General features: G+C 37.7%; 4 protein-coding genes across 6 annotated transcripts; 2 read left to right on the forward strand and 2 right to left on the reverse strand.

Annotated features, from left to right (window-relative positions):
• Window positions 1-8,694: 8,694 nt before the first annotated feature.
• Window positions 8,695-20,867, reverse strand: LOC140326474 (uncharacterized). 2 transcript variants are annotated; one of them, XM_072405102.1, is made up of 2 exons: window positions 20,629-20,867; window positions 8,695-11,410 (listed from the first exon to the last, which is right to left on the reverse strand). In XM_072405102.1, exon 2 carries the CDS (start codon window positions 11,235-11,237, stop codon window positions 9,915-9,917), a length of 1,323 nt encoding a protein of 440 aa, XP_072261203.1. In that variant the 5' UTR covers window positions 11,238-11,410; window positions 20,629-20,867; the 3' UTR covers window positions 8,695-9,914. The 2 variants fall into 2 exon arrangements, with proteins under 2 accessions (XP_072261203.1, XP_072261204.1); XM_072405103.1 differs by lacking the exon at window positions 20,629-20,867 and adding an exon at window positions 18,783-18,895.
• LOC140326473 (potassium voltage-gated channel subfamily V member 2-like) lies at window positions 20,658-37,844 on the forward strand. 2 transcript variants are annotated; one of them, XM_072405100.1, is made up of 4 exons: window positions 20,658-20,759; window positions 22,677-22,750; window positions 23,705-27,643; window positions 33,758-37,844. In XM_072405100.1, exons 3-4 carry the CDS (start codon window positions 26,420-26,422, stop codon window positions 34,019-34,021), a joined length of 1,488 nt encoding a protein of 495 aa, XP_072261201.1. In that variant the 5' UTR covers window positions 20,658-20,759; window positions 22,677-22,750; window positions 23,705-26,419; the 3' UTR covers window positions 34,022-37,844. The 2 variants fall into 2 exon arrangements, with proteins under 2 accessions (XP_072261201.1, XP_072261202.1); XM_072405101.1 differs by lacking the exon at window positions 20,658-20,759 and adding an exon at window positions 21,058-21,463.
• Window positions 37,845-45,464: 7,620 nt separating this feature from the next.
• Window positions 45,465-56,166, reverse strand: NDUFA7 (NADH:ubiquinone oxidoreductase subunit A7). Its single transcript, XM_072405104.1, has 4 exons — window positions 56,059-56,166; window positions 48,524-48,573; window positions 46,564-46,713; window positions 45,465-45,642 (listed from the first exon to the last, which is right to left on the reverse strand). The coding sequence occupies exons 1-4, from the start codon at window positions 56,107-56,109 to the stop codon at window positions 45,546-45,548; spliced, it is 348 nt and encodes a 115-aa protein (XP_072261205.1). The 5' UTR covers window positions 56,110-56,166; the 3' UTR covers window positions 45,465-45,545.
• Window positions 56,167-56,416: 250 nt separating this feature from the next.
• RPS28 (ribosomal protein S28) lies at window positions 56,417-60,336 on the forward strand. Its single transcript, XM_072405105.1, has 4 exons — window positions 56,417-56,527; window positions 57,851-57,898; window positions 59,602-59,732; window positions 60,272-60,336. Exons 1-3 carry the CDS (start codon window positions 56,489-56,491, stop codon window positions 59,722-59,724), a joined length of 210 nt encoding a protein of 69 aa, XP_072261206.1. The 5' UTR covers window positions 56,417-56,488; the 3' UTR covers window positions 59,725-59,732; window positions 60,272-60,336.
• The last annotated feature ends 7,099 nt before the right edge of the window (window positions 60,337-67,435 follow it).

The following is a 67,435-nucleotide window of genomic DNA, read 5'->3' on the forward strand; positions in this document are numbered from 1 at the left end:
TTAGGTCCGCTTTACAAGTGTTAAAAACAGCCTGTCTTTGACAGCTTTAAACAGCTGTTTTAGGCTGCTAGCTGTCACCATATTATAAACCTTTTTCTAATAACATTTTAGGTACAAAGAAATCTTGGTTCATACAGACCGAATACAATAACCCGACTGTAAAATTACTTGTCTCATACTCCAAAAAAAGGCCAAATTTCACAAGCCCAAAATTTACTGGTCACTAAAACACAACCAAGAAATAGGAAACAAATCCAAAGAAAACAAAGCCCCCCAAAAAATCAAATAGGGAAAAAAACAGACTTACCTCTCCTCATACCCACTAACACCAACTAAATCAATTTGCTAGAGCACGTACTCAGACTTTGCATCCACACAGCCCTAAAAGAATTGAATTTCTAACCGATGCAAAACAAAGTAAGTCATGCAGAAACACTTAAACTTTAGTGATGGATGAAGTAAAAAAAAATCAGTCTTAGTCATTAGAAATATGGATAAAGCTGGGAGTATAGTCCTATAAAACAAAGCCTTAGGAAATCTATATAATCTATATAATACTATATATATATATATATATATATCTATATATAATCTATATAATACTCAGCGATGCCACTTATCATAGTTACGCTTGGAGAGATAGAACCAGTAGCGGGCACTATGACCTGCTCAATGGTAGTGTGAACCCTTAGAAGGACCAAGGTGCACAATCTAAGTAACAGCCTGGTTTTCCCTAGAGCCTCTAGAGTTGAGTGTGTTGTACTGCAGACTGTTACCAGGTTGCGGTCCTTGGACACAAAAACGTGTAGTACCAAATCTGTGGGCAAGAGAATAGTCAGAGAAGGCCGGGGTTGAGGCAGGCAGCAAAGAAGCAAGGTCAGAAACAAAGTCAGGGGTCAAGTTCCAGAAATTCAGAAAACACAGGGGTCACTGAAGGCACAGGAAGAGACAGTAGGCACAGGGTCAACAAAGACAAGGGGAACAGAGATCATTTCATTAGTACAATATACATTAGGTAATAATTATAAGTAGTATATTAGTAGAATTATTTTTACGTTCAATGTAATTTACAGTCTCTTATATTCATAGTCACCATTTATTACAGTTAACCATCATGTATCCTTACTATTCATGTTGTTGTTACAATTCATTAATCCATATTAAACTATAATGTAAGTTTACTATAGTGTACTTTATAATTTATTCTACATTACTTCTCTTTTAATCTATTGCAATTATATGCTAGAATACAGATAAAAAAATTCTTTGAAGTCATGAATGATGATGACATATACGTTTCAATATATGCACATCCAGGGACTATCCCAGCTATAAACTATATGTGCCTCCATATAAAAAATGCTCTCTCACCAGAAGTAGATGACTGTAAAACAAACCATCAGTCTAACATGCCTTTGGCAAACATCAGCAATGGGAACCTTTTAGAGAGATTTATAAACTTACATACTGTATGTCCCCCAAGTAGCATGGCATACTGATTATCCTAACTGTCTTTTCTTTCCATGTCTAGGCCCATTGGACATATCAATAGAACATTTCAAAGCAAGATTCTTGGTGAAAGCAATGGAAAGCATAAAATGGTAAAGCACATGACTGCATATGATCAGTAATTCATTCTCAATAAGTTTAGGTAAGATAATGGAGTATAGGTACAAAGCTAAATCTATGAGCTTCTTTATTTTGGTCATTGTATAACTGTTAATAATAATGTGAAAATAGGTGGTTGATTTGTTGAGGGATAGAAGTAGTGCTTTCTACTGTGGCATACAAAGAATATATATTGGTAGTCTTATATTGGAGATGGAATACTCAATTTATTGCCTTGTTTATGATATTGTAAGTCTATATTTAATATTGCTTATCTCTATCAAACCATCTGTCAAATTGCCTCACTTTGCTTTATGCCATTAGTAAGTATCTGTTTTTTTATAAGCCAAAAGAAACCTTTTTTTCTGCGCAAGAACACCTTCCCATTTCCTAAAAAATGGCTGGTACCTGCATATTCCTATTGTGTAGACTTTAAGGCTTGTTGAAAATTAGAGCCAATTATAAACAGAGGCGAGGAGCCTTCAGAGCCTAGTATTGCTCTTAGGTATAGAGCCATAAATAAAAAGAGGTAATTGGTGCAGGATCAGAAATGACAGTATGATGTTTTCCATCTATACGTGTCTGTACTGTCTTTTAAGTGAGTACCTTTGCCTCCAAACATCATTTACGTGCATGGGACTTATAGATGTGTTTGTATGTATAAAAAATTAGACACTAGGTAACCTACAAATACATAAAAAACAACCAATAATATGCATAACTTTATTATTTATATTAATAATAATAAACAGTATTTATATAGCGCCAACATATTACAGTGCTGTACATTAAATAGGGGTTGCAAATGACAGACAGATACAGACAGTGACACAGGGGGACAGGACCCTGCCCAAAAGAACTTACAAACTAAGAGGTGGGGAAGCAGCATACAATAGGAGGGGGGACATGGATTGGTGGTGAGTAGTGAGAGATTTAGAAGACAGAAGAAGATGGTTAGGCAAGTTTGAAAAGATGGGTTTCAAGTGCTCTCTAAAAGGAGCAGAAGGAAGGAGTAAGCCAAATGGGATCTGCAAGATCATGCCATTGAGCCGGGGCAGCTCTAAAAAAGTCTTGAAGCTGTGCGTGTGACGAGGTTATGAGAGGAAGTCATTAGTAGGTCATTGGAGGAGCAAATGAGTGGATAGATGGTTATTTTCTATCAGAAAAGTCAGAAGGGTAAGTGGGACAAGAACTATGGAGAGATTTAAAGGCAAATCACAGGAGCTTTAAAAAAATTAAGAGAACTACAAAGAGAGGCAGCAGAAGAGGGATGGATAAGTCTGGCTGCAGCATTCAGAATAGATTGTAGTGGAGAGAGTTGGGTTAGTGGAAGACCTGAGAAGAGGATATTACAGTAGTCCTGACAAAAGATAAGAGTGTTTATAAAAAGTTTGGTGGTCTCTGGGGACAGGTGGGGGCGGATTTTGGAAATGTTACGCAGGTGAGAATGGAAAAACCTGGAAATGTTCTGAAAATGGGGTGAAGAAGAGGGCAGACTTGAAGGTGACGCCGCCTGTGGGAAGGGACACATAGCAGTCTTTTTAAGAGTTAGGCCGACAGGCAGGATGACACCTTACCTAGGACTGAGGGAGACAAGTCAGGGGCAGAAAGGTAGATTTGAGTGTCATCATCATACAGAAGGTACTGTAAACCAAAGGAGGATATGAGACTACCCGAGTGAAGACGTGTACAGAGAAATGAAAAATGATCCAAGAACTGACCCTTGTGGAACACCAACAGGGAGGAGCATAGAAGAGGAGGAATTGCTATTGAAAGGAGCGGTCTGACAGGCAGCAAGCAAACCAAGAGTGAGCAGTGTCACTGATACCAATGGAGTTCATGATTTGGATTAGAAGGGGGTGGTCAACAGTGTCAAAAGCAGAGGAAAGATCAAGGAGAAGGAGGGAAAAGTTGTCTTGTGACTTGGCTCTGAGAAGGTCACTGGCCGCTTTAGTGTTTCAGTGGAATGGGCAGCTGGAAAGCCAGACTGGAGCAGATTGGGAAGTGAATTGGTGTCCAGGCGCTCAAAAAGTTTGGAATGTTATGGGAGAAGGGAGATAGGTCGGTAGCTAGAAGGTAGGGAGGGGTCTAGTGAGGGTTTCCTCAGGATAGGGAGAATAATGGCATGTTTGAAAGTGGAGAGTATATACCAGCAGGAAAGAAAAGGTTTAATAGTTTGGTTAGTGCGGGGACCAACGTGGAGGAATAGGCACAGAGTAGATTAGAGGTAATGGGGTCAAAAGGAGAGGTAGTAGATGGAGATGATGAGCGAAGAGAGGAGACTTCATCCATAGTAACAGAGCTGAGGGAAGTTAGAGATGATATACAGGTGGAAGGGGTTGATATGGTTGAAGTGGCACGATGAGCAGAGACATCATGATTTTGACAATTTTATCTCTAGTAGATGGTTATGTCTTAGGCAGAGAAAGTAGTTGTGGCAGGAGCAGGTGTGGGGTTTAGGAGGGAGAAGAGGCTGCAAGGGTTGGAAGCTTGAGAGGGTATGACAGTGGAAAAATAATTTTGCTTGGCAATAGTGAGTTCAGTGTTAAGGTTTTGTAGCTTGGCTTTGTAGTCCATGAAGTCAGACCTGGGACCAGATTTCACAGTTTGTAAAATACCAGGTCTAGTGTGTGTGTCCAGCGATATGTGTGGGGACATTTATGTTCTGTGTAAAGTTACAGGAGGAGGTAATGGAGAACAGTTTGGCTGAGGAGGGATGGCTGAGGTTGTCCACTGCAACAATAAAGTCACCAAGGATGGTGGGCAGGTCATGGCATTTCAGTGCATTATAAAACATTAAACAAAATAAATAAAATTTATATATAAAATACTTTAGTGTATGAATTGTCAAAGTGTTATATCTAAATGTAATCCTATCTTTCAAGAAGGGGACACATCAAGTACTTCCTCAAACTTTTAACACATGACACAATTTATTGAATTATTAAAAGAAGATTATACTTATATTTTACATCCATTCTGCTTCCTCAGAAATGAAAAGACCGTCATCAAATATGAATTGGTATAATGCACACGTTAAAATGAATTACCTTATGAGAAGTGTAGAGATATTCTACCATATGTCAGGAAATTTCAGTGAAATACATAGGGGAATAATGTATAAATAGAGCCCATAGCCCAACTTGTAAAACTTGATTGTTAACTGTTTGAAAATGCCATAATCATCAGAAATATGTCTGGTAACAGAAGTAGTTCTTTTTAAGAGTTAGAAACATGTCAAGGGGACATTTGGAATTTGAGGGAAGGAAAATGATGTTGGGTTTTATCCAGGTATTATGTTGGTGCTATATAAATACTGTTTATTATTAAAAATAATCTCCCCTCATCCAGCACATAAGGAAGCATCAGCAAACAGTGTGTCCAACAAATCGTTCCTTGTTCTTCTCATCCGTCATCTCTTGGATAAATAGACAAATGAAATATTGCTGCTATGTCTCTTATGCTACAGAATTTGTGCTACAGATGTACCAGAAGGCCTGTCTTCATCTCTTCTGCAGAGTCCTCCTTCCTCTCAATCTTGTAGTTGTCGATAATCCTTTAAAGAACATCTGGTCAAAAAACAGAAGTACACTCCCAGCCAACTTCTGGCAGGCCAACTGAACACACTGCAACCAAGCTTTTGTTGGTACAGTTGCTGCCACACAATAGAAGCCAGCTCTTTTAAAGATCTTGTGGTGTGTGGTCAGCCCAATTAGAAGATACCATGAACCAAAATTTTGCAATCCTTGCCATCCCTGCACTCTATGAACATGTAGCCTGTAATGTGTTCAAATACTTGAAATTTGCACCATTCCATGGTGTCCATGCAATGGCAGATACCAGAGGCAGGAGCAGTCCTTCATGGCCAATGAGACTAATATTGCGCTTACACTGCATCTGGGAAACATGCACTTTTCCTGCTACTGTTCCTCATGTGCTAAATCTGGTGGTAAACAAATTTCCTAAGTGCTACCCCAGTTTGAAAGATGTCTTAGCCTTGGACAAAAAAGTGTGTGCCCACCTTTGTCAGCTGGAAAAACAGAAGTTATCAATAATGTAATCCCTCTCATTTTCATGTTAGAAGCCAGGCTGGATTTAATGCAGAATGTAGAAGAGAAGGAAGAATCTCATCCCTTGTTTTACAACAGTAGAGGTACTAGTTGGGAGTGGAACATTATTCTTTTTTTCTTCAATAAAAAAAACTTTTTTTATCCATATTTTTATTGAGTTTCACCATTGCATGTGGATACAATTATAAAGCATCATCAAGGGATGTTTCAGAAGTAGTAGGCCTCAATCCATTCCATTTTGAAAAAGTGCTGGAGCTTAGCTGACATAGCTGGATTGATGGGGAGGTAGTGGATAACCAGCAATGTAGTATGGACTTCCTGCCTACTGCCGACAGAAGTAATAACAGGCGTTTGGCACCACAGGAGTATCAGAAGCCATTTCTGCCAACCATACCAATTATTGCCTATTTAGGGAGAAAGGCAAGTAGCCAACTAGTTGTGTCTAAATGTAATGGGCGACTTTCTCGTCATCCCCAAAAGCACTTAATTGTTTAAAGCGACCACTAGAGTCAGACAGGCCCATGTGGAGTGCTACTAATGGAGAAATATATGCTTTATAGAATAATTTACAGAACAAGGTATTGTACCAAAGGCACTGATTTTCAGGATATTTCCATCAAAATTAAAGCAGCTACCAAGGGAAAATGTTTCCACCAACCCATTAGGCCTGAGATTGATTTATTGTAGTCCAAATCATTTTTGAGTAAGCAATAGAATTTAGAGGCTGCCTTGGAAGGGAAGGGGGGATTCAACAGCATGGTATCTAGGGGGTTAACAAAGTATCAGCAATTGTGGCGCTTTAGTCAGTCACTGGAAAAACCCAAAGAGAATATGCAAGGTCTTCGGGTATTCCTGTTGAATTGCTGCTGGGGAAAGGGGTTTACTTGTCGTTGGGTTCAGCATAGAGCATATAGAAGTCAAACCCATGCGTTCCCAGGTGTGAAAGATAGGAGAAGTGAAACTAGGGGTGAAGTAAGGATTGCCTCATATTTAGAGAAATAGCGAGGTGTGGGCGTTAGGTAGTGCCTGGCTATGAAGGGCGTGCCAGAGATGCCGTTTCAAGAACAGGAGTGGGTTTTGTTGGATTGAATCTGGTAAGAGCTTTATGTGGAGATGAAGAGCAAAGATGGGGTGTAGGGGGGCCCTAATGCAGTATCGACATTGAGGTTGAACTCCCAAGAGCTCCCAATGTGCATGCACAAGGTAGAAAGAGGCAGAATCCTCCCTGCCAAGTTTCGCCCCCTGTTGACTGTCTGGCTCATTAATCATCTCAGTCACACTAGGAAGATGAAACCAGTAACCTTGATTCATTACCCCAGAACCACAAAACCTCTGCTTCCTCCACAACACTCAAAACCACACTCTCTGAGAGCACGGGTTCTTAATTGCCTCTTTTTTGTTTTTAGACAGTATTCATGTCTTTCAGGAAATAAAAAAAAAAAAACAACTATCTGTGGATCAGAGGAAACAGGAGTTGCAGTAGTACAGGAGCCCTGTGATAACATACATAAATTAATTCAGAGAAGTGTGGAAGATGAGAGCATTGCTAGTGACACAATACTTATTTACTGATTTAGTTGTGGTAGTACTGGTAATGTAGTGAAAACTGCAGGTAGGCATATGGCACTCTTTTGTCATATTCTTAGTCAAGGTCAGACAACAATGATGATGTTCTGCTAGAGAACACATGTGAACTGGTGAGAGTGAGGTGAGTGATATTAAAAAAGTTTTTTTTAAAGGCACAGATTCTCATAAAGTTTGCACGTCTTTGCCTGTCAAAACTGCAGATACCTCTGAGTCTATCAGAGCACTGAGGGCTTCTAATTTTGGACGTTTACTTTATCCGGTATGCCCTGTATGGACATTTTTTGTCTGCGTCTGTATATTTTAGGATATGGGCAACCAGGTACCTTTTCAACATCTTTTCTAATCCAGCACACAAAGCATCAGCTGCTGACCTCGGAGAAACACTGTGCCCCACAAACTCTAGCTTATCCTTCTCATCCTCCATCCAATTCTCAAAAAGTTAAATGAAAATAATTTATTAGTGCTGCTACTCATAATGGTTGTTAATGCTGCTGTTGAACATGGGGGTCAATTATCAGGGCAGGAATTCAGTGCCACCACTGTACAGAAAAGGGCATCTGTGCCTCTCCTACAGATTCAATTTTTCCCCTCCTCTTTTAATTTTGTAGTCACCAGACCTACATTAAAAATGTTTGGCCAGGATTTAAAAGTACTTTCCCAGCTATCTTCTGTTGTGCCCGCCTTACAAGGTTACTGATGGTATAGTCTCTACTGTACAAGTTGTGCTGCTTTAAACGTATCCAGCATGCTTAGCCCATGAATTTTACCAAGCCAATTTTTAAACCATGTCCACATGATGAGAGCTGCTATTACCAAGTATAATATGGTAGGAGGATGAACTCTAGGGCTGACTCAAGACACAGAAAAGTTGTTCCACTTCTCAATACAGCATGTGTATGCTTAGATACTACAAATTGTGCACTTCGTGTTCTAAATTACAACAAATGCAATAGTAAATAGCAATAATTTGAAGAGACAGTGACAGCATAATGTTGATGTCAAACATAGAGAACTGCTGGATAGGCAACACTCTTAGAGCTGCTATTTGAACAAACATGGTGCAGCCACCTTAGTTTCTTGTAAGGTGTATAACCGTGCCTCATCTTATTAGCAAAAATACCACATTGGTCTTCAAACCCATTGGTCTCAGGGGAACACTTCCAGACAAATTGATGGGGCTAAAAAATTTAAAATTTGTCAGGAATTGTCAAAGTATGCTATCCACCCTCAAGTGATGTCGAAGGCAGGTGGAACTGTTGCTCCTAAATGAACTATGCTGTCTGCTACCAGTGTTTAATAATTATTAATTGACTTGTCCCAGCCACCTGTACTGATGCCAAGCAATGACTGCACCACCAGCAGTTGGTAAGGTGAACCAAACATAAAAAAATTTGATAAAAATTGTTAGTGACTTGTAATTAAACATTGATTTTGAGAAAACCAGTTTATTATATTAGCAACAATGAAAGAAAAAAACTATTTGTGATAATTGAAAAAGGGAAATTTTAGCTTTTTTATTGCTGTAAAACACTGGCAATTTTTTCTCATTGTGGTGTGCCTTTTTTCAACGTTATCTGGTCATAAAAGTAGATTCAGACCAGTTCCATGCTGTGCAAAAACAATGGGATAAACTATGTTTTACAATTGTATACAATTAAAGGATGCAGCTGCACAAGGGCAATTTTTTTTTTAATTGTGACACAAAAAATTGCAAATTATTCCTATTTCTTTTTTACACCAAAAATAGGCATTTAATTATTTTCTAATTGTGATTTCAGATGAGATTCAGCCGATCACAAAATATTACAGTTTTGACGACCTCAAGTTAGCTTAGTGCCTGAATTGAAACCTGTGTAAGTTTGTGCATCTCTGGGACTAGTCTTTATGCTATTTCATGAGTCAAGTGTCACACCTAACTCCTCCTTGCTAAAGTGCCAAATCCTCTGTTCTGCATTTGTGTCCATCATGTTCTTTGATTAACACAGCACTGCCACACAGTAGAGTCAAGTGACCTGACTTGTTTTCTAGTTAAAAGCGGAGGGTAAAGTTCTGCTTTCAAAATTTGCAATTAATCAAGACTTTTATTGCAGACAGGACATGTCCCTTCTGCAATAAAAAAAGGCTGAGATGTGCAGCGTAACAAACGAATGCATTTAAAAAATTTCAGTCAGGCAGATAAGGTTTTTTACGGCAGGAGGAACTTCACCTGTCCCATATTTAGGATTTAGTTCTGCTTTCATGAACACGTATGCACAGCTGGATGACTTCCTTAATTAATTCTTCAAAGTTCCACTGTACAAGGGGTCGGCTATTTATAAGACAGGTTACATCTTAATCCAGTTGAATACTGACTGACAGGGCAATGACTTTTACACATGGAGTGGCTTAAATGCTCACCATAGTACATTCAGGTGAAGGCTTCCCTTTTGTTTTCCTCAATTTAAAAGATGTCTCTCTCATTTACTGTCATAACCCAGGGTGTCATAGGAGCAGAAACTGAGGGCTGTTTTTTTTTGTGCCAGTGGCATACACTAGCAAATTTGCCCTGGTGTCACAGAAAGAATGTGAGGGAAAACAAATGTAATTTTTGAACTTACAGAACTAGAAAAAAAACACATTATTCCAAAAGTAATTTTGTTTTTGACATTTTTAATTTGGGCCGTCATTCTCAAAACCTTGATAATTGTTTGTATCACAATCCATTTGTTGCCCATTAGGTGAAAACTGAACGTTCATGCTGTTTTGATTTCCTATCTGCACATTTTCAACATTGCTGATATGAATAATTGGGGTCTGTCCATGACAAACAGTGAGTGGAGGTTGGGTCTGTTGTGGCAACATATTGGTATCAGCCATAGGCCATTGTAGGGTAATATTTTGCTGCTGTTGAAAACAAAGAAAATCTGTAGTACTTTGCATTCCTTGTCTCCAGCGCTCAAATTGATCTCTAATCACATTTTGCTTAAATGTCCTACGCACTTTATCTTTAAAGACAGGGGAGTTCTCATCCAAGGGAAGCAGAGATTTTATCCACAATGGAATCTTGCCATCTGGTTTCTTTGAGCAAGGATAAAAAGGAATAACACTCCCCATTTTATGAGCATTTTCTATAGAGTTCATCATTGCTGTAGTACTCTGGAAGCCACCCCATGTGGTTTGCAAAAAAGCATTAGTGAGCAGAAGTATAATATAGGCACTGTTTTCCACTGCATTTTCAAGACACGTTAGAGGACTAACTCCTGGAGTCTCAAATCCCTCACAGAAAGTTGTACCTTTCCCAACACCAAGGAGTTCTAAAACATTACAAACCCTGCTAGCAATTACCTGGTCTTCAGGTGCATGAAAAATTACAAAACTGAAAAACTGTTGTGAAGTAATAGAAGAATAAACAGGTATACTTGGAGGCTTAGAAATCGAAGATACAGTGTGCTCAGGCACAAGATTGCATGAGGAATCCGATGTTGTCTCAGACAAGGGATTGACTTTATTAGTTACATCAGGTGAAAATGTATGCACTAAATCTGGAAGATTTAAATTGGCTGGATCAGGCACCGTTTGAGAACTATACAGAGATATTTGTTCACTGACATTTTTGTCTACTGAAACTGGCTTCTCAATTTTTTCACTTGCCGAGCACAGAGGACCAGAAAGTTGTTGAATTTTCTCTTGATTGATGGTACATGAATTGGTAGGGTTTTCTGGAAAAACAACATGTTTGCACTGTGACCTTTCATTACAAATTATACTAGTTGTACAAGGAGTCTGGATACTTGTACAAAGGCTTTGCTTCTTGATTGAGTCTTGCAAAAGGGTCCTGGTAGGTGACTGGCTAATTTCTAAGGAATTGGATATGAGAGACAAAGAATCGTTTGTCTGTCTTAGTATGGAAACCTCTGGACTGTGTAGACCTGATCGCAAAGTATGTGGGCCATCATCAAGATCTGTGTTTGAGTGATTTCTCAACATCTTCATGTACTTTTAATTTATATAGATTTTCAGTTTCTTTAATCACTTTTCTAGAAATGCATTTGCAAAAATATGTCAGGATCCCAAATGGTAAGCAGAAACAAAGTAGCAGAAACTTGAAATGCACACATATATGTCAGCCTAAGCAGGAGATAATTGCTTGAAGACTTGAAAGTACCCTGGTTAAATAAAAAGAAAAAAATGTAATAAACCAATTAGAACATTAGAACATCTAATCATGAAAACTACAAACATACAAAATCATTAACTACTTTTCTAACAAAATAAAAATATAATATTTTCTTTTTGGTGTTATATATAAAAAAGACTGGTTACTTGCTTACAAGTGTATGCCATATTTCATTCCGCATTATTTGTAATCTTGTACTGAATGTGTAAGCAAAATATTCCAATTGTTAATTCAACGGGTTATTATGTATGCACATCCAAAATGCATTCTCACCTTCACTAGTCACCTATTACACACATTATATCAGCCTTGAGCATAAATCATTTTAAAAGTCACTTCACAAAGATTACAACACAAATTATTACTCTTCAGGTCCATTCAGGCCTTGTACCTTTCTCTTAACTAATTAGTTTCTACAAAATAATAGCTAGGAGAAGCAAGCTGCAAGTCCAATAATACCTTTCTGTAGTAATACGTGTTCATTTTATATGGTTAAGCGAGTATGATTATTATTAACAACTTCTATTAGTTACCATGTAGGTACACTGCACAGTTTTGATGACAACTGCATTAAATTCACGGACTATGAGGTTGTTCCCTCTAATCCCAGCAGAGGAGACATGGACATCATACTGTTACAGCAAGAAACTAAATAGATTATCCAAATGCAACCATCTATCCTATCTAAACAAAGTAATAAGCTAGAAACCCTTTCTACTTTAATAACCATGACCAGTACTATAACCTTCACAACCTGCCCTAACTATATTTTGTCACTGTTATCTGGATTATCCATGTCACCACATGCAACTGCAAATGTCTAACTACTGATTTCAGCTCTATTCTTCTCTTTATGTTATACTCTAATGCTCCAATCTGTTATTTCAATGATTGTCCAAGGATTGATGTTACCTAAACACTGGAAAAATGTTCCCATGTTCTTAATTTAGGATATCTATCTCTTTCACTCATATTCCTTTTATACACATATATATATATATATATATATATATATATATATATATATATATATAGTTAGGTCCAAAAATATTTGGACAGAGATACCTTTTTTCTAATTTGGTTCTGTACATTACCATAATTAATTATAAATGAAACAACTCAGATAAGGTTTAACTGCAGACTTTCAGCTTTAATTCAGTGGGTTGAACTAAAGGATTGCATAAAAATATGAGGAACTAAAGCCTTTTTTAACACAATCACTTCATTTCAGGGGCTCAAAAGTAATTGGACAGATTAAAAAGCTGAAAATAAAATGTTCATTTCTAATACTTGGTTAAAAGCCCTTTGCTGGCAATGACAGTCTGTAGTCTTGAAGTCATGGACATCACCACATGCTGGGTTTCCTCCTTTTTAATGCTCTGCCAGGCCTTACTGCAGCGGCTTTCAGTTGCTATTTGTTTGTGGGCCTTTCTGTTTGAAGTTTAGTCTTCAACAAGTGAAATGCATGCTCAATTGGGTTCAGAACAGGTGACTGAGTTGGCCATTCAGGTAATGTACAGAACCACAATTAGAAAAAGATTGGAAAAACACAATGCCCATATTGGTAAGCCTTGGTTTCTACTACAATATTAAGAATGTAAGGTCAAAATGTTGCATCACAGATGAAAATACGGCGTGTGGGATATTTTCTTGCCACATTTTAGGCCCAGCTGAGCTATGTTAAATACCACAGCCTACCTTGGCATTGTAGTTAATCATGTCTATCTCTTTATGACAGCAGATTACCAACCTTCTAATAGCGGAACACCATCCCATGTTACAGAGCTCAAATCATCAAAAGGGTTTGCCGACATAAAAGCGAGTTCACTGTACTTAAATGGCCTCCCCAGTCACAAGGTATCAATCCTTCACAGCACATATAGGACATGGTTCAATGGGAGATTCAAATCCCCCTCCAAAAAAAAAAAAAAAAAACATCCATCTGGTCTTTAGGTTCTAAAATTCAAATATAACTTCAGGTGTAAAACGATGCACAGCAGATTCCACCAGTACACCCCGGGAATAGCTTGTAGTAGTATTAACCTAACTCATTTGTTAACTGTATGACTTATATCAGTATCTCACATTGTTGTGGAGGAATTTTGTCCCATTCTTCTCAATAATGCTTCAGTTTGAGGATTGCAGGCATTCAATTATGCGTAGCTCCCTTAAGGTCCCACAATTGGACCATTGGAATTGCTTGATTTTTTTTCGTTTTCGGACATTCTGTTGTAGATTTGCTAGTGTGCTTGTAATCATGGTCCTGCATTACTCAAGTAAAGTACCTGAGGAGTTTGTAGTCAACTCACTGACAGCAAGGTGCCCCCTGTACTGTATTTGCAAAACGATCTGAAATCATCACAACCCCACCACCGTGCTTGACAGTTGGTATGAGGTGTTTGTGCTCATATGCAGTGTTTGATTCTCCCCAAACATTTTGTAGTATGTTTGGTTGCGACTTTGCAAACATAATCTAACCCATATAGTTACATGGTTAGGTTGAAAAAATACATACACCATCAAGTTCAACCACTAGGGAAATAAACATACCCCAGATAAAAAAAAAACATATCTTGCAAATGGAGGGTAACTCTCCTTTCTTTAAATCTCACACAGTATGCTAAATCCCTAATTGAACATCATACATAGACACTGTTCAGGATCGCAGTGTGAACTGAACGGAAGGTACATTTCCCCTATATATGGACGCTGGTTCCTTTTAAACTAGTGTGTTGGGAAGGGAGTCCGACATTGTTTTTCTGTTGGGCAAATATGTTGCTGTGTTTTTGCAGGTTGTCACGTAACCCAGACTCCAGACTGAGGGGGAAGAATTAGGTAGGCCTCTTTGGTCCATCCGAGTACACATCGAGAGTTGTTTATACCCCCCTGGTTTGCTGAAAAGAAGCTGTTTTTTTATTTATCCTAAAAAAGACTTGTGTCTGTTACATCCTTTTTGTGAGAAGCATGGTTGCTGAGGTCTGAGCTAATCCCCAGACTTTACAACACAAACAACAATGGGGGTGCAAAAAAGGATTCCTCTGGAATTTAAGTCATTTTAAATAATAATTTTTGTTATCACTGTTGCACTTGGATAAAAACGCCATCACTTTTCATCAATTCTGCAAACTGATGATTTGGAAAATCGCAACACAGGAATATTATTCACCTTCGCAGTCTACCAGAAGCCATGGGCAACGTGGATCTGAAGGATACCGTCTCCACCATTTTAAGTACTGGACCGATCACCTACTGTTGAGATCCAACTGTACAGAGTCCACAGACCCCAAAATGCATCTGGAACGTACCGCAGAGACATAATATGTAGGGTACATTTTTATACAATAAATGAGCAAATAATGCAGAAAGCCTTGAATAAATTCCCTGTAAACTTTGACGGTTCAAGCCGCACGCTAAGAATGCACCACACATTGAAACCACTGCTATATTTATTACGTTCAGTAGGAGCTACCTACCGTTGGGGACATCCATTCCACCTTGAAATATCTAAAGAAAACACCTTCTTCACTCTACAGAACCACTCTCAACTACCTCACCTCTTCGCCATGTTTAGTGTGGATCCTATAGAAATTCCTGACTGGTTGGATCTCACAATTCATCAACATCATCACTACCAAGGCAATTTATAGGAGGCCCCTGCCACTGCAACAGGCCAACACAACCAACTCCAGGAATTAATCACACAGACACCGCAGGATACACAGAAGCATAAGAACCCAACACTAACAATCACACACTACCCCACCTCGATGGTCTTCGATCTGTCACTGCAATACTCCTTGGACTGCCTCAAGATTACAAAAATCATCATTATTCCAGCCTACCCTAGGATTTTGTAATTCAAGATTGGATACATTGGCTCTTCAAGACTATAGATGGGCTCCAGGTTGTCCACATTTCCACCTGAAATCAACAGAGATCTACTATGCAGTTACCTCGGTTAGACATACAGATCCTATGCTAATTACATTAAATAATGGGCCTGTGTTACATATATCCACACACATATATCCTCTTCCTAACTGGCTGCTGGCATCTTGCACCTTCTAACTAGAAACCAACAGTCTAAAGATCTTTTCTTGAACATCCCTGTAATCTAAACGTCCATTTGAACACCTATAGAACTAACCATCAGACTCAGACTAACAGCTTTATCAAAACCTCCTTGACAGTACACCGCAAATATCTAATCTGACTAACAGCTATATGGAAATCTTTGGTATATTATACCGTGAATAATTCATACAGAGATTCTCCAATAAGCCTCGATGAATTTGATGAGGGATCTGTCTGAGTGGGGTCACAACTTTGCCAAGTTAAAATATTTTTCATAACCATTTGACACCTAGATAGTTAACATTACTTACCATCTTTCTGTATTGTGATGATTAACAATTGGTCGTCCTACGACCAACCTTGGTCTCAAAAATCTTGAGGAAGCCAAAAGGTGAAACACGTCGGGGTTCAAGACACCTTTTTGATTATATGACTATAACCCCGTGCGTGGATATATGCAACACTGGTTCATTATTTATTTGTAATTAGCACAGGATCTATATGTCTAGCCAAGGTGACAGAATAGTGGATCCCTGTTGATTTCAGGTGGAAATGTTGAAAAATTAAAACATTTCTGATTTTTTATAACAAATGCCTGTAAAGGCCTACTTTTCTTCTTTCCTCTTTATAGTATATGATTTGTTTTATATACTGATGCCAGTTTGTTCTGTACATATTTTTATTTCACATGCTTTTTCATTTAGGTAACCCATGCTGTTTATCAGTGGTCATACAGTTCCTTGAGGATATGTGATTGACTGTTCGAAAATATTTCTGTTTGAAATGTTAATGTTTGTTGATTTTCCTAAAAATTTTACATGCAAGGGGTAGTAACAAATCTCATACACTGCTTATGTCATTTACCACGATACCAGCCTTGATAGCTATACGCCTCGAGGATGACGCTGCCCCTCCCTCTCAAGTTCCGCTTCCCCCAATAGGGCGCTTTCTCCTTGCAAGTTGGGGTTGAAGCAAATTCTTTTACTTAGAATCCTCCACCTATTTTTTGTGCCCCTTCTAATTTTCTTACCCCATATCCTAATTCACACTGTTCAGCCCTACCCACAACCTTCCTCCCCCACTTACATCCCATATCCTTGGCAATATCCCTAATTGCAGGTTCATTTTAATATCCGTATGGATTACCAATCTATACAATGTCTCCTGTCCAATCAACCTCTCTGAACATCAAGGGTCTTAACCCCCCTGGGAAATGTTCCATTCTCCTAAATGAGCTGGACCATTTATAACGTGCCACATTGCTTTCCTACAGGAAACACATTTTCGATATGACAAAATACAAAATTTGTGGAATAGATGCTTCCACCTGGCTTACCATAGCACCTCAGCAGACTCCAAATCTAAAGGTGTTGGTATCCTGATAGCTAAATCGTCACCATGGCAACGTCTTGCAGTACATTCTAACCTGGAGGGTAGATTTCTGATGGTAAAAGGCCCAAGTTTTCACAACATATCTACCAAATGCTAATTTCCTTAGTTTCTTCCTGGACATAGTGGATGAGTTTTCAGATGGTAACTTAAAAAGAGGGGATTTTATTCTGGCAATTGATCCTACAATTGATGTCTCTAGGAGAAGGGGGGGGGGAGGGGGCTCACATTTGTAATTTTCTTCACTCAAAAAGTTAAAGGACACTCTTTCATACTTGATTAGTAGAAATTTGGTGGGTCATAAACCCCACTACACCTACTACTCGGCAATACATAGGACTTACTTCTTTCTGGTAAACACCATTCTATCTTGCTAATCTCTTCATCTGCCATAGGGGTTACTACATTTTTTCATCATTCACCCACATCACTAACAGTAAACCCTACACACTTCTCTCCTAAATCCTATTCCTTGAGGCTCAATGACCAGCTGCTACAAAAGCCTGAAATCTAAAGATCTCTAAAAACTAAGCTCCACTCCTTTACAATCAACAAAGATTTGGTTACTAATGCAATGATTCTTTGGGAATCTCATGTTTTATAAGAAGGTCAAGTTTTCCAACAAGATCATAAGCCACCAGAAGCAGCAGGAAACTCCCCAAAGAACTTCTTTTTCTCCTCATTATACAATCTCAACACTAAAAATGACCACTTCACACCCAGCCCCAAAACTGCCTTGATATAGGCATTTAAGAGTATCTTAAATCAGCTCAGACCAACTCCAGGGACCCATCACAACAGAAGAACTACAAGGAGCATTATTCAGAGCAGCATCTGGGAACACACCAGGCCCCGATGGGCTGTTGCTTAACTATTACAAACAGTTCTTCCCAATTAAAGCACCATATTTTATTGAAGCTTAAAATGCTACCACAGATGGACATTCCCAGCTGATTCACATCGAGCACATGTAACAGTTCAGGTAAAACCTAACAAAGACCACAACTTAAGCTCAAGTTATTGCCCAATATAGTTTTTAATTTGTGACATAAAACTATTTGCAAGTATTCTTGCAAATCGCTTATTGCCTATTCTGCAATCCCTTATACACCCTGAATAAAATGTTTTTTTTTACCTTTGCGGATAACCAGGATAGCACAATTCACACCCTTAATCTAATTGACTACATACATACACAAGAAATGTCTGCAATGCTGCTTGCGACCAATGCTGAAAAGGCCTTTGACAGGGTTGATTGGTCCTTTCTTAAAGTTACTTTATGACACACTGGTGTACCCTCTAATTTCCTCAATTGGATTTTAGCATTATACACCAAACCATTCTCTATTATTAATGGTACCATACAGGGGAGCCCACCCGGGTGACCCCCCCCCCCCCATACAGGACAATATCCAATTATCTACCTCCAAAAGGCATAATTTAGAAGCACATTTCCCCTTTACATGGACAAGACATGCTATGTCTTATTTAGGCACATGCATTCCTGCAACTCTCGCATGTAGAAGAACTGACCATTGATAATCCGGTTTCTTCAGTTTTCCGGCATGAAGTTCGGGTCGCATTTTTAATACAGGGACTGTAGTACAGTTTAGCCACTTATGTTTTGATGGTGTTGTTCTGCAGAAACAGCTGTTAGGTCTTGCTTGCCTCACTAAATACACCTTGAAACGTCCCTGCGGCTTGCTCTCCGGAACTGTGCCAGATGTCTGCAGGTGCAGCGAGAGGAAGACTGGCCTGTGTGGAGGTTGGAGTATAACCTCAAAAATCTGGCACTCCTCAGGCCTGGAGGTTGCCGGATTTTTGAATGCCAACTGTACTCACTTCTTCCTAATAGTATACAGAATACAGAAATATTTACAAAGATGGAAGCAACTTACCCTTTCCTGGTTTGGGAGATGTAATGTACTCAGGATGAATATTATGCCCAGACTACTTAATCTATTACAGACTTTGCCAATATCCATTCTTAAGTACAGCCTACAAAAATTCAGACAGGAATTTATTAGCTTTATCTGGCACTTTGACTCACTCCTTATAAATAGGCTTAATATAGTATTACCTAAATCAAGGGGTGGCATGGCATTCCCCAATCCATTATGTAACATACAGCCACGCATCTAGACAGACTAATGGATTGCTGTAGCAAGACAGTATGGACAAAAACATAAAAGGTGATGCCTCAAGAGAAGGACAGCACATTGAGAACCCAATTGAGTGATGTGTAGAAACTGTTTTAATACTGTTTTTTACTATTTTCATTTTTACTGGTTCTAATTAGGGTACAGCTGAAGACAGGACAAATCCAATAATATAAGTGGCTTGAAAAGCCATAAAAGTAATTGTTTGCTAAAAGTTTACCTGTAATGTTTATCTACATTGTTTTCTCTCTTTTATATTGAAGATGAAAAAATAAACTGTGTTATCTGCCTTGCATTCTCCTGTTCTCTTTTTCTGATGCTGGGCAGGGCTTGGAAAGGTCATGTACTGTTGACTGCAAAGCAAAGACAACACTGATCGAAGGTTTCCAGGCCAAAAGTGAAATCAGTATGGTACACTGTAGTTCTAATGAACACAGCCAATGCAAAAGTGACAATGGGAATATTTGTCTGAATAAACGAAACTATACATTTTCTATTACAGATAATGACAAAGTTACTGCTAAATTAACATATGGTTAAAACCAAGATAAAAATTGTCCTGGTTCCAGTAGGGTGCATATTTGCGAAACGCTGAAGTGGTTAAAGGTGAAGAATAAAGAAATGAAAAGGCTGAAACTAAAAATTAAAAAGTGGCACCTAACTTTAATCCTACAAATCCCTCGATTGTGCTGGTCCTTTCCACGATCCAGTCCTGCGTCGTCCTGAAATTGTTCTCTGTCCCGGCGAGAAGGAAGCACCAGGTGCCGCTATCTTCTGTCTTCTTGCTACATCACCCGACCTCGCACTGCGCATGCGTGAGATTGACATCCCTTTCCCTTTGGTAGAAAAATACTACCAGAGCCTCCCAGGATGCATGACGCAACTTTGGTATCCCGGGAGGCTCTGCACTCCCACTAAGTCTCGATCGATGTGGCGATCAAGACTTAAAGGGATGGTGCTGCACCCTTTTTTATTTTTTTAATATTGGTGTTGCACTTAAAAAAAAAAAAACAACATTTTTGCTTTATTTAGAAGGGTTGCCTACTCTTCTATGTAAAAATGTTGAGTTTACGCTTTAGGTTAGCTATCTTACACCCCATCTAGGCAAGAGTGACATCTAGCCTGGAAATGTGGTGTCCCAAAATGACATCACCCACACTTATGTATTGAAACTTTTTTCAACTTATTTTTTCTCTAATTTTATGTTGAGGAGGGGGGTGAGGTAAACTTTCTTAACACTTCCAAAACAGTTTCAAAATGTCATCCAAAATCAAGGTTGTGTGAATAGAAATGTAAAATTGATCAATATTGCAACTAATGTATTTTGTGTGTGTGAGGTAGTGCTAGGCCATGATGCAAGCAAAATGTACAACTAGTTGAGCTCATTTTTACTCACAGGGAATCACCACTGAGAACTATCAGCACAAAAGGGGAAGGTACATACATTGCTGAACTTACACTGTATTTAGTGACATAACCTAAAATGTTATTAGAGAACCAACATATTATTTATATCTATGTATCCAGCCTCAGAATATCAAGCCGAATCTGTGTGTTTCTTTATCACACGAATATTAAGCCTTACCAGTGTAGTCCGGATGTGATAGACGTCCTCTTTATTAAGACTTCCCTGAGAATATGACAGGAAGAGTTCACACAAAGTGACAGCAGCCCAAACAATAGCAGCCGCCACTATAGCACTGACGTAGTTATCCTGTAAGTATCATAGCACGTTGGTTTGTCCTATTAAGCCGTACTTCGGTACTTTAGTACAATACAGGGTTATTTTAGGATTTCAGACAGAAACATAAAACGTTTCTACAAGTTCCTATTCACGGCACCCGGAAATGATGTCGGCTAAGAAACAAAAGGCGGGGCCTGCACGAAGTGATTAGTTATGTAGTCTAGTAGTGGTTGTAGTGTGATAATGGAGGCCACCTTTCCTTGGTGGGGTTGTGGGGTGGATGAGGGTGCTGGGAGGAAGGAAGGTGCTCAGTGATTTGGATGACAGGGGAGCTGCTGACTGAAGGGGGCCTGCAATAAAAGTTTTTATTTTTCCCTTCATTTCTAAGGGATTTTGGTTGGTGACAGCTTGTTATGGTGTAACCATGTCTGGGTGATATAGGAGTGGGAGAGCTAGGATCATGGGTGCAATGTAATTGTTACATGGTAGCATAGGGATGCTGAATGAGCTAGGTGGGGTAATTGTGAGAATCAGCCACTGATAGGTGCAGTTACAGTGTGCAGAAAGTATTGTGGTGGGGCAGACAAAGGTGGAGTGTAAGTCTACGTACACACCTGCAATAACTATGGTTGGATGAACAACTAATAACCTATCATTCGATAATTAAGTGAACAACTATGCCGACAAACGCGGAATGTCGCTGAAAACGAACGACAGTCCCGGCAGATTGGATTGGGTGACGATCATTCGCTATCTATTGTATACAGTTGTTCAGTGATCGTGGATTACACTTTCTCCAGTACACGTCACTTCCTCAATAGTTCAAACGGTTGTATCTAGTGTGTGTACACTATTGGTGGATTAATTTTGAACGATCGTTTCTTTACAGCATGTACAGAATTGTGCAGAATACTATCATTCAAAATAATTGTAAATAATCCGTGATCGGTCGTTAATCATTCGTTTTCTAATGACAATTATTGCACGTGTAGGTAGCCTAAGAATGACATGGTAACAAGGGAAATATCCAGGGCCTGCAATATAAAATTGACATGGGGTTATGAAGTAAGGAAGCTGCATAAAGTGGGCATACAGAAAGCTGGATAGCAAAGTTTAGCATAAAGCTTGTAGGTTGACCTGGTGGTGCATGTTCATAGCGGGTGCATTGTAAGTGAGAAATAATTATCTCTAAGAGTGCAGTGTGTTACTGGTTAGCATAGGGATACTGATAAGAAAGCAGGTCATAGGGGTATTATGAGGTATAGGGTAACAGGACTAGTAGTACAGTGTAACTGTAATAAGATGACATTACACAAGTAAGTGATGGATGTAGTGGAAGTTTTACAAACTGAAATGTTGATTTGACAAGTGGGTGAAAGTGATAAGTGGCAGGGGCAAAACTGTGGGGTTGGGAGCAATTATAGGTTACTTAAAGATGGATTTTACAAAAATGCACTGAACCAGACTGCTAATAATTAAATAACATTTAAATATTACATCATGGTAAATTTTCCAATGTTATAGAGCTATATTAGTGCTTGTCTACTGTATGTTTAAAGCCAGTATGTCCGTTCTTCTTTCACTATTGTGATCAGATCAGCCTTTGGAGTTGCAAGAGAGTCCTGGGACATGAGGTGGCCTAAGTTAATTTAGGAATTTTCAACCTTTCTGTAATTCTGCCTAACTGCATTTTTTTTAGTTACAAATATAGAAATAGAAAAATACATATCAAAGGCATATCAAAGTACATAATGGAACACAGGACTACTTTTTCTCATAAAACTTTGAACAGTTAAACACATGGAAAAATTATACAAACACTTATGTTGTACATTTATCTCCAGACTTATTTAGCATATTTGCAACATATTTATCATTATGTTTCAGAAGTTTCTTATTAACATAAGTCAAATTTGCTTTGTACACTTTTTTTTTTTTTTTACCAAAAGTGGTTACCGAAAAGCTGTATTTTCGTCCTATCTGTCCAGAGGACATTCTCCCAGAAGGATTGTGGCTACCACAGGTGAGTTTTATGGAAAAATATTAAACAAAAAAGTATGATAATCTGGTTGCATAGGTGTGCACACCTTTAAACTGTATTTATAGTACTTATACTTTGTTGAAGCATGTTTTGATTTATTTACAGCAATCAGTCTCCTTGGGTAGGGGTCTATCAGCACGGCACATCTTGACTTGGCTGTATTTGCCCACTTTTCCTTGCAAAAGCGTTCCAAATCTGTCAGAATACACACAGCTTCCTTCAGGTCACCTAATAGATTTTCTAATTGATTTAGGTGTGGGCTCTGGTGAGGCTGTTTGTTAATTTAGATATGTTTGGGGTCATAGTCATGTTGAAAGGTGAAATTCCTCAGATACAGCTCTAAAAGATGCCTGAGGATTTTGCGCCAAAACCTGACTGGTTTTTGGAACTGCTCATAACACCCTCCACATTGACAAAAGCCCCAGTTGCAGCTCAAAAAAGGAACCCAAAATCATGATACTACCACTACAACTATGGTGGTGTTCTTTTGGTGTTTCAGGAGGGTTGCAAGCTGGAAGCCTTTCCTTATAAAGAAAAACATCCAGGATTAGCTAAAATTAAAAACATCAGGTCTCCCAAAAGCATGTGGGTAAATGTGTTATGGAAAAGGTTGAACATTTTGGCCACAATTCCAAAAGGTAAGTTTGGTGCAAAAACGCCTTGTATCACAAAAAGAACCCCATCCCCCTGGTGAAGCAAAATTTATCTATCAAATCAAGTGAATGATAAAAAAAAAGTAATACCCCGGCAGTAAAATTGCATCTCTATCTAAATACTATAATGTCTCCAGAAGACACTTCCTGTTTTGCTCTTCCTGTTCCAGATTTTTCCTGGGTGTGTTGAAGCTCACTGTGCACATGATATTACACATATTAGGTTAAGCTAATGTTACTGGTATGTTTATTGGTGTTCTCAAATGAGCATTTTTCTTTTCAGCACTAGAGTCTTTGTACTGCAGAAGAGAAAACCCAAGGAAAGGAACAGAAAAAACCTACTACAAGTACTACAACGACTACTTGATATTCCTGATAGAAATCTAGTGAGCTCCTAACCTGTACAGACTTGACAACATTGCCTGTTCTGCACAGAAATACCAAGTTCTTCCCTCCAGGACTAGAGAATAGCTCCCTCCCTCCATAACATACATCCTAATTCATAAATTCAGCTTTCTGATTTTATATAGGTCTCCTAATAAAACAAGACTCGTTCTACCACCTAGTGGTAAATCATCAAAAGTGCACTGTCACTACAGGAAATTAATAAGAAAGAAAAACATTTGTGTGCCAATAACCCTGAAGAAGCCTATAGTGGATGAAATGCGTCAGTTAAACCTGTTACTCATGCAATTGACCGTTTATAACTGGAACTATGCTTCCACTAGGCCCTAAAAACTACAATTAGTAGTTTTTGGCTACATGCCAATTACATTGACTGCTTATTGTTTACACCAACATATATATATCTATATATATATATATTTATATTTATTTATATGGCAACATATTTGATGTATCTAAACATGAACACCATCTGTCCCTACTCTCTATAATAATCCACTTGGATTTAGGAAGAATTTTGAGGTTATCAATCAATTTGACTAGCTTAATTGTATCTTTCAGATACTATGGAAGGTTAGTGACAAGGGGTCTAAGTCAGCGGTCACCAACCGGATAAAATTTTGGAGGTCCACAGCTCTGGTTGGTGCACCTCGAACAGGGTCAGAAGGACCCCACTGGGGGATGCACCCGCCAGAGCCACGGATCACGTCCCCCGTACAGGTCCCAGGCTCGGAAGGGGGTGGGTTGTGTCTCTTGACTCTTGTCTCTTTGGATATGCTTCCAAATTGGTTTAGATACCGCCATGCTTTCCTTAAAAAAATAGGATTGCCAAAGATAGTTTTCCTTGCAGAGACAATTTATCTTATTATTGTAATAACATTCAATTTACAGAGGTTTAGTAGAGTATGGTTAAACAAAACCTGCTAAAAAGCAGACATTGGGGAAAGAAAGTCTTAGGAAAAGAGCACTGTAGGAAATGGTGGCTTGCATCTAGAAATGCAAAACCAAAAATGTGGGTGCAAGTGGGGTCACCTGTGTCTAACTCCTCCTAAAATTTTATTGTTTGGCCATTGTCAGAACATAAAGAACTCTGCCCATCGAAAAAATCTACCTAGGTATACATTTGCTGGAGGCTTCTAACGCCTGAACCCCAATTTCCCTAGAAGGGGGGTACTGGTGAACAAAATTAAAGGTGCAGGTGGGGGACGTGTGGCTAACACCCCCTAAAATTTCTTTGCTAAGGCATCATCAGAACATAAAAAACTCCACACATCAACAAAAATCTGCACTGTTACGTTAGAAGCCTCCAGCATCTAACGTAACAGGATGATACGTTAGAAGCTGGAGGCTTCTAGGGGCATAATTAACTGTTTAATTTATTTCAAAGTAGGCCTACACATGCACACTGCATTTCTGTTTGCTGTATTCTGTTGTAACAGGTAAAATTAAAAAAAGATTGAATTTTTTTTAAGTTTTTAGCTGTGTTTTGTTTTGCGGCTCCAGACTATTTTTATAAATAAAGATACAAAACCATCCATATCAATTAATACATTACCCAAGAAAAGGAGTTGTTTTTCACCAGCAGATTCCCTTTAAACCCACTTTCCACAATGTATTAGCAAGTGGTTCCATGACTACTTAAATATCAATTAGAGAACATGCCAGATAATAAGTTAACTTTTTTAGGGGAACACCTTGTCACTGGCAATTGTACTTGGCAATAGTATATTTTGGAGAGTATTTCCAGCATCAAATATCCTAATAAATGTAAGCTTTCAACTGACTACAGGGTCATCACTTTGCCCCAATTAGGATCAAAAATTAGAAGGAAACCCCTGTATTCAGTATTGCTTAAGGTACATAACACTTACACACATGCTTGCAACAGCCTATACCCACAACATAGATACAAACTAAATTTCTAAGCATTTTTTCCATATCTCCACAACGTAAAAGAAAAACAGCACTGTCATTGGTACTTACATTCTTCTGTACTGTTATTGTTAATTCACACAATGTCCCCTGTAAAACATTGAAAACTTTGAAAATGACCTTCCCAAAGCTATCCAATTTACTTGTAAAAATATAGTTTCTTTCATGAGTGAATATATCTACAACATATTGTGAACATTAATGCCCTGAACTGAATCATAAAAAAAAATAAGATAAACTGCCAACGGAATAGAATTTAAAAAGTTTATTTTTCTTTAGCTATTGTGAAGGTAAGTATTGCAATTTAGGGTAAAGTCTTACAATTTAGGGTGAAATAAACTCACAACTTGGTAAACCAAATTGTGGGTTGATTTCATGTAAAAATCAGCCCTGGCACATTTTTGGTTAATGTAACTAATCTGTTCTGGTCCTGATGTACTTATGTGACACTTAGGCAATCCTATTAACGAAAATCTGTTTTTAACCATGACAGCCGTTGCTAAATCACCTCTTCTATCCGCTTTTATTCCAGAAAAGGATTACATTAAATGTAAAAAAAAAAAAAAAAAACAACAGTTGGTAACACATTCAAAGCAAGTGAACTTCCACACGCTACAATATTCTCTCCCATTTAAATTTTTTTGTCAATGAGGTTTTCATCATGAAGGAAGTGTGTATCAGACGAAAAGGTCCATGTACTAATGTAAAGTCTGGTGATCACACCCACAGTCTAATTAATATATACACTGGAAATTGCTGCTTCACTGTTCAGAAGTGTTCTGACCAAGAAAAACCCAGCTTTGTTCATTCAAGAACCAATTACCTTTATCTCAACCTCAATGTTGGAGGAAAACCGTTTCAGATTGATTGCCATGCAGCAGCACAATACCCTGTCACCAGAATTGGAAAAATGGCAACTTGTGTGGACTTAATCAAGAGGCTGGACTTTTGTGATGACTTCTCAGTGCAGAGGAATGAATATTTTTTTGATCGGGATCCTTCTGTCTTTTGCTATATTTTCCATTTCTACCACAGTGGTATTCTTTGGATAATGGATGAGTTATGCCCTGCTAACTTCCTTGAGGAAATAGAATACTGGGGTATTAACTTAAACTATACCCAAAAATGTTGTAGAAGTCTTTTTGAAGAACATCAGGATGAGATGAATGAGCACCTTAAAATTCAAAGGGAACTTCAAGCCGAAATAGATTTTCTTGACCATGAAAAATACTTTGAAGGCAAGTGGTTTGGTGGTTTACGGAAAAAAATGTGGAATCTAGTAGAAAATCCCTACTCATCCATTCCTGCCAAAATCATTGCTATTCTATCCAGCATTTTTGTTTTAGTCTCTGTTGTGACCATGTGTCTAAGCACAGTAGAGGAACTGAAACACATGAATCTTTATGGTAAATCTTATATGGAACATGTGGAAGTTATCTGTGTAATTTTTTTTACCACAGAATATGTTATGAGATTATTTTCAGCATTGGATATAAAAAGATTCCTGAAAACAGTGCTGAATATCGTTGACCTTATTGCCATTTTGCCATTTTACATTCAAGTCATATTTGAAAGGTTCTCAGAAGAAGTAGAAATACATGTACATCGTGATGATATTGAAAAAATGGAACAAGTGGGACAGCTTGGAAAGGTGCTAAAAATTATTTGTCTAATGCGCATATTTAGAATACTAAAACTGGCCCGTCATTCCACTGGCCTCAGAGCCTTTGGTTTTACCATCCGCCAATGCTATCAACAAGTTTGTTGTTTATTCCTGTTTATTGCAATGGGAGTGTTTACATTCTCTGCCCTTATGCATTCTGTGGAGCATGATATACCTGGCACCAACTTTACCAGCATTCCTGATGCTTGGTGGTGGGCAGCGGTAAGAATTTTCCTTTCATTATATCCTAATGATTACTATTAATGTTATTATTAAATAACTCAGAGTCTTAACACAAAGCCAGCATAAGTATATGTACTAAAATTTTACTGTGATAGTATGTAGGCATATAGATGTGGTACATGTACCAATAGGGGCATGTCTAAGAAATGTATTTTGTATACCAGTTTCAAATGCTTAATCTTATTTAAAAAACATTTTTGTGATTTTTAAAGCATAGGACATTTTGTTAAAAAGTATATGTATATTATCATTTGCAAAATTTGTGCTCATTAAGGGGTAAGGATATTAACATACAGAAGGTTGTTCAAAGGAAAAATATTCTCAACATTCATTTATTTAGGTGTACCTAAGTTAGAGAAAACCCAAGTGTAGCAGTATCTCTCAATGGTATTATTCACTAAGATGAAGACAAATTTCAGTACCTGTTGGCAAATTTTATAATTACAGTATGCCATAATTTTGTATCTCTTGGTGGTGCCATGTAAAATGTTGCCATACTTAGTGCTTATTGTATCAGATTGTGTTGTGTCATTATCTGCTTTCACAGTTAAATTTTTCTCTTTATTGGGGCTGGTTTCTGTGTTTGCATAGTGTCAAGAAATTACAGTTGAGATAGCATTGATTAGAAATCGTTCAACCCAGGAGTAGCTAAAATAACAATGATAAATAATCATTCTATTGCAAAGTATAGCATGCTTTTGTTTCATTGTACAACTCCCATACCCTGAGATAAAAAATATATCAGACCTGAAAGAAAAAATAAAGGAAAGGTTTCATAAAAAAGGAGACATACAAAGATAAAAGAGATTCAACAAAAAAAAAAGAAAAGGGACTGGTTTCTACGCTTGCATAGTGTTAACAGGGCTTCACGTTGGGTATCTTTATTAATTGAGGGCAGATTGGTATTGATCCCATTCAAACCATACATTTGGTGCTTATCCAAACAATCATTTATTCAGTCAGGAACTCCATCTGCTTAATGTCTTGTATGCACTTATAAAGGTCTAGCTCTGTAAGGGGGGGGGACGTTGATTTCCAGCACAATGTAATTAGGCACCTAGCCGCAGTTAGTACATGTGCCAATAATTTAACTTGTATTTTGGAGAAGTACTTTTGTGATCTTTGCTTGATCTGTGTAGGAATTTAAAGCCAAAAAGGTTTGGTTCTAGGTTACCAGCTTTTGGTCCAGGCCTGGTCCAAGTCAACATATTAGAAGCTCCACATGAGCCCCCATATGCACCAGACCTTATTGTAGGTTTATATCAGCTTCTGGGCTTGCTACCCTGCTACAGAATGCTTTAAATGAGTGTTCTGTAGCAACACAAAAAAAGTTGAGGCATCTGCATTAGATTTATATAATCTTTCTAAATCCTCTCTGCTAACCTGCAAAAACTGTATTTTTTTAAAAGCTGATCTAAAGACTGTGACACCTACTTTACCTACCTACCTATCTGCACACCCTTGCAGAGCACCACCACCTTTCTTCTTTTGCCCAGCAACAATCTTCCTCCATCTTGATCGGTTGTACTGGGGTGACATACTCCAGCAGATGCAAGCAATGGCAGGAATGTCAGGTTTCAATGATAACCAAAGCTGACGCTGTGCATACAGAGCTTAGCTTTTTCACATATTCCTGGTGCGATCAGGCAAGTAAGAAGTTGTATTGCAGAAGAGACATTGCCTGTCCCTTTCTGCAATACCCACCTGCCTGAATCTCTAAAGTTTAAAGTGGGACTTTACTTTCACTGTAAAATATAATTTTCTTTGTCTTGCTTTTCCACAATGGCCTCAATCTTCCTATACATGTATCAATAAATAGTAATAAAAACATTGAGAATGTTTAGGACTGGCAGGTGACTGCTGGTCAGATAACAGAAATTAGAAACTTTTAGTGCAGCATTGGGGTAAAACTGATCACATTATAGTCTAAAATAATACAGAGAGCCAAATGCCAGTAGAAGTAGTCAGAAATAATAGGGGTCAAAAATAGATAAACAGTGTAAGACAAAAAACTATGAAAGACAGAGCCAGATTGAACAGAGACTAGTAATTCCAGCAATGGCTCACCATGAGGAGCATGACATGAGATTGTCTGGTCTTTGCCAGAGCTCTTGAAAGCTAAATTGGAGTTAACCTTTCAAGTGTTTCATTTCCCACAGAAAGGCATGCAGTTTTTTTTTTAATACACATGATAAAATAGGAATTTTACATCTAACCCTTACCTAAAATTCAGGTTCACTAGATGTTTCCTAAAAGCAGATAACCTGTATAAAGGTTTATAGTGCACATTTTTGTGCAACTAGGTATTGACCCCATATTTTAAGTGAAGAAATACATTAAAACATTACATTATGTTCATGCACTATCAATATATAATAATAATGTTTTGCAAAACTGAAGAGATGAGATTGTGTAAAGAGATATCAAATATGTCAAGAAATAAAACAACAAAGCATCAAAAATGTAAATTGTCCATAGGTAACCATTTTACAGAAGCAAAAATTTAAACTGATAAGGCTCACAGTTAGAGTTAAAAAAGCTTTAAGGAATATAAAAAGTGTTCTAAAAATATAAAAAAAAGGACCACTTTCATCATCTGAAAATGACTGCCAAAAGATTTAAAAAACAAAATCAAGTGTGCAAAAATTCAAAAGTCAGAATGCAAAAGAAAACAAAACAAGCAATTTTAAAAAGTATATTAATCTCCTGAGGGTTACACTGAGGTCTAGATTTCTGTACCAAAAGTGATCCACTGTTTTTCATGAATTTTTTTTTTAAAATACTTTGCACCTAGGTTGTTCAAATTCCGCGTAGTTGGGCTCTAGTAGATATTATGAATATAAAAAATGTTTGAAACACACAATCATTTAAAAAAAAAAATTACTTTTAATAAAATTAAAGGAAAAACACAAAAATCAGCTTAAACATGACTACATAAACAAAGCTTGAAGCCATGGCAGGGGGGTCAGGCAGGCGGTGATGTCCAGGTCCAGGCAGAGATGTCAGAGTCCAAGCAGAGGTCAAAGCAGGCGGAGATGTCAGAGTCCAGGCAGAGGTCAGGGCAGGCGGCAGGCAGAGATGTCGGAGTCCAGGCAGAGGTCAAAGCAGGCAGCAAATGGTCAAAATTAGGCGAAGATCAGCAAAGGTAAGATAAGACACAGTGTTACACACTAGCCATCCAGGGAATAAGTGGCAATTTTTAAAACTTTGATTCTGTATTTATTGGGGTTTGTTTTGAAATATTTTGTATTGATGGGATACGGGAGTTTGTATCCAATCCAATACAAAATAAGAATTTGAATTTCCAAGTTATTTACTTTTATTTTATTTATTTTTTTATTTTTTTGTATTGGATTGGATACAGGAGTTTGTATTCAATCCAATACAAAATGAGCGTTTGAATTTACCAGTTATGTACTTTGTATTAATTTTATATTATTTTGTATTGGATTGGATACGCAAGTTTGAATCCAATCAAATACAAAATATAAATTTGAATTTCCAAGTTATTTACTTTTATTTTATTTTTTTTTTAATTTTTTGTATTGGATTGGATACGGGAGTTTGTATCCAATCCAATACAAAATGACAGTTTGAATTTACCAATTACACACTTTGTATTTATTTGAATTATTTTGTATTGGATTGAATACAGGAGTTTGTATTGAATCCAATACAAAATGAATGAATGAGTTTCTATTTGAATTTCCCGCACACGCGCCGACGTCATCACGCACGCAGGGAGGAGCCATCTGTTTTTTTTTTCTCCGCCGGACGGCTTCTCCCTTCAGAGATCATCCGGCGCTGGAACGAGAAGGACGTGGGACAATCAGCGGGACCAGGTAAGAAGCCGGCCGGCATCTTGTGTTCCGCCGGCCGGGCGGCGGAACACAAGATGCCGGGCGGCGGAACACAAGATGCCGGCCGGCATCTTACCGGTCCCGCTGGCACCCGACGCTGGAGAGGGAGATCGACGGACGACGCTGGAATACGAAAACGACGCTGGATGAGCACAGGGGGACCAGGTAAGTATGGATGGGAAAAATCTCGGGGTTAACCATCCTAGCCGTTTTTTTTTGCCCGAACGAAGGTCGGGCTTAACGGCTAGGTGGTTAATAGCAAAATGAAGTACAAAAATGACTGAGGGTTTGGGACTGGGGACTAAGAGAAGGTAGATTTACTACACACTTTTTTCAGCTCTGTGTACACAAAAGAAAATGGTCTCTTGCATGTCCAAACTAGAAATAGTGGTTTTTGGCTTTTTCCATTTCGGGAAGACCGAGGTTAACACTATAAAACAATATTGACAGTTTTTACAGATCAATTCAAATATGTTTCACAAACTCATATATAATAAATCATAAGCAAGGTAAGCCAATTATCACTCCTTAAAGATAACAATGTTAATAAATAAATATATAAGAGTTGTTATCATGTGTGTCATATTACCTTCATTACAAAAATAATTGTATAAACATTTAATAAAATTGTAGTTCTTTTAAAGATCTAAATGTTTTAATTGTAAATGCATCTATAAGCAATTAACATGATTGTTAATACATATAAAACCAAAAAATATACTATTTATTTAGGACCTTGTCATTCATACCAAACAATAGAGACAGCAGCCAGAGGTGTCTCCAATGTTCTGACACTCTTTAGCCGTCAGAAAAAAAGCTAGTCCAATCAAGTTGATGGTCACAAGAATTTATATTCCATAGTCCACATATGGAGAGAGAAAAGACATCCCCATTAATAAATAATAGGACTAATTCTGCCCCTTTCTGAGTACAACAAATGTTTCAAATAAAATCCAAGGGGATTACATCCTTACAGATTGTACAAAAATAGAATTGGACAGAAGTATCCAATTCAATCCTCCTATGGCAATGATCCAGACTGTGGATGTGTCTCACCTCCACCGCTGTCCTGACCTTTGAAGCCGTGCTGAGCGACAACGTCCCTCGTGGAGGCTAAATACTCCACTCTTCAACAGAGGAGGCCTGATTACTGGGGGATATAAGAATATATTAGCCCTGTGCTCATCCATTGACTAATGATAGTTTTATTTATATATGGGTCTATACTTTTAATGTTTGACATAGTTGGCAATTTATTAAATATTTGTCTATATGTGTATTTTACAATATTATTTTTGATGCCTGAAAATTCCTGGTTTTTGTATCCCATTTGTGTATATATTTTCTATCTGTTGGGATGTGGTAACTCTTATTAAGAAAATAATAAAGCAGAGTTAGTGGCATTTGGAAAGTAAAGTGACTGTGACTAAATGTGTTACCAATCCTAAAGTCTAAACTGTACCTTGAATACAAAAACATCTGCCTTTGCCTTCTGTGTCCGAATTTAGATGTGTTGTCACTACTGCCAAATGTGCTGCCTCTTACTTATATCTACCCACCCCCAAAATCCAAGGACTATTGCCCAAATTTTTTTGGCATGGAAAATTAGCTGCCCGAGCCTTGGGTGTCCATATTTAGGCCCATTGTCACTGCTACCAGACTTTGCTAAATCTTACCCATTTAAATCGGCTTTAACGGTTTTAAAGAACAGTTGCCTGTTCCTTGAGTACTTTAGTCCTGTTTGTGCTGCCATTGAACTCTGGTGTCCATTCCATTTTTTTTAAACAACTATACCAATTTTATAGAAATATTATGTGCCTGTGTCTTATTTTTCAGCATTTAAGCTACCCTTAAGACTATGGCAGTAGTGAACGATTTATACCCAATCATACTCTAGAACTGTAGCTGTAATTTGTTTTAGAAAACTGGGAATACAGTGATTTTTTAAGCATACTGTTGATTTTAGTATTGCACAATTTTAGCTATTGTGGCTAATTTATTTTTGCAAGGAGCTATTTTATTTAAAAGTTGGCTTTATACTCTAAAATTGTTGTTACACTAACCCAAAATTTGCTTGGCAAAACTAATCATTTCGATACTTTATTACATTTTGGATCTAGTTATCCCATTGTATACTTTGATATAGTTATTCTAGGAATGTGTACCTTACCCTTTGATTATTTTGGAGATTTAGGTTAAATTATATGATATTGTTGATATTTTTCTTTTTCAGGTAAGCATTTCCACGGTAGGATATGGAGATACCGTTCCTGAAACACCTCTGGGACGTATTGTAGCGTTCCTTTGCATATCCTTTGGGATTATCCTAAATGGCATGCCAATATCCATACTCTACAACAGATTTTCTGACTTCTATGCAAAACTGAAAGCACATGAAACTACCAGTGTTTTAAAACCTGGTACAGAAATCAAGTTTAAGGAGAGAATTATTCAAAAGATTTCAACATGCTTTGCAACACATCAAAGAATCAATTAGAGGTATCTTAAATCTGATCACATCTAATCTCACACACATTTACTTACTGGAATCGGTAAACTGGGAACCTACAATACCACCTTATTGGCAACTACTATCATATACACAGATGTATTATGTAATGGCAGGGCTCTAAGAACAACCTGTCAAATTACCCATTAGAGTTTCATGTTGTAATTTCAAACTGGATAACTGACAGTTCTCTGTTCAAATGGAGTCAAGGTCAGTTGCTGCCTACTGCAATGACGAATCAGTGTAACAAGAGTTAACATACTTTAGGTTTAGGTCGCTGAATATGTAATTGGTGACTGAGAGGAAACTCCAGTTGTTACGTAACAGAACATGTTGATTTCAGCCTCTGTGTTAACCTTATCTCTCCACACTTAGGCTAGATTCAGACTAAGGGTAATTTACCATGGGCTTTACCACCTCAGCCACCTACAGTCCAACACTAGCACCTGGGAGCAGTAACAGACTATCACCACTAGACTTTTTCAGGTGTTTCTAGCAGTGCTAATCCTATTTTTCCTTCTTTTTAAAATCACTTATAAAAACTGATTGTACAAGCTTTTGTAAGCGTTTGCAAGTGGCCCAATTCAAGGTTATTTAGGTAAAACCACTTGAAAAATCTTGCAAAACCAGCTAGCCTAGCCCTACAGAAGCTTCAGCTGATTACAGAGTAAGAAATAAATAAATATCTTAATACAGAAGATGATTTCACTGCTGTGTAAAAAAAGAATAGTAATTTAATTTTTAAATTATTAACACATTAAGTATTTGAACATTTTACCAAAAATCTTTGCAAACATAATAGAAAACAAAATAGAAATCTATGACCATATTAAAACATATAAAATTAAATTATACTTTTTCTTGCTTTCCAAATTCAAGTGTTCTATCCTCCTAAAGTGGTAAATGTTTGGCACATGGATTTTAAAAGATGGACAGTGTCCCTTGCATTTAAAGAATGCTTTATTGATATCTACCCAAACCTTGACACATTCTACTCCACATAGACCACCTGACTCCACAATATATTCACCAATGATTATAGGCAAATAATGACACCTGAGATGGCACATTAATGTGACAATTTAATAATTGACACAATTTTTAAAGCTTGAGAAACTGAGAGAAAAAGTTACACATTTTATTATATGTTACCTTACTTTGTGCTCCTCACATTATTCCCGGCAATGTTTTGTTTTCCTTTATATTATCATTGTGTTTGTCTCTGTTGGTACAAAGACCATAAATGTCTTAGGCTTTCGCATTCTCCTGTAAGATTGATCTATAGATACTTGTTGCTGCAGTTTCCATGCTCTGGAGTTTTATGTCCATTGCTGAAGACCTTTTTTTTCTGATAAATGGTTTGTCTTCTAAGAATTGATGAAAATAAATATTTAAAAAAATAAATATCAAATGTGTTTTGAACATACAAAAATCTTTAAAATTAGCTAACTATATTTTTCCTTATCTCCAATTCACTTCAGATTTTTTAAGCCAAGTGAAATGATATAATATATTGTATACCTTTTCATTATTAGTTGACTAAGTAGTATTGTAAATTATATCACTGAATGGAAAAACTAAAGGCAGATACTGCAAAAAACTAAACAGATTTTGAATTAGGAATCATCATCACTACAATTATCACTTTGTCATAATAATGTGTTCCTCCTATACCAAATTAAAGAGAGAAATCCTTATAGCTGCGTAAATAAATACAAATTCACACAAGCCACAGATGATATAAGAAATTCAATCACTATAACATGAAGAATATTGGAAAACTCTCCGAGCCCTGGTGATTTCCTGGAACTAGGTTGTCCAATGTTTGGTCCGTGCTTCAGAATGCAGTCTGGCAAATTGTTTTACCCAGCCCATAAGCAGTGGCTGTGGCCCTGTGACTGATTAACATGCAGTTGATCACTTAGTTGCTTCAAGAACTAAATAATGCCAAAAGAGGAAGTACTTCACTATACTTTTCCTCTGCCAGACTTTAGCAAGCAGATCTAAAGGGTCAAACAGGTTGTTTTGCTAACAGAACTCATAGTCACCTACCTACCCCAAAACAGTGACCAATGATAGGGATGGACAGGCATGCCAGAAAAAGGATCAGAAGGGTAAGTAAAAGTTGGTTTTGGTGTGAGATAATATGCACGTTTGTAGTTATATCTATGCTGTTGCGTACCCCTGAATGTTTAGGATGAAAATATATACATAAAAGCACAAGTTCAGCTGAAATACAAATGTTTCTGCAAACAAGTTGTGTTGCTGTTGATTCAAGATGCACAAGAAGAAGATACTTTAAACAAAAATGAGCTGAACAGTTGAGTTGCAAGAAAAAAGCCTTTATTGGTCCACTGCCACAAAACAACACACTTACAATATGCCAAACATCATCTAGAGAAGCCTCCAAACCTCTGTAACAAAGTCCTTTGGAGTAATGAGACCAAAATTGAACTTTGCACTTACATCCAAAAACATAGTTTTTGTAGACGACACAACAAGGCTTATGAGGTACACCATCCTAATGTTCTAGAGAGAATATTAGCTACAATGACACATGGAACAGAGGGAAAATTAAGGGAAAGATAAATGCAGAATTTTACTAGAAAATATAAAAAGTGCAGTTCATGAACGACAACCCAATAATTTACTTGGATGATTTTTGCTAAGAATGGGCAGCATTACCACCTGAGCATATTTAGAGCTTCATCCAGAGCTATTACAAAAGACTAAATGTTATCATTGATGCTAAAGTGTGCAATACACAGTATTAGGAACTAAGCTTATGCAAATTTTGAACAGAGACCATCTCATAATGTTCCTGATAGCAATGTTTTGTTTAATGGCTGTGCTAATTTGTAATGTCTTCTAGTTTAATTTGGATCCCAATAAAAGTAAATTAAATGTGTTTTACCTGATCATTCATGTTTTCAATAAAATATGGTATACATTACATATTCAGTCAGGATACATAAACCTATTACCAGAACGGTTTATGAGCTTGGCTGTGCTGAAATGTCTCTTAAGAAAGGAGTGAAATGACGTTACTGCTTTTTACTTCGTGCACACATTCCCAGGGTGTTAGTGGGTGGACATCTGGTGACTCATCACCCCTCCACCCCTGGCCTACAAATGCATCTGGCTGCTTATCTAACCACATATGTGCTACTTGGCTGCTAATTTATCTTACCAATGCACCTGGCTGCCTTTCTAACTACATCTGGGCTATTGATGCACCTGGCTGCCTTTCTAACCACGTCAGGACTGCTAATAAGCAAAGGACTAAACCCTTTGGTATTCTGCTTTTAAATTCCCACCCGGCCATGCCCTCTAATGCAGAAACTCCCTGGCATTAGAGTGGGATCATTAGATCGCCGCTGGATTGCTAATATCAGACTATTTAAAAATAAATAAATAAAAACCATGACAATTTATTCATAAAAGGAAAACTTACATAATACATTCAAATACCAATATGTGACAATATGACTTTGAGAATGGGACACAGGCAATGAGGGGGGTCAAGTAGCAGTTTGTAGAGGAAACCAAACATACATTGGTACCAATTATTCGTGGATAAAACAAAAAAATTAACAATGATTACACATACATTGTAAGAAAACAGGTTGAAAAATTGCTAACCAATAGGGACCACCATTTTCAAACAGGCACAAAAACATGCAGCAACAGATGAAGCGAACAATAATGAAGATTACAAAAAGTCACATCAATGCATACCATACAAGCAAATTTACTTGATTAATCCTAAACCAACAAACCAGTCCAGTTAAAATAGTAATAATGAAAATACATATGTATTTACATGCAAATCGATAAAGGGGGATACTCCTCCTCACCCTTGCGTATTAGGAGGGTGTCTTGGGAGCCACCTTGCTGTATTATATAATAGTGATCAGAAATGAAAGAAGAAGAAAGACGTTTGAGGCTCAAGGTTGCTGTTTTTCAAAAAGTAAACGTGTATTGAATGGTTCTTAGACAACAATACAGTACGGTAATACATGAATATACAGTATTTAACCTTGTCCTGTTAATCCTTCACAGGACAAGGGTTCAGCATACTAAACATGTAATTTACTCGCAGGGTATCATTAAAAAATTACGTGAAAATATTTGACCGTATCGCGTTGCACGATAATCTGATGCGTTTCGCTTTGGTGTTCCTCCTCAGGGATAGTTTTTAGCGTACGTAACGGTCTGCATACACATATAGAGATGCAAAATGTAAAAATGTACATATCAAAGTCAAAACATAACAGTGTCATACATAATAAATCTCAAAACATTAATACATTAAAAATGTTCATAGCAGAGATATATTAATTATTGTGTATTTGTATGTCATACACTAGATATATTAATATCCCAATGGGCTTGTAAACATCAACCGTATGTTCATAGTGTAGTATATGAATAGGTATATACAGGGTATAGTGTAATATAAAACATAAACGCCAACATTCAAGTATAGTAATGTACATACAGTGTGAGTATAGAAATAACTTTCTAAAACAGAAAGAGTAGAATAAAACTTACTGTAGTAACTGGCAAATGACTACTAATTATTGTTAAGTGATTAGATGCTAGTTAGTTGATAAAACACAAAGTTCTGTTTGTGACATCATAGATGTATTGTATGTGTAAGTATATCAGTCTTTTATTCACGTACCTGTCACTTGAAGGGTGACCCAAAAAACATATGAAAATAGAGAGAGATGTGTGGAGGTATAATCACAGCTGCAGATTTTGTGGTTGGAAGGTTATTTACATGAACCAAAATAGACAATATGTTGCAAGAAGTATTCTCATAAGTAGTGGGGGTATATATTAGCATAGAATAGAATATTTTCTAAATAATGGGAGTATATGTTACCATAAAATAAAATACCTTTTGGTAGGGATTAGGGAATGTTCATATGTGTTTATGGTAAAAAACCTTTCTTACAAGAAAGGTTTATAACTAACTGCCTTGTTTAGACCCGGAGGGGATGTTGCTTTAAGGTTGACAATCCACTTGGTTTCTGATTGTAAAAGTTTTTTGTCAAGGTCACCTCCTCTAGGGTTTGGGTATATGAGGTATATAAGTCGAAAATTTTTTACATGTTGGGGTTATATTGGTGTTTTGTGCCAACATGTTGGCAGATGGGCGTGATGATTTTTCCTATTTCGATTGAATGTATGTGTTCATATATTCTTTTCTTAAATGTTCTTTTGTTTTTTCCTACATAAAATTAACCACAGTTGCATGTTTTAATTGTAAATGACTCCTTGGGTGTTGCAATCTATGTAGGAGTTAGGTCTGTGGATATTGCCAGTAGGAAGTGTAATTGTAAGGGATTCATTAATCCATTTGCATTGATTACAATGCCCACATTTGAAAGTGCCAATAGTATTTGTAACAGAGTGTGTGGCCAAGTCACTGTCCGATTTATAGTGGCTTGAGGTCAGTTGATCTTTCAGGGATTTAGATTTTCTGTGTGTAATCATGGGTTTTGTGCCTACATATTTGCTTACTTTGGGGTCTTCTAATAAAATATGCCAATTTCTTGTGAGGGTCTTGGTAATGAAGCTGTGGTATTTGTTGAAAGTAGTGATGAGTCTGATTGGGCACTTTGATTGGGTCTTATGTTTCTTAGGTTTGAAGATGATATCTTCTCTTTGAAAATATAAGCTCTCTTGTATTATTATTAATATGTAGCTCTCTCTAAAAGGTATGCTCTTAACCAAAGATTTGGGGTGTGCACTTTCAGAGTGTAATATTGTATTGCCTGCTGTTTGCTTTCTGTAAAGTGTTGTGAAGAGACTGTTGTTTTTGTCAATACTAATGGAGAGATCAAGGAACGGCAGTTGGGTTTTGTTGTATTCCAATGTGAATTTGAGTTTAAATGTGTTGGTTTGTTTAGAATTAAATATTTCCAAGAATGTTTGTTCAGAGCCTGTCAAAAGATGATCACGTCATCTATGTAACGTTTACAGGTATGGATAAATTTGATGTATTTGCTGGCTGTGGGGTCGGAGAATAGCATTCTTTCCCATTCTCCCAAATTTACATTAGCATAAGAAGGTGCGCACTTGGTTCCCATAGCAAGACCTTGCTTTTGAAGGTATATCTGATTGTCAAATGAAAGGTCTATTTAAGATGAAGGTGAGTAGGGATGCTATTAGGTGGTTTTGAGGTTCTGCAGGGATAGGCTCTTTTCAGACATGCTGCAATGGTGCTACGACCCAATGTGTGTGGGATGCTATTATAAAGACATCCCACATCAATGGTCGCAATAATGGTATCTTGGGGAACTGCCATGTTATGAGTCAATTTAAGCACATCAATTGTGTCCTGTAGGTAAGAGGGTAGATCAATCACAAAGGGGCTGATATAGGTGTCCATTAGCTCACTGACATTTAAATCTGTTTTGACATACACACAAGTGAAATCACTATTCACTGATACATGTCAACAATCATTTTTTTAAAAATTTGATTTCTCTAAAGCAAAACTATATTGAAATTTGAATCAGATCCAAAAAGCTTAGGAACATTTTTTTTCTTTAACATTCATACTATTGTGAGATGACATATTATAAAGTGCTAATTATTATATATATTGCTTGATATAAATTAGTTTGCAGTGTTGCAACCAAACAAAAAAGTCCTACCTCAATTGCGCAGCTGAAAATTAGACACCAGGACACAGTAATGCGCAGTGTCCAGTGGAGCGAAAATGCGCATGGCGAGCTTACGCGCATTCGCTTGATCTTTACTGAAATAAATGATTTATTACTGAAATAAATGAAGGTGCGAATTCTGCACTGTGGTGAAGCCTAGATGTCTTTAGGAGGGTATTGGACAATTTTCTGGAGGAAAAAAGGAGTCCATCACGAGTTACTAGCCCTGATGGGTATGTGTTACCTCCTTATTATAGATGTGGGGCACTGTGAGACACAGGAGCTGGACTAGATGGGCCATTGGCCGGATGCAGCAGACTCTTTTTATGTTCTTATCAGGTGATCGGTCTTATCAGGTTGGTGCTCATTGCTGGTGTTGGGTTATGGATTGGTTCTGTCATAGAGAGCGATTGCTGTACATTGCATGAATGACATCCACACTTATTGACATCTGGTTCTGTGCGTCCAATACAAGAAAAGTTACAATGTCAATGCATAGCAGCAGGTTGGGTTTACCTGACATCTCATGACCCATGTAACGCTCGGTGTGCTGGGATAGGTTGGTGTGCAGGGTTCAGCTCTCTATTGTCTGTGTGTGTGCTGTATGAGAGGACAGGGCAGACATGACACTCATTTACTAGGTTTGTCAGGGGGAAGTTTGTATTGGCTGCTGCCCATACAAACCAACCTGGGCTCCTGCTAATGGGAACATGAGAGCTTATATGGATGACCGAGGTCAGCACGCCTCTTGTGTATTGGAAATGTGCACTACACCCCTACTACTTCCTATTTATTTTTTCTTGAGTTTCTTGAAAGGAAATTGAGGAAATATCATTCCCAGTATCTTAGTTTTTGCAACTATCTTTGTAGAACAAATCATCTGACAGCTGCCAGTTTTCTAATTTCATTGTGCATAGCAAAACATGGTAAGCTCTCTCTGATGGGGATACTATGAAAACTGACATGTTGTCTGGGAGAAATTCCCTTTTTCATGATTTCCCAAACAAGGATAAAATTATTCAACGCATCTCTGATATGCCACTTAGCAGAAATACTGTTAAAGATCGATACGTGGCAATTGATGTTAGGTAGCAGCTCACCACTGACTTACAAAAGGCAGCCTGTTACTCCATGTGCTTGAAAAAAAAAGCACAGATATGCAAGGTATGCAGTTATTTTGTTTTATGCTTTTGGTGACATCATGAGAGAAGAGCTGGTGAAACTGGTGTTTTTGCCCGAAAGAACACAAGGGATAGATATCTACAATGCTGCGATGGATGTCCTCAAAGATGTCACAGAAATGATGAATTATATCATGACTCATGCTCTGAATTTTCGACAGTTTCAAGCACTTCTTGAGGAGGTTCAGGCTTGGGATTGCTTTCTTTACTTTGGATCATCAACTCTGAGCAGCTGTTTTCAGATTTGAATTATATCAAATCTGACACCAGAAACCAACTGATGACCTAAGTGCTGCATATATTGCTCTTAAACTTACTATGTATGAGCCAAGGTTAGACACATCAGCATGCATACAAAAGTAAAAAATCAGATTAATTGGATTAATTGTTCAAAAGCATGCCAAATGCAAACATTTATTTTTCAATAAAAATGACCAGTTGCATGTACCTTTCTGCTTTGCTAGATTTTGGACTTGATGTTTTTATATTTGGTATCAGATCATTTTATTCCTTACAGGAATAGGTATGCAGTTTTATGGATAGGTATTCATATTTACTGATTGCCACATCTGGGTGTTTGGTCATGTCTAGATTGCTGGAATTGCTGGGTTAATAGGAGTGGGATTACAGGTGCTAAGGGTTATTTCCTTTGGTATATAAGGTGTACAATGGCGTTGTTGAAGGGACTCTGCATGGCCATGAAACCTGTATTTTGGAGTACTGGTGACTTTGCATTCTATTTTCATGCATAAGCAGCCACACATCCACTTAAAATCACAGTCCTGGAGGATAAGGCACCAAAATATTCTGAAAGAGGTCTGAAACATCAGCTGTTTCTGTAAAATATTCCTCTGAACTTCACAAAGAAGTATTGAAATCCTTCATCCACATGACCTTGTTGAATCCACTGGGCCACTGATGTCAGGGTGCTGGGATATGGACCCTGGCTGTGTCAAACAGTCTGAAAAGGAGAGACTCCAGATAAAGCATAAACAGAGAAACCAATAATATACAAAAGGTGGTGTGTAAAGTCTGGGGATTAGCTCAGACCTCAGTTAGCATGCTTTTTACCAAAACACAAGTTTTTATGGGAATAACTCAAAAACAGCTTCTTTTCAGCAACACAGGAAGGTAAATTAACAATAGAAAAAAGGCTTACTTCAGCCTAGTGGTGTAATTGTCCATAGTCCATCAGAACATCCCCACGATAGGGATGAGTCCAATACAAGTCTCTCGTGAGGGTCCAATCCCCAGCCTGGAGTTTCCACAGTCCATAAATCAATGAAAACAAGTCAGCATGAACAGCAACACCACTTCTAGCTTGATTCCCCACAAGCTTGTTTGCAGGCCACTTCCTGCAATTGCACCTCAACTCCCATTTGCACACCCGAGTCCTTATGAGACTACCACCTTCCTGCTGGGCAGGTGCATTTCCTGGTGTGTACTTTGATGGACTGAAGAGGCCCACCCAATCCTTCCCCTTTAGTCCGGAGTCCAGGTCCCATGACAACTAGCGAAAACACAGCAACATAGTTGCCTAAAGAAGAAACAATCCCAGACTCCATTTCCAACACACCAGTGTTCATATATAGGGAAAATGTATTTTCCATCAAGGATCCAACTCTGCGATCCTGTACAGGTGTAAAAGGTACCAGTTGGTCATTTAAAGTTTTTACATCCTGAAAAGATTAAATAGCATCCCCCGTTACCTGTCAGAGATCTCTGGGTATACAATATTAAATACTAATTGAGGATTTATGAGCAAGAAAACAGAGGAAAACCACCTGCTCCTTCTAAAAGGGAATGCATAGGTTACTTTCCCATTTCATTACATACCAAGTATCTAAGAATTAGAGGAGCTCTGTGTTAAGAAGTAGAGCATGAGGCCCTGTTCCTCAAACATTCAAAGGTAGTTAAAGTATGTTTTTTTGGAAGTGTGAATAGAAAGTGGTGTAGCTGTATAAGCTGCCAAAAAAATTAGGAGGGCAAAAAGGGGTCATCTTTAATCTTGGAAATGGTTGGTTAATCAACTCTAAGTCTAAGAAAGTGGTTATTCTTTTCTGGTCATTTCTTTTCTTTTAACTTTATACAGTTCTAAATTCTCCACACTTTTACCTGAGGGCTGGCAAAGCAGAACAAGGGTTCCTCCTTTCACTTTCACCCAGAAATCTCAAATTATTTCTCTGGCCCACAAATCCTTGATTTGCAGTGGATTTCAGGTGCTAGGATACAAGACTATTTTTAGACAGTATAGAACCCCTATACGTTTGCACAACATAGAGTACTGGAGTCAAGGAATGAAGTGCCAATAATCAGATGAGTGCAGAAGATACTCGTCTAGACAAGCTGGTAGGGGCATTAATGGTATAACCATGCAATACTGTTCTATTTACAACCACTGCTTCCAATCCACAACTTTTCTATAATGAACAGCAGCATAATACATTGACATGTTGGGTAGGCCAGGTCCTCCCTCTGTTTAGGCTAAACAAAGAATTTGGCATCTTAAGGTACTTTTTGAGGCTAGCCAAATGGTATACAGATGGATTTATGGTTGTGAGAGAATGTAAAATAGTCACAGGAAAGCCTATATTAAAGAAGGAATATTAGGTCTGTCCTCCATTGTTGTCAGTTTTGAAATATCCTGGCAAATCCAGCCAGTCTCATAGTTCCACACTGCAGAAGACTGTGCCATGTCCGCAGGTAAAGCAGTGGTGGGGAAAAAAAAAACAGAAATCTTTGGTTTGGGGTGGTTGGTGGCTGCAGATGCCTTCCATCTGCCAAGCAGAAACGCAGGCAAAAAAACTGTATGACAGTCTAATACAAACTCTAGTATAGTGCACCTGTTCAGCTGCATGGTATTGCACATATCTAACCAACCAGTTATTTGGCAGTAATTCAATGGATTAGTAAAACAAAATTGTAGATGCCAATAAGAAAAAAAAGGTCCAAAAGTAGCCTCACTTAAGAAACCAGTTGTACAATCCTGTCCCACTCAGAAAAGTTGTTGATCAGGCAGATGTTTGCTGAAGCAAATGGCCAGGCAGTGTCCCTTTCTGAAATAGACGTTCTTACCTTCCTGACCACTGCCCAGCTGTCATATGTCACTGGTCTGCTGTTGTGCGCAGCTCAGCATTGCTGCCAGGGTTACCCAGCAATTCAGGCTTCCCTTGCGCGTACCAGGAATTAACTCAATCAATATGGCCGAAGATTATATTCAAAAAGAGGCGGAACAAGATGGCTGTGACCTGGGATGGAACTGGGACACATATCCTGGGTTTAGTTCTGCTTTAATGCTGTGTGCTTCCACCAGACAGGACAAACTCTGAGCCTCTACTGAAATATAACCATTTCCCCTTGAACGCAGACTGGAAACTATCCCCTAATAGGTAAAAAAGAGGGAATGTTGTGAATTAAAAACATCCACACTTCTTCTGTTTCAACATCAACCTTAATTTTTTATCCATTACCTTACTTGCCTTTCCCACTGTTGCACCGACTTTAGATTAAATAGAAGTGGTGAGAAAAGAGAGAAGACCCTCACTTTTTTTCCAACAAACAAACATAAAAAACACTTTCAGAACTTTTTTATTATTGGTATTTTTACAGTACTCTTGCAGATTATGATAAACAAAATCTTCAGGGAGGTGTTCACAAGTATGGTTGATCACGTGATAATTCCAATTTTGGAGGGCTATCTCCAGGCCTCACTGGCGTTTTTGAAGCTACCGAAACTGCTGAATCAGAACTGCAAGAAAAGAAAAAAAATTATATTATATCTATTTAGTCTAACTGGTTATGTAAAGTAACAAAATTTAGTTTTAAAAGCATATTATGCAGACAGAAAAAATTAAAAATAATTGTGCCCCTGAAATGAAGCGATTGTGTAAAAAAAAAAAAATTTTGAAAAAAAATTTTAGTTAAAAAAAAAAAAAAAAAAAAAAAAAAAGCTTTAGTTCCTCACATTTTTATGCAATCTTTTTGTTCAACCCACTGAATTAAAGCTAAAAGTGATGACTGCATCTGAGTTGTTTCATTTCATTAAAATTAACTGTGGTAATGTACAGAACCAATGTATGTTATATAAAGATTTCTTTTTATTGGATTCAATACAGCTATTTTGTATTGAATCCACTACAAAATGATTAGAGCTTTCCTGCACCGACATCACCGGGGAAAGTCACTGCACTCGCCAGCTGAAGATCCGAAGAAGAGGAGGCCGCCTCCCATCCCATTTTTTTTTTTTTTTTTAACATTTTCACGTTTTAACATTTTCATGAAAATCATAGCACAAAATAAAACCAAAAAAAAAAAGTAAATACCATGAATTATATTTTAACAGTGGTACCTTAAAACAATCAAATTTCCTTTAGCAGCCATCTTTTGGTGTTGCTTTATATTGTCTGTGCTTTGGTACTCAGATAACCCCAGGAACCTTAGACCTAAGCCTTAGAAGTTGTTTTAGCTGCATAGGGTTATTCTGTAGGAGGATCAGGGATTGTGAAATTGATAGTTGTTTGGAGTAGTTGTTAGTACAGCCTCTAATTTTCACCAGGAATAAACAAAGATGGAGTCTCAAAACTACTTTATACCTGAGCAAATGTGTACAAAAGGTTTTAATTAATCATTACCCACTCTGAAAAATAGAATTTATTTGAATTTTACTAACCTGACTGAAGTTCCTCCAGGTGTTAGAACCTTTTGGGAGGACATAATAATTGTAGGAGGCACTGCTTCTCTGCGTCCATCACGGGTACAATAATAGTTGTTAGCTAACTTATGGTTTGGACCAACTGGTAGAGCTGGAGGTGGTGGAGACCTAAAAGTTAAAATTTAAAAAAAAAAAAAAAAGTTTTTCAACTAGCAAGGAAAGCTTAAATTGAACCTAGTTCCCACTCCCCCACAGAAGGCCCTAACTGAATATTGTGTATATATTATTTTTGTTATATTTACTTTTTTCTGATGTGTTCAAGCCAGTTACATGACAAATGATCCTCTCCTCTTTTTCCCCCCAGCATTTATGACATTAGTATAGCAATCTGCATCATCAAAACAAAACTTAAGTTCTGCAGATTTCCTAAGAACTTAGGCCCCCAACACTGCTGCCTTGAGAGTAACAGCAGAATTCACTAACTGGGAGGTGAACCACCTATGGATTAAAACAGACTGTCCAGCCAAAAAAAAAAAAAAAAAATAGAAAAAGAAGTTGGGAGCAGTTAAACTTGAAGCTGTACAAGTGCTCTACATACAGCATTGTTCTATGAAGAGGCACATGTCAGATTTCAGCAGGTCAGCATGACCATTTTTCAAAGGTGACGGTTGTCTAATATGTGCACATAGCTCTTAAGCCTAGATTCGTAGGAACATGCATTACAGACTCTAGTTGCCATCCCACAAATAGTTTTTATTATTTCCTGGTTTCATTTTTTAGTGTTTGTCTGATAGTATGTTTGTATGGGTATCTGGTTTATTTTGTTGATTTTGTTGAAAAATTTGCAACCAGGCAGAGCTTTATTGCAAAAAGGGACAGGTGATGTCCCTTCTACAATAACCATTCTTACCTGCCTGATCACTCTGTAAATCGTTTGGTTGGCAGGATAAATCCCAGCTGTGCATACAGCCCTCTTTCATTCATCTGTTATTCTCTGTGGCTGACGGTCAGCCACAGTCTACAAAACAGAACCAGGAAATAGTGTTTATGGTTTATGAGAAGACCAGCTACAATTAACTGTAGACAAAATCACCAAAACACACACACCAGAAAATAAGACAGTCAGGGTTAATCTCATTTTGATTTGTTCCACAAATAGCAAATTCAAAAAAGAAGAAACCTAGTAAACAAGCACAGAAAAAGGAGAGGTTATTATGCTTATTATGTAGTTAAAGGCAAACAACTCAGTATGAGCAGGTGCAGTCTCTCCATCCATAATGGTTTTAGCATCTGTCAGAATTTGGAACTTCTCCCTTCGCTGCCACTTCAGTGCCTGCCAATTAGCTTCCCCTAAATAATGTCTATAAGCCTAACACACAAACAACAAGGTCAAAGTATGTAATCAGTAAGTGTTGACTCCAGACCACAAGGGAGAATGCTTTCAATCCAGAAGAATGCTGTCCTGCAACAGACATTGAACTTGGCTTTCCTGCCTTGTCCCTTTGGCAGCTCTAGTCTCTCTAACCCCTATGAAACCATGTAAAAAGTCTTGCATATTTACTATGGTTGCTACCGTAGCTTCTGACCCCTTGGAGTTCCTCGGAACACACCTGATTACTCCACCTGGCCGTCCTACAATCACCCCAGGAGCACCCAAAACTGGTGACTTAGTATTCAAGTAAAAAATAAACTCCTGTTGGACACAAATAAAGTCACTAGCCTATAGTGAAAAGAAAGAAACTTTAGGACATTAAGTAAAATGGATGCACTTTGCAGCATCCCCATGCCTCCCTTTAGCATGTGCTGCAGCCAAAGAGTAGATTAGTTCATGGCATCTAGACCTGCTTTATGTTTTTGCTGCTAAAGGTGTTTTTCAAAGCTTTTGATAGGATAAGATTTTATTATCAATATTACATATTAATAAACTTTCATATTTTAAAAATACAGACCCAGGTCTCCCCCCCCCCCCCTCAATTACCTGCTAGCGATTTCTGTGTAACGGAGCTGTAACTTTTCTTGAAGATTTTGCTGTAAATTAGAGAAAAGAAAGTCTTTTAATGCATTTTTTGAACAAAGGTTAAGCAGATTTGTTTTGATATTCTACAATGTTCCTGCTGTTGGTGACCATAAATCTGTAATCCGGTCTGCAATGTCAGGCTTTCTGACCTCAGATATTTTAATTTATAGCCAAATAGGAATGAGAAGATGTAATAGTGGAAGTGTAGGATATTCACAATTCAGATTCTCTTGTAGGGATTTGTGCAAACCCCAAATGAGTATATATACAAAAAAACAAAGTAACAGGTGGTTTTTTTGGCTCACATTAAATTGGTATTCAGTGATAAGTTCTCATAGAAAACATGTAACAAAGATATCAAACATCTACAATACAGGATCATTTAATTGATCCAACTTGGGCAAGTGGGGCACTAGACAAATAATAACCTAGAATAGATATACATCCTACCGTGTGTATGTATATTGGATATGTGGATATTTGATGTTTGATTAAGTTAGGTAATTAAAACAGGCAGTACACTTAAATGTAGATTTTGTTTTTTAGAAGAAACTAATATGTCCTTCAAACTGTCTTTTGAACTAACAGCAACAGCTTTAGTGATATTTCAAAGGGCTGGAATAGCCACATGGAAATATGCACACATGTAATCTGCAAAACAAAACACAAACAAATGTTAATGGTTTATTTGTATCAATTAACAATGCAACATGAATGAACAGAAGAAAAATCGACTACCATTTGCCTTCAAACCAGCATATTCTTATAAGTACACTTGCACAAAAGTATTTTGTAGGAATATAGTCAGGTGAAAGATTATTAAGATTCCCCCTACATATGCCAACCTGTTTCTGGGGGGTTGGGAGAGAGAGAGAGAGATATTGTCAGATAAGACCTTGTCCCCTATATATGCCAAAGGTTTTAAAAAAAAAAAAAACAACAAAAAAAATACAAGTTAATACATATAAATTAAAGTTCACTATACCCTATTTAATTGTACAGCGCTGTGTATTATGTAGCGTTATATAAATCCTGTATTGATGATAATAATAATACTAAAACAACACACATTATCTATTCCTGTTTTGGATATCCTCATTATTGTAAACACTGGCCATACTCTATCTTCTAACCCAGGGGTCGGCAAAGTTTTATGGCCACTAGGTCATTTATGGGGTGGGCGGAAGCGCACTAGGCTGGACCCGCCCTAATGGCTCCGCCCACCACCAGGAAACGCCCCCTGAAGAGAAATCACTCTGCTCCATATGCATTGCCCTAAAAAACACCTAGCTCCAAAATTGCCATCATTAAGGTATAGACTTGTTAGGAAAGCATCTGAGAAAAGAGAAGAGGGCATTTACGTGATAAGTGCAATCAGTGTACATGGATCTATTTAATGATGATGTAAACCTTGCAAAAGGTATTTACTTGAAAACGAAACATTATGTTGATTGTGACCCATGTAGGTAAAATGAAAAGACCGTTTAGGAAGCTCATTTGCATCACCTTCAAAACTGCATCAATTCTTTTAGGTACATATGCGGACAGGTTTTGGAAGTTGTTATTCTACTGCACAATAAATTTGGCATTGGTGTTCAGCATAGAGGACACCATTAATCCTGACCAAATCCCCAACTGCAAAGTGCATTCTGATAAACTCAAATATTTTTATGCATAGTTAAGTAGCTTGGTCTTGTTTCCATGTATGGCTTTTTGGCCACAATTTTTCCATGAAGACCTCTTCTAGCCACACAGTAAATGGAAGTACCTGGGTCCCAAAGGTTTCTAACAGTTCTGAGCTAAAGGCCCCCCTTGTAATCTTCTATTTAAGAATGAAAAGAAGCATGATATATCCTTTATCTGTCATACCAAGGTTCCTTGCCAAACAACTGTGTCTTCATATTCACCATGGCCTGTTTCCTTGTGATTCTTTAAAAGCACATCTTGAAATACCTAGTCTGCTTGAAAATCATGGTGTATGACCAGTGAAATAAAACAATCTTTCACTCCTTGGTAGCAGAGTTTTGCTCTTCCTCACCCAGTTTTAAGCCTCCTACACAGCAGTTTTTTTTCAGGTAACGGGTGTATATCAACCTATATATGAAAAGGATGATCATTCCAGCCTATTATTCGCACTATTTTAGACACAACACATGTTTACAGGAGAGTAGGATGTTTTATATTTGGTAGACATGTTCCAGGGAATTTAAGTTATGGATCAGAGTCTTTAACCTAATTCAGACTTTATTTCATGTTCAAATTTGGGTAAACCCCCTAGAAGCAGACCATTGCTCATTCATAGAGGTTCCCCTTTTTGAGCTTTTCTAAAGTTCACAATTGCATCAAAGGCATTATGGTTAACGAACAATCCAGCTCTTTTATCCAGGATAGCTACACTAAATTTCTCAAGATTTGGTCCCCTTAATATTTAAGTGTGCCTAATATGAGTACTCTGAGGCTTTTCCCCCTACACTCCTATTCAAGTCTATTGGGTAGAAAGGGTACCTTTTACATTTCATGTTATTTGCACTGAGACGCACTGGAAAAGTGGTCTTTGCCATTTTACTAGTGCATCCCTGTTTTATGTAAGTGTTACTGTTCTTGTGATCCAATTAGTAATCATAGTTTTAATCTTATTGCATTTAGTAATAATGTCCTTACAATTATAGTTTATAGGTTTGCTTTCTGACTGAATATTCATCATACACAAAATCATACGCAAAAACACTCATCCAATCATCATACATTTCTAGCAACTGTCAAAGATGAAATGCCAGCAAACGTTACTAAAGTCTATTATAAAACCATAATAAATGTGACAGTGTCCCAAAACCTTGTGGGAAAAGTGCCTAATGGGGTGTATGTACCACCCAAATATATTACATATTTAAGGCTCCAGGAAATGTTTTGAATTGTCTGACTTTTTCTGTTTGGTTTATGGAAAGCCAGATTGTGATTCGAGTAGAAGGGTTTCTCTGGTACACGACTCGTGTCTGGGTTTTCACCTGTGGAGGTGAAGCTCAGGTGTGCCATTTAATCAGACAGCATTATGGTGTCTGGAGCTCAGTGTGTTCCTAAAGGTAGGAGGGAACAGAGCTCTACAAGACAAACTCTGCACTATTTGTAAATTCTTTTTTTTGCTGTTCCTGACATTTGCTGAAATAAAGATGCAGGCTGGAGCCTGAAAGATCACTCTGACACCCTGTTGCTACAGGCAATTCCACCCAAGATAAAATCAGCAATCAAGTAGGTAATTTACAGAGAGGTCTCAATTAATTGTGGCTTGATGTGTTTTGCAGATACTAATGTCTGCTACATCAGGAGCCTTAAATGAGGAAAAACTTGCTTTTACCCCAATTTTTCTAAGTAAGGAAAAACTGAACATTTTTCCTTATCAATCTTTAATTCTAATTTTAAGAAAAAGGAGGTTTAACTAATTATAATACAAACATATGGTTATTACTAATTATTATAGACTCCTCAATATACAAAATTACAAATGCTATCTCAATTTTTTTCTAAAATATCCCCAGATTTCAAACAAACAGCTTTCCAAAGTGTTTCAGATTTAACAAACAACTTACCTCCCCAATTATACTTTTGCTAATGTTCAAAAATATACATTTTCCTGTACCCCAGAGAACATTCTCGTTGCAGCTGCCCCCCCCAGAAATGCCCATAACTCATGGAGTGCATATTGATAGGACTGGTGGAATGTGAGCTTCACAACACAGACAGACAAAGGGGCTTTTATGCCTCACTTGTTAGGGAATCTAAAGAAGGAGTAGGAGTAATGCATAATTAACAAAAAACATAAAACAAAACACCTAATATGCAGGAATTAATATAAAAAGAATTAATACAAAAGAATATTGGGCTACTAAATCAATTATCAATTCGAGATAAAATATTATCCTTCTATAAAACAAGATTATAATAAATGATCCCATGCAAAATACACGTAAATATCTGCCCCAAAAATTTTTTGGGGAAAAAAATCTCTTCCTAAACATTTAACGTGTTCTTCCATATGGTTCCACGTCGTCCTGTTTTGTCCTGATGCAGAGGAAGCACCGGGCACTGCCATCTTCTTCTGCCTTAATCACCCGATCTTGCACTGCGCAGGCATAAGATGGGGTGACTATGCTGCTGTATTAGTAGAAAACAAAAAGTGCCAATCTCACTACACATGTGTGATGGGCACCTTTCTTTTTTCAATGACTAAAAAGCCCTCACTATGTCTGATCTCCGGCATGCGCTAAAGGAGCAGCCTGAGGTCTTGTCAGATTTGTATGTATTTGTATGTATCCCAGGAGGCTCTGTGGTCTCCATAAAGACAGAAGGGGAGAGGTGTTGCTTTTTAAAAACAAAAAAAGGCAATAAATGTTTTACTTTTTATAGAATGGTTATCTACCGATCTATACAAGATAACAACTGTAGTAAAAGATCTGGCCTAAAATCCCATTTAGGACAAGTAATACCTTTTGGAAAGTTTACATTGATAGTTGGTAGATTATAAAGGGATTTGATGTGTGCCTGATGTGTGGAAGATAAAAGTATAATCAGTGGCAATCTAAAGAAATAGATAATGCTTTGTATTGCATAGCGTACTTTTAACTATATGCATTAACCTGCAGTTCCAAAAACCAAAATAATTTATTAATGGATCCAGACCTCCCCAGATATACACAGGATGATATATTCATATATATATATTTATGACGAAGGTTTATCAACAAGAATAGCACGCTCTATCTCGGACACAGTTTGGCATATGTAGGAGGAATATTATCATTTATCTTACACCTGACTATAGACTTTCAAAATACCTTTGTACGAGTGTATAAGAATGAATGCTGGTTTGAAGGCAAACTATGGCAACACCAAATATTGACTTGACTTAGATTTTGCTTCTGTTAAATTTATAAGAATAAACAAATATGCTTCATTCCTACATAACCACATTGTGTAGGGTTTCTTGCAATGTGAGAAGCCCATTTTGTGGTGTTTGATAGGTAGAACTAAAACTTGACAGTAGCTGGAGCCTCAATTTAAGGGCAATGTGCAAAACGAGCAGTAATATGGTGATGGTGGAAATTGCATCAGTTGCACAATTAACCTGATTAGTAGATTAACTTTTCTTGAAGAATCAACAGGTACTATTATGCTATGATCAAAAATGCTGTACAAAATTAAGCACTATGTATTCTTAAAGGGAGAAGATGCACAATAGTGCATTTTAGTTTCAGACCAGAGATAAACTTATTTCTATTGTGATTTTTTTTATAGTTTTAGTAAATTAATAGGGGGTAGAAACCTATTGTCAAATTTTATATCCTTAATTTCATCTCATCTCCCTATTCCTCCTGGGGACTATTGTCATCTATTGTAAGATGACAACTGGTAAAAGACAGATTTTTTTTTTTGTGTTTCTAGTGGGTCTATAAAGAAATGCATCTGACATTCCATGGTGGAGAAACAATTGATGCCATTACAATACTTAGGCCTAGAAGATTCTCCACCAGAGACCATTTCAGGGAATGTCAGATTCACTGCTTTATAAATAGACCCCAATGAAAGAATTCAAGTGAACATTTTAGCAATGGAGACATTACACAAGTATGTAAAGGCAATTCTTTTTTAAGGGAGAGAAATAGAAAGGAAAAAAGTGTTTGTGGGACTTTTAAGGTATTCATAAAAAAAAAAAAACAAAAAAAAAAAACAAAGATGCTTATAAAAAGTAACAATTTATTAACTACAAATATGATTATATATATATATATATATATATATATATATTTTTTTTTTTTTTTTTTTTTCTTCAACATGATGGGATTCATAAGTGGGAGATTAAACAAGCATAAAACAATATAGTGAAAAGTGGAGTTTTAGAACATCATAATAGGTTTTACATACAGTAATCACACATATTGCCTCTGTATGTTTCTCAGATGATATGAGAGTGTTGTAAGAAAAGATAATATACGGCCAGCTGGGTCAACCTGAATAATCTCCCACTTATGGTACCCAGAAGGTTTAAAGGACATAGTATAAAAAGATAGAGAAAGACTCCACCATGTCCCCAGAGCAGTTATTTTCTTTTTGAAAAACTGCTATGACCTTTGGAGGATGTAGCAGTTACTTTCAACTTTCGAGTAAATATAAATCAATTAAATATGTTTTGCCCCAAGCGTGTGTTCTGTCTAGTAGAACAGTGGTCCCCAACCCCCGGGTCCTCCAACTAGTGCTGGTCTGTGGCAGGTGCAAATGACAGGAGGCAAAACCGGCAAAGTCCTATGAGAAAATTGTACCTTCAGAATGCGTACTATTGTCTGCACGCACATCTACTACCTTTTCTATGAGATCGGGCTTCAGTGTGAGCTCCCAGAGAGTGGGTGTGTTACATAGACCTCAGAGATCAGCTGTGCTGCTCCCTGCCCACCTTGTCTGTAAAATAACCCCACCCCCGTGGTCTGTCATTACCCCTATGTATAAACCTTCATATCTCCTCATATCTACCTTTTCAGGGTATTAAGAGGATATTAAGGGTACTAAGAGCTGATACTAAACCTAATTTCAGCTCCCTGAACATAACAAGTTGCCAGATACGGGGTCCCAAACATAAAATCCTAATAAGAATCAGGGAACTTTTCTCATTAAACTTGAACTAAAATGAAAATAAAAAATTACACAGATCCCTGACATATGCCACTCAATTTGTCAAAAAAAAAAAAAATTGTAATCGAAAAATCGTAAGCGCAATGTATGTAGTGCTTACACTTCCCTGCCATTCCCAGCACCCCAGCTCTCTTACACTACTCTGATATTCTCAGCTAGTGTGCTGACAGGAGGCCGAGCTGCCGAGAATAGCAGTGTAAGCTGTACACATACTGGGCCGTGATTACTTTTCATTCCATGTTACTGGGTCCTGCTATAAGAAAGGTGTGGGGCTCATTGTAGTAGACCACACATCCCCAGAAGGCAGGTGTCTATGATTTGTGTCAGATGACGGAGTAGTCTTATGATTTCAGGATAGGACATATGGAAAGGAAGACACAATTCAGTCACAAAACACACTGCTCAATCCAACCCCACCCTGGATATTACAAAGTCAGACTTTCTGATATTTTTGGCCTCTTTTTCAGTAAAAATCTACATGGATAATGAGTTGGAAGACAGGTATTTAAATGTATTTCATGCCAAGCAGTAACTCTGCCTTGAAGTGGTGGAAGGAAGGACAGATATTGCAGAAATACAGCTCTCAAGCCCCTGTGTATTTATACCACAGCTTGAGGTACCAACCACCTAAGCAGAATGTATGTAGGAGATTCACCTTAGTGCATTTGAAATGAATGTTGCTGCACTTCTGTAACAAGATAGCTCTTTACACTTTGACGCAGTTTCTGGCTTGCACATTTCTGCACATTCATCCGTCTTCCACTGACTAATAATCATAACGTAATGTTTAGAAGAAGTAAAATGTTCTGAAACATTACCCCAGACGCCCAGTTCCGCAACCTCTGGATGAATCTTGTAGCAGAAGCCATCTCTCCTGTCAAGGACGACTAGGGCGGAACATTCAAACTACTGATAAAAAAGAGGCGGACATTTCAGAAAGACGAACATATTGTACTTCCGGTCTCCAGCAAGATGGCGAACAGCAATTATAAATTGATGGCGTTAATAAATCTTCTCGATTTTCCAGAAACAGATGAGAGCTTTACTTTAATTCAATAGAGGTTAACAATAAAATGTCACGTTAGCTTCTTACCGCCGTTCGCTATACACATTTTCACCCGTTGACTTGCCACAGCCGAATGCTTAACACAAGCGATGACCTAATATCACTTGCCCCGCCCAGTCACTCAGCTATAAAAGGGAGCTGGGGTAACACGTGACTCTCTTTTCTTGCTCGAATCCGCCATCATGGACACAGGCCGCGTGCAGCCGATCAAGCTTGCTCGGGTATATTTCTTTTCTTATCGTGTTGATGAGTTTAGTTGTCGTTTCCGGAAGCGCAGCAAGTTTAAGATTCTAGATTGTGAACATGTACTTGCTACTTTTCCCCGTCACCTGGACGGTGTCTTCATATAGAGATGCTATGGCCGTACGCATGCTGTGTGTCGGGCTGGCCCGCAGTGCCATGGTGGTCAGATAAGAAATGTTAGCAGAGCTTTCCCCGAATGTGGAGGCAGCCGCCACTCCTCTCATCCTGAATGTGCTCACCTATGTGTCACAAGTCATGTAATGTCAGTATGGCGCCACCATTTCAGATGTGCTTCCTGCAGGTCAGACAGCTTAGCAGCATTTTGTATTATCTTGTATTTATTACTTCATGGGGCCTCGCAGCTTTCTCCTACATCTCAGTAACAAGGAGGTTAGCTGGGTGCCTTCCCTTAGATTGTGAGCCCTTCAGTGTCAGCACTATGGGCTGTGTTGGCATATATCGTGTTATAATGTCATGTAATACAAATGCAGGCTAATATCGGGCCAATACATAAAACTAAAGCCCAATCACTTGTCCATTGCTGTAATGTGGCTGTGCTGGTCAAGGTTTTTGCTGTAACAAGGAATAAAAGCAAATACTGAATATAAACACTAATCTTTTTGAAAAGGAATGTGATTCTTGTTCTTTGAGCACAACATATTTTCTGTCCTTTACGGAATAGGGACATTTGGTGTTAGATGGTGGTGGTCACCCCAGAATTATTTCTTCAGCCAGGTGGCCAACAAAGGGTCAGACAACAAACACAACACAAGTGCCTAGTTTGTACCATAGGTGTCCATTGATCTAAAATTGTTAGCTTCGCAATTAGGTTTCCAGTGTCCATCCTAGTATGTCCCTTTAGCTTTGTATTATGCCCCAACTGCCCCGTGCTCCTGTGTTGTGACCAAACTTTCTAGTGTGCCATCTCTTGTAATGAGAGCGCTTAGGAGTGGTCACTACTGGGCCTTTTTGGGCTTTTATTTGGCTGCAAAACTGTTCTAGCTGTGACTAGAAAGATGTGGTCACATTCAAACATTGCAGAATGGAAAGTCTTGGGGAGACCCTGTTAGTGACATCTTTTAGTGAGCAAGAAAATACTTTAAAAAAGGGCTTTTTGATCCTTATGCAGTTTCCTCTGATAGGATGACAATGCCACGCTACATTGAAAACTGTCACCAGTCTAATGTATGTATTGTGATTGCTGTTTTAATTTTTTGTAAGTGTATTTTTGAGAACTTGCCTGCTCTGATATCTTGTACGTTTTTCTTGCATCTCATAGTTTTTCTTGTATTGTCTTGTAGGTAACTAAAGTTCTTGGGAGAACTGGATCTCAGGGGCAGTGTACTCAGGTTGGTGTTTTTATTTTGCTGTCAGCTTCTAGTAAATGTTAACACTCTATCATGGAACATTTACATATCAATTTAAAGTCCTTGCACACCAAGTATAGCTCTTATAGTGGACCAAAACTCAGAATTTGTACACTTTTATAAAGTAAACCTTTTTTCTTGTGTGTGTGTGTGCGCTAAAAAGAAAAGGTGTAGCGCCTCCCCTGTCTGTCTTGATTGCCACAGCCGCAGAGAGCCTCCTGAGTTACCTGTCTGGCACACCGGGAGGCTCCTGGCTGCTCCTGAGTTCAGGCGTGCCTGAAGGAGCCTTTTCTCTAATGGGAGACAAAAAAGCAGATTTCATGCATGCATAGTGAGATTGGCACTCCCCCACCCCCTCTACGCCAGCCAGAGGATGGCTGCGCCCAAAGAGGATACCAGGACACCGTGGGAACTGATTTGAGGAAAGGTCTAGATGGATTGACGGATCTGCGGCATTAATAGGTGTTTTTTTTTATTATTAACACTAGACCTAAAGCAAACCCCAACACTAGTAAATATAATAATCTTAAAGTTGGGCTGTAAGCATGAGGCTGACCAAAAATTATAAGACAAGGGATGCACATAGGATGGTACAGAGCACCTGTTAAAAATAGAATCACAAATTTGGGTGATCATGTTGATTGGGGGCAGTTTGGTTACCTTTCAGGATTCTCCTACATGTTTTACAATGCTACATTGGTGGCATGCGTATCCAAACAAGAGTTCGCCACAAAGTAGAATTCTTACTTCTTGCAGAGCAGATGGTGTTAACATGAATGTAATATCTTGGAGCTGACTCCAGAAAGAAAAATGTTTAGTCATTTGGCAGATTTACTAAGCCAATCCCAGTGCACTAGAATCTGGCACTAAAATCTGAAGCAGTTTAATATGATTATTTAGGTAGAGATTCCCACGTGTGGGTATTTGTTCATCCTAAACTGTACAATTTGGATCAATGTGTCATGCAACTTATGGTTCCAGCTGTGCATTTTTCTACTCTTAAATCTAAAAAAAAAAAAAAAAAAAAAATGGGGGTGTCACATACTAGATTCCAGCTCCTTTTGGCCCAGGATGATTCCGCTCTTTCTCTATACACCACTTCGAATTCTATCCATTAAAAGATTTGTTTAGTCAAAATCCATTTTCACCCTGACTTAAAAAATGTGTAAATTGATACCTGATTTCTCTTTGGCAATTGCTACAAACCTTTCTAGGGTTTTACTTGCAGTTAATTTAGGAGACCTCTTTCTATTGGTCTTGAAAGATTCAACAGTCACATAGCATCAAATTCTATAACCAGTTGGCGAATATTAGGGAATTTCTTAAACCGTCCATTTGGTTAATCCTTAAAGCTTCATCTGTCATTGAATTGGACATTTGTTGTGCAGTAGCCAGGTGAAGAATGTACATTTTGACTGGGTGATGGGCTGGAAGCTCTGAGTTTCCCAGTTCCTCCATATAAACCTAATGCCAGTCTACTTCAGGTAAAGAGTTGTATACCTAATTTTGCTTCAGTAAAGAATACAAACATGCCTTTGCTTTTATACACTTGAATTTCAGGTACATTTTGAAGAGGCTTTAAATGACTATACCAGAATGGTGATTTTTTTAATAAAAATAAATCTAGCAGGAAAAAAAAACCCTTCAGAACAGATTTAAATTTACATACAATTTTTCTCCTATAGGTCCGTGTTGAGTTTATGGATGACACCAACCGCTCCATCATAAGAAACGTGAAGGGCCCAGTGCGTGAGGGAGATGTGCTTACACTATTGGAATCTGAACGCGAAGCTAGAAGATTGCGTTAGCATGCCTTGTATGTGACTTTTCTTAAGTTTATGTTTTTTGACATGCTGCCTTAAATTAGGAAACTGACTTATTCTTTGAAAAAACTGTTTAAATTAATAAATTCTAAAACCCACTTATTTAAAATGCTGCTACAAGGGGTTCACTTTACATGTGTATAAAAATTTTTTAGTAATTTTTTTTTTTCTTTTTTGCATCTAAATACTAGCAGTTTAGTAAAATGTGTGTTTCTAAAGTAGAACCAAAGGTTAAAGATTAACATTACTATAGCTATAATTATTTCAAATATTGTGCTTAAGCGGTTACCTGAAATTTTTACCTGGTCTTGAGTACCTCCTAAAATAGCATTGGTTGTATGGCCTGGTGGAGCAGCAGTTTGCACAACCGAATGAATACAAAGTAACAAAGCAATTTGCTGATTCACCACCTGGGATTCCCTCAGACAGTGATACATTTGGGGGGACAGACTTTTCCTCTTTTGTAAATGCATGCATGTTAAAGGCTCAGATGTGCAAGCTTGATATTCTAATAATAATTCTTTCTTTTCAGATACTTGCATAGATGGACCCTGCCGGAGCTTTGTATTTTGGTTGAAAATAAACGTGTGAAACGTTCTGTTGCTTTTTTTTTTTATTTGAGTTGGAAAGGTGTAAGGATAACATGGAACATGTACCTGGGTTGCTATATAACAAGTTCACTAAGCCCACACACTAATAAAGACCTCAAAACCACAAACCTATAAACTTTAAATATGAATAGAAAACAACCTACATGAGTAAGTTGTAAGATCTGAAAAGCTGTTATCTATAACAAAGCCAGATTATTATTTTTTTTCGTATATTGGTAAAAACAGTCAATACAATCTGCCAGAGGCATGTAGTGAGTGTAATAACATACATAAGTATGTGATTTGCTCTGCCACTTAATATCCATAGGTATATGGTTGCTGCCTCTTGAAACCCAAGGGACAAAACATTCCTTTGGTTGTATATCCCTTGACCTTCTGGTGTGGAAAAAGTGACATTGTGTGAGGAAGGAGAGCAGTGATTGAATGGGTACAGAGGATTGAAGATACGGGTAAAATATAGTGTGGAGAAAGAGTACTGCAGTATAAGGAAAATGTGTACAAGTAGACTTGTCGGCATGTGTGTCCCAATACATATATATATATTCTAATATGAATGCAGATAAAACATACATAGAAAGGTATATGCTCATAATAAATATGGGGGATCAAATGAGTGACGTAGACATTTATATGTAAATTAGCATGCATTGGAATGGTATCACATTTGCCACAGAAGTTGTGAAGTTTTGTGAACAAGCAAGTATATATTTGGAGTATTACAGAGCACATAATGAATTGACCGTACCCTAATGCTCATTGCCTAGAAATTGGCCCTCAGCAGTTCCTAAAATGCAATTTGGGGACCCTGTTCTTGGGATAAGGGTAATGTGAAATTACCCTTGATTATTAGGATTTTATGCTTGTGACCCCGTTTCAGGCAACTTGTTAAGTTAACGGGACTGCTATTAAGTTTAGTAATGGCTCTCCCGTGTACCCTGAAAATTTCACATTTCTATGACAATCTGTGTAGGAGATATGAAGGTTTATACATAGGGATAATGACAGCAGTAAGATCGGCACTTTTTTTTGATCATCCTATGTCACTAGATCTTGCGCCTGGGTCAGGTGACATAGGTTGAAGAACCTGGAAGAGACAAATATGGCAGCGACAACGTGGGACCTGATCCAAGGCACCCCCCACATGGATCAGACTTTCTTGTTGGATTAAAGGTGTTTTTTTATTTTTTTTTTGGCAGTTTTTAGTTCACTTCCTCTTTAATATGTTAATGTATATAAATCTCATATTTTTAAGGGCATATAACTTTCTGTGTATGTTTTATCTGCATTCATAATAAATATATTGGAATACACTTCAATTTTCCTTATATCGAAGTATACTTACTACATACATTACTATATTTTACACATTATTATTAAAAAGTATTTATAAAGGGACAACATATGCAACATTGTACATTTACTAGGTGTTGCAAACAACATACACGAACAATGTCAGGAGGAGGAGAGGTCCCTGTCTGAACGACCTAACAATCTAAAAGGTCAGGAAGCAACATATAATAGGAGGGGGGATATGGATTGGTGGGTAGTGAGGGTTTTTACGGGACAGAATACGGGTAGGCAAGTTTGAAAAAATGGGTTTTCAGTACTCTTAAAAGAGCAGAAAGTAGCAATAAGCCGAATGGGGGCATGTAAGACCATTGCCGAGAGTCGGGGCAGCTCCAGAAAAGTCTTGGAGCTGTAAATGTGATGAGGTTATGAGAGGAAGTCATTAGTAGGTACAGTAGACTCGGGACTGTCCGGCCTAATGGGGCAGAAGGGCAGGCTTACAGATAACAAAAAGGCCGAATAGGCCGGAGTTCCATAAATACAGTACTCACTTCCTGCCCCACCCATACCATTAAAAACACCCAAATGAAGTGTTCCCCAGCAGGGTAGGGGAAATCTGCGCCCCGCATGTCTCAACTTGCGCCATGCACGCAGGCGGACCGCAGCAGACGCCCAGCCGCATCACCTCGGCATTTTATTACGGACAAATTTTTTAACTAGGCTAGTACGGATGGCTAGAGGATGGATAGTCAAGAGCCTACTGTATATAGAGAAGCATTTTTCGGCAGAAAAGTAAGTGGGACGAACTGTTGAGGGATTTGAAGGCAAAGGACAGGAGCTTGAATTTTATTCTAAGGTGAAATGGTAGCTAATGAAGAGAACTACAAAGACAGGGAGCAGAAGAAGAGTGGTGGGAAGGATGGATAAGTCTGTCTGCAGCATTCATAATAGATTGTAGAAGAGAGAGGCTAGAAGAAGACCACATGATGAGTTCTGTTTTATCCAGGAGTTTCAGAAATCTGTCAGCACCTGGAACCTTGTTCAGAACTGAGTGAGACAAGTCAGGGCTGGACAAATAGATTTGATTATCATCCGCATACAGATAGTACTATAAACCAAAGGAGAAAATGAGACTTCCAAGGGAGGAGGTGTACAGAGAAAAGAGGACCGGTCCAAGGACTGACCCCTGGGGAACAACAGGGAGGAGAGTAGAAGAGGAATTACCATTGAAAGAAACTTGAAATGAGCGGTCAGCCAGGTAGGAAGCACACTAAGAGAGCAGTGTCAAGGATACCAATGGAGCTCATAATTTGGATTAGAAGGGGGTGATCAACAATGTCAAAAGCAGAGGGAAGATCTAGGAGAAGGGAAAATTTGCCTTGTGACTTAGCTCTGAAGAGATCATTGGCCACTTTAGAAAGGGCTTCAGTGGAGCGGGCAGCTCGAAAGCCAGACTGGAGCAGGTAAAGGAGGAATTGGTGTTCAAATAGTCAGTGAATCTTTTATAGACAAGGCGCTCAAGAAGTTTGAAAACATGGGAGAAAGGAGATAGAACAGTAGCTAGAAGTTAGGGAGGGGTCTAGTGAGGGTTTTTTTTTAGGATAAGGGGAATAATGGCATGAGCAGAGAGGCACATACCAGTAGAAAGGGAAAGGTTGAATAGTTTGGGTGTGGGGGCCAGGGTGGAGGAATAGACACAGAGTAGAGAGAGGAGAGAGAGTAGAGAGAGAGATTGCAATGGTTGTTGTCACCAGCATGTAACAGCAGAGAAAGCAGGAGAGTGAATGAAACATGGTAACAAATAATGGTGAATCATAAAAATGCATTAGACAATATCCCAATCTGAGGTTGGCAGGGTAATAAATATCAATGAGCAGTCAGTTGGAACAGAGGTATAGTGAACAGATCATTTTATAAACAGATTCAATTTTGTGTAGTAAATTAATCTAAAATGCACAACGTACCTCACAGAATCAGATGCAAATTTTAGTGGAACACAAATGGATAGACTGTTGATATGGTAGCCAGAATGCACAACATGCCATGCCATGCAAATTGTAGTGAAACACAAATAAATAGACAAATAAATAGAGTTGGTATGGCAGCCAAAATACACAATGTAACTGTTGAAGGAGAGATAGATGCAGATTAGGTGCAGGCAGATGAAGAAGTTCAATTCATCAGTGATGTAAAATGATGATGATGATATTCCCTGGAATAATTTTCAAAGCACCTCTAATTTGGCACTACCTGCATCTTCATTTCTCTGTACCCATGCATAGGTGATCCCCATATGTGATTCCACTCACCACCTCCCACCGCCTTAGTTGTTCATCTCCCATTGTGCCACACACATTAACATTCCTCTTTATCTCGAAATACCCTGGAGGGAGGCAGAGTTAGTAGTCTTACACACCTCTAACTCTCTAGCAGGAAAACGTTGATACTTGCCTACCTATTTGAGGCAGGGAGACAGACCTAGGCATCCTCCAGATGTCTCACACAGTATTCTTGCCACTGCACCTGTATTAGGATATCTAGCATTATCCCCTCCAAAACCTGGGAAAATTTTAACTCATCAGTTCTGACTCCTTTGATTCAACTCAACATGCTATATATAAATATTAACATTACAAGAATAAAAAACATATGATGGAGTATACATAGGAGTATAAAGTGTTTCATACAATACACTACTCCAATCTCTCGCTATTTTCCCTATCTGATTTTTCTTTTTAAATTATGTAATTTACAAAGACTTTAACAAATTAGGAAATTTTTAATCTCCATTGAATACGATCCAGTTTGTAAAGATGTCTAATAGACACCTTGATCAATTATGAGCAAAAATTTTATGTGGTTCATTAAAAGCCTTGATTACCCTCAATTGGAATCAACATAATATTAAGTTTACAATAAGAACACATTAGCACCCTTATATGAGAGGACAACTTTCCCTCTACCAAATGATTTAACTCTTATTACTGAATTCCAGGACTTGGATATGACAAAAAATACAATCCACTATGGAACATCCCTCTACCTTTATATGACAATTCTTCAAAACACAAATGTCTTGAATATTTAAATTTAATTTTATGTATTACTTTTATACCATACACTTAAGTGACTAAGAACACATGGATATAACTACAATATACACCCTACCCAAATACAAAAACTTACACTAAACCCTCAAAACACAGATTTTGGTTCTCATGACCATTACCATATGAATGATATTTATGACTTTATATTACTTTATGTCATCTACTATTGATACTTTACTAAAACATTTATTCATATTTATTCTATCCTTTTACTGTACGGTACTGTAACACTCTCAATATGCCCCCTGAAAAAGCCTCAGTGAAAGGTGTTGGAAAACGAGACGTTATACCAGCTTTATTTATTTATTTATTTATTTCTATCAGGATTTTCTATGTATGTGAAGAATGTGAAGAAACCACTACCTATGATATCTCAAATGGGAGCGATCTATTTAAGCAATCTGTATTGTATTGAAACACGTGAATGTTAATCAAATTTACTAAAACTCTTAAATATATATTTGGACAGAGATAACTTATTTCTAACTTTGTTTCTGTACATTACCACAATAAATTTTAAATGAAACAACTCAGATGCAGTTAAACTGCAGACTTTCAGGTTAAATTCAATTGGATGAACAAAAAGATTGCATAAAAATGTGAAGAACTAAAGACTTTTTTTTAACACAATTACTTCATTTCAGGGGCTCAAAAGTAATTGGACAAATTCAAAAAGCTGAAAATAAAATGTTCATTTCTAATACTTGGTTGAAACCAAGCCATCACACTGCCTCCGCCATGTTTTACAGATGATGTGGTATGCTTTGAATCATGAGCTGTTCCACGCCTTCTGCACGCTTTTTTCTTGCCATCATTCTGGTAAAGGTTGATCTTGGTTTCATCTGTCCAAAGAATGATTTTCCAGAACTCTTTTTTAGATGTTTTTGAGCAAAGTCCAATCTAGCCTTACTATTCTTGAGGCTTATGAGTGATTTGCACCTTGCAGTGCACCCTCTGTATTTACTTTCATGCAGTCTTCTCTTTATGGTAGACTTGGATATCGATATGCCTACTTCCTGGAGAGTGTTGTTCACTTGGTTGACTGTTGTAAAGGGGTTTCTCTTCACCATGAAAATTATTCTGCGATCATCCACCAGTGTTGTCTTCCGTGGATGTCCAGGTCTTTTGGTGTTGCTGGATTCACCAGTGCTTTGTTTCTTTCTCATGATGTAACAAACTGTAGATTTTGGCACTCCTAATATTGTAGCTCGGATGGGTTTTTTCTGTTTTTGAAGCTTAGGGATGACTTGTTTCACCTGCATGGAGAGATCCTTTGACCGCATGTTGTCTGTTAACAGCAAAATCTTCCACATACAAGCACCCCCCTTCAAATCAACTCCAGGCCTTTTATCTGCTTAATTGATAATGACATAACGAAGGAATTCCCCACACCAGTGCATGAAATATCCTTTGAGCCATTTGTCCAATTACTTTTGAGCCCCTAAAATAAAGTGATTGTGTAAAAAAAAGGCTTTAGTTCCTCACATTTTTATGCAATCTTTTTTGTTCAACCCACTAAATTAAAGCTGAAAGTCTACAATTCAATTGCATCAATTGAGTCGTTTCATTTAAAATTAGTTATGTACAGAACAAAAACTAGAAAAAATTGGTCTCTGTCCAAATATTTATGGACCTAACTGTACTTTTAAATTGTCAGAAACAAAACCCCAGCCTTTTTGGTCTTTTTTTGGGGTTTCATTTGATCAGACTTGATTTTGGATATAAAGATATCTAGTCTTTCTTGCATTATCCTTGCAGAGGTATAGTGTAGTTTTTTGTAGAGAACACCCCATATAATTGCAATGTTCCAAAAATCTCTAAGTTTGTATGTGGTAACTAATTTTTTGTTAACCATTTATGGATTTCAAAGCTCCTATAATGGCATATAATGGTGGGATTTGTATTCCTTTTTTTGTTTATTTTTCATCACTGATTACATCCTTTACAACTTTTATGGTAAACAACAGTTATGGTACTTTACCCTAATATATAGTGGAAGGGTAAGGATTAGTAGGTATGTACTACATTTTTTATTAAATTTAATAAAGTTCATCATGTTTACCTTATCCATAAATGTGTTTACAGTTTATTGTGGGGCTTTTTATGGCAAGAGTTGTTCTGCATTCCCCTTATTGATTTGTGTTGTATGTAAAACAACCGCACATTACTGTCTGATCAGTCTGGTTATCTAGTATATATAGAAAGACAAAGTCGTCAAATAGTATATTTAAGTTAAGCAACCTTTAATAATAAGTTGTTTTGGTGAAAATACCAATGCCATTGCTAGAAAACAGGGTAAGGATAAATCCGAAAACAGCGACACAAAATCTAAAGTATAAAACTGGCTAAGGAAGTAAGAAAACAGTATGATTACAATCATTGATACAATAACAATAACAGCTAGAGGAAAAGTATGTCACCCTCCTAATGAGATTACTTATAGCCTTCAACTGTTTGATATCAAATAAAATGTCTAGGGTTTTTTAAGCTATAAACAGGCTTTAGCAAACTTGATACTTAATAACGCCTGTTAAATTCTAACAGATGCTCAAAAAACAATTCTAACATTCTTAAAAAAAAAAAAAGACAGCCTTTAACCACCTAAGCGTTACACTGAGGTCTAGATTTCTGTACCAAAAGTGATCCACTGTTTTTCATGAAATTTTTTTTTAAATTGTAGACCTGTAA

This window comes from Pyxicephalus adspersus, chromosome 3, assembly GCF_032062135.1.
Source record: "Pyxicephalus adspersus chromosome 3, UCB_Pads_2.0, whole genome shotgun sequence".
Classification (NCBI taxonomy): Eukaryota; Metazoa; Chordata; class Amphibia; order Anura; family Pyxicephalidae; genus Pyxicephalus; species Pyxicephalus adspersus.

Bases quoted from the DNA above. Each gene is read 5' to 3' on its own strand.
- LOC140326474 (XM_072405102.1), bottom strand. From the start codon at position 11,237: ATGAAGATGTTGAGAAATCACTCAAACACAGATCTTGATGATGGCCCA.
- LOC140326473 (XM_072405100.1), top strand. From the start codon at position 26,420: ATGAAGGAAGTGTGTATCAGACGAAAAGGTCCATGTACTAATGTAAAG. The intron at 27,644-33,757 runs GTAAGAATTTTC...TTTCTTTTTCAG, and splicing joins ATGCTTGGTGGTGGGCAGCG to GTAAGCATTTCCACGGTAGG.
- NDUFA7 (XM_072405104.1), bottom strand. From the start codon at position 56,109: ATGGCTTCTGCTACAAGATTCATCCAGAGGTTGCGGAACTGGGCGTCT. The intron at 48,574-56,058 runs GTAATGTTTCAG...TCTAATTTACAG, and splicing joins TGCGGAACTGGGCGTCTGGG to CAAAATCTTCAAGAAAAGTT. The intron at 45,643-46,563 runs GTTAGTAAAATT...CTTTTCTTGCAG, and splicing joins CCTGGAGGAACTTCAGTCAG to TTCTGATTCAGCAGTTTCGG.
- RPS28 (XM_072405105.1), top strand. From the start codon at position 56,489: ATGGACACAGGCCGCGTGCAGCCGATCAAGCTTGCTCGG. The intron at 56,528-57,850 runs GTATATTTCTTT...ATTGTCTTGTAG, and splicing joins AGCCGATCAAGCTTGCTCGG to GTAACTAAAGTTCTTGGGAG. The intron at 57,899-59,601 runs GTTGGTGTTTTT...TTTCTCCTATAG, and splicing joins CTCAGGGGCAGTGTACTCAG to GTCCGTGTTGAGTTTATGGA.